At 32.7% G+C, this 54,036-nt stretch overlaps 6 protein-coding genes and 1 pseudogene across 6 annotated transcripts; 2 read left to right on the top strand and 5 right to left on the bottom strand.

The window, feature by feature from the left end:
• The first annotated feature begins 13,204 nt into the window (after positions 1-13,204).
• LOC25493599 (GATA transcription factor 26) lies at positions 13,205-19,395 on the top strand. Its single transcript, XM_024782223.2, has 8 exons — positions 13,205-13,729; positions 14,975-15,352; positions 15,927-16,359; positions 16,774-16,846; positions 17,462-17,565; positions 17,729-17,915; positions 18,260-18,371; positions 18,559-19,395. Exons 1-8 carry the CDS (start codon positions 13,690-13,692, stop codon positions 18,858-18,860), a joined length of 1,629 nt encoding a protein of 542 aa, XP_024637991.1. The 5' UTR covers positions 13,205-13,689; the 3' UTR covers positions 18,861-19,395.
• Positions 19,396-22,733: 3,338 nt separating this feature from the next.
• On the bottom strand, positions 22,734-24,179 carry LOC25493598 (expansin-like B1). Its single transcript, XM_039833612.1, has 4 exons — positions 23,928-24,179; positions 23,674-23,783; positions 23,188-23,502; positions 22,734-23,102 (listed from the first exon to the last, which is right to left on the bottom strand). Exons 1-4 carry the CDS (start codon positions 24,061-24,063, stop codon positions 22,908-22,910), a joined length of 756 nt encoding a protein of 251 aa, XP_039689546.1. The 5' UTR covers positions 24,064-24,179; the 3' UTR covers positions 22,734-22,907.
• Positions 24,180-25,632: 1,453 nt separating this feature from the next.
• On the bottom strand, positions 25,633-30,236 carry LOC25493597 (1-aminocyclopropane-1-carboxylate oxidase homolog 1). Its single transcript, XM_013602141.3, has 3 exons — positions 29,586-30,236; positions 27,106-27,427; positions 25,633-26,094 (listed from the first exon to the last, which is right to left on the bottom strand). Exons 1-3 carry the CDS (start codon positions 30,089-30,091, stop codon positions 25,837-25,839), a joined length of 1,086 nt encoding a protein of 361 aa, XP_013457595.2. The 5' UTR covers positions 30,092-30,236; the 3' UTR covers positions 25,633-25,836.
• Positions 30,237-30,331: 95 nt separating this feature from the next.
• LOC25493596 (expansin-like B1) lies at positions 30,332-31,437 on the bottom strand (annotated as a pseudogene).
• A 3,110-nt stretch (positions 31,438-34,547) lies between these two features.
• LOC25493595 (expansin-like B1) lies at positions 34,548-36,309 on the bottom strand. The gene is made up of 4 exons (XM_013602139.3): positions 36,033-36,309; positions 35,532-35,638; positions 35,096-35,410; positions 34,548-34,951 (listed from the first exon to the last, which is right to left on the bottom strand). Exons 1-4 carry the CDS (start codon positions 36,166-36,168, stop codon positions 34,754-34,756), a joined length of 756 nt encoding a protein of 251 aa, XP_013457593.1. The 5' UTR covers positions 36,169-36,309; the 3' UTR covers positions 34,548-34,753.
• A 2,583-nt stretch (positions 36,310-38,892) lies between these two features.
• LOC25493594 (ATP-dependent Clp protease proteolytic subunit-related protein 4, chloroplastic) lies at positions 38,893-46,691 on the bottom strand. The gene is made up of 8 exons (XM_013602138.3): positions 46,364-46,691; positions 43,629-43,832; positions 41,948-42,003; positions 41,149-41,275; positions 40,975-41,052; positions 40,216-40,329; positions 40,026-40,135; positions 38,893-39,133 (listed from the first exon to the last, which is right to left on the bottom strand). The coding sequence occupies exons 1-7, from the start codon at positions 46,625-46,627 to the stop codon at positions 40,064-40,066; spliced, it is 915 nt and encodes a 304-aa protein (XP_013457592.1). The 5' UTR covers positions 46,628-46,691; the 3' UTR covers positions 38,893-39,133; positions 40,026-40,063.
• Positions 46,692-49,546: 2,855 nt separating this feature from the next.
• LOC25493593 (light-harvesting complex-like protein 3 isotype 2, chloroplastic) lies at positions 49,547-52,215 on the top strand. The gene is made up of 3 exons (XM_013602137.3): positions 49,547-50,140; positions 51,509-51,646; positions 51,754-52,215. Exons 1-3 carry the CDS (start codon positions 49,753-49,755, stop codon positions 52,002-52,004), a joined length of 777 nt encoding a protein of 258 aa, XP_013457591.1. The 5' UTR covers positions 49,547-49,752; the 3' UTR covers positions 52,005-52,215.
• The last annotated feature ends 1,821 nt before the right edge of the window (positions 52,216-54,036 follow it).

Here is a 54,036-nt window from a genome sequence, read left to right as displayed (position 1 = left end):
TGCACCAAACAACTCGCGAGGCGAAGGGAAAGGGCTCGCGTGGCGAGCGATGAAGGTCATCACTCGCGAGGCGAGGATCATCACTCGTCGTGGCGAGCGATGAACAGAAGCACGGGCAGACTACGGGTTTTCTCGCAAATCCATCAAAAAACATGGTTCAAAGCCTAATTTTGATCCCATAATCCATCCTAAACATGTTCTAAGGTTAAAGGACGGTTTCTACATCAATCTAAACAAGTTTTACCGTTTGATCATCAATTTTTAGGATTTTGACCTAATTCCAAAACTTTTCTAAATCAATCCTAACTTTGTCAATTAATCATCAGAATTACAGCAATCAACGTTATTGAATTATTAGTCTCACCCTTACCTTGTATGAAGAAAATCGCAGCACTCTTCCTTGGTTTCTCTAAACTTGGCTTTTTCTCCTTTTTCTCCAAAACAGTCGTACGTACAAAGTTTTTCTAAAACTAGGTCTAACCTTTATATACCTCTTCTTAATTACTTATCTTATCTCACTTTCTCCCCCAAAACTATCTAAAATATCAAAACAACCCTCAACTAAATATTTTATATTATTTTCAAATCTTTATTTTATTTAACAATAAAATAATTCTCATATCCTTATCAAATCTTCCAAAACTCATAACTTATCACGTCATCGATCAAATCATCATAAATCATCAAAACATACCAAAATCATGCATATATTATATAATTATAATATAATCACCTAAACTCGATTAAATAAACGATTAAACGAAAGTGGGCGTTACAGAGGGCCTCAATACAGTCTATATGCAGCTCACTTCGTGACCTCGACTCTTTAAAAAAATATATTGTTAGGACTTAAACACACGAGAAGAACTAAACCCAAAAGAGTTAGTCATTAAATGACCAATTTTCATGATGTAAGTAACACATTGAACACTTTTATGTACGAAACTTCTAACACATGTTAGAAGGATGTGTAATTTGAATGGAAATTGTTTGAAAACTGATTTTAAATGATTTGGTGTTAAAATACAAGGAGAGAATGATTTCAAAATACAAACTTTCATATTGTAGGAAAAATAATCAATTTGTGTGATCCTAAAATTAGCAATGTGAAGAGTAGTGAGAAAATGATATGAAGATCAAACCAAAGTCTTGGATAAGATGAACGAGTCATATCAATTTACATTATTGTAAAGTTTAATTGAATTTTTGGCCTCTAAGTATTGCAACTTTGTAATTTTGATCGTCCAATTCTTTTTAGTAATTTTGAACTCTTATATTTATTTTTTCTTTTGTGATTTGATATTCCTATCTCAATTTTTTCCAAATACATGCCAATGTGACATAAGTTATTGATGTGTCACTCTCATAGTCAATGCGCATTTTCTTTAAAATTAAAAATGCCTAAAAGCACAAAAAATTTGAAACCTATTTAAGGATTGCATTTGCTATCATTTGTTCTATCTACATTTTGTTTTTAAATTTTAGGCTTAAATATGCAAATCATCCCTGTAAAAAAAAAAAAATTAATTACATCCCTGTAAAAAAAAAATTGTTTTAAAAATGTCCCTTGCCCCACTTCATTGGTGATTTGGCAAGGTTTTGGGCCACGTGACAGTTGCATAGAGTGCCACGTGGCATAAGTTGCACAGTCAACAACTGCCACGTGGCCCAAAACCTTGCCAAATCACCAATGAAGTGGGGCCAGGGACATTTTTAATTTTTTTTTTTACAGGGACGAAAGTCAAAATGCGCTCAAATTACAGGGACGATTGTCATATTTAAACCTAAATTTTATAAAAAAAAAAAAGTCACATTGACTATAAAAGTTGAGTGTTGTATCAACAAATTATTATTTTTGAACAAGATGTCTTATCAATAAATGATGTATCCTTAGCATAAAATTTAGAGAAAATTGGGAGGCAAACTATCGTCTATCGAATTACAAAGGGAAAAAACTTTTTTGTTATGTTGGTCGTAGTGTCTCAATGAACATGCTAAATATATTGTTGAACTTGAAAGTTAGTTGTGGATTCAGCTAGTAGTAAGAAATGTCATGATGATATACCAAGAAAGAAACTTTGTCATTCGACCATGAGTTCCTTAACTTATCTAAAGAGTGTTAAGAGTTTCATTCGCTTTCACATTTATCATGTGATTTTTTGTGTTTTTAGTTTTAAAGAAAGGTCATGATAAATATGAAACTTGGGTGTATGGTCAACAAATGATGTCCATTTAGCATAAGTTTTGATAAAAATTGAGAGGGGGACTTCTAAATCATAAAGGGGAAAACATAAAGGGTCAAAATTGTTATAAAAAAAAAGGATGCCAAAATCGCACACTCCTGATATTTGGATTGCAACAGCGCAATTAAGCTAAGATAAAATAATATCAAATTGTTTTCAAATAAGATATAAGCTCCTTTGATAAGACATGTTATAGAACTTATAAAAATAAGTTGAAAACAACATAATGACATGAGTAAAGGTCTTTTTCATTTCTTAAAATAAATGAGCATCTCCATTACTATACTGTTATGTATAAATGTTCAATTGATATAAATTCTAAAATAACCTTTTATTTATGGTCATGCTAAACGGTGTTCCTGGGCACTGGTTAAACATACCAAAAAAGAAAATTATTACAATAAAAGAAAACTGTTTTTGATTTTTTATAAATTAATTACACAATTTCACTGCATTAACTACTATATAATTTTCATTTTAGTATGCTTAACTAGTGTCCCGGGGACACCGATTAACATTTCCCTTTATTTATTTATTTCAAAATGTAGTAGTGAACACTTCTATTTCTCTGAAAAATAGAGAGGATACCAACCCAAAATACTTTTCATAAAATATTTCTATATGCTTTTTCAAATAGTCTCATAATACTTACTTATACCAATAGATATCATAATTGTTTTCAAAATTATCATATTGAAAAGAAATTAAGAATGAAGGTTGAAATGGCTATTTCATCTAAGGCCTATAATGGACCTGACTGAATTTTACGGTCTTGTTCCAAGATCTGTCAAGTTGGTGATTTGTGAATTCCTAAATTGATATTGCTAGATGACTTTATAAAAAATAAAAAATAAAGGTTTTTCCATAATGCAAGACACGTTCTTTGGAATAACAGAACCATTGGATTTGTCTTTGTTTGAAACCTATTGGCCATTGATTTTACCAATGTTTTGTGAAGAGTGTGGATTCTATTTATAATGGTTTAATGGGTAGAAAATAGGGACTGGCCATCCTTTGATGGAAAAAGCCAAATAATATAGTGCCTTCAACTCCATAAGGTCCCTTAATTAGTCAATCAAGCTGACCTAATATTATAGTTTCAAAGATGGGTTAGGACCATTTTTCTTTACACAAAGTACACAAACTCCATCCTCCATAGCCCTTTTTTTCAATCCTAGATTAAAGGGGAAAAGAAACACTAAAAAAGATAAGGAAATTCACAAGGAACCAAATTAGTCAAATTCATTAGATACCCACTATGTATCATGGACGCACTATTTGTCATATTATCTTTCCTATATTTTGAACTATTACATTTTTTAAAATAGTATAGTGGGTAAAATTTACGATTTTTAAGGTGAATAAGTGAGTGGGGGTGTTCAGAGTTCGGCCCCCAACTCCTTATATATTACAATGTATTGTCTTTATTAACTGAGTTATGTTCACCGAGACTGTTGTATTTATTTATTTATTTCTTTATCTATTTATTTTTGTTTCGGAAAATTAAATTTAATGATTAGGGATTTTAATCAATTGGTCCATGTCTGGTTTTTTTTGGAAGAGATTAGCGGCGAAATTCATACACCGTAATTAATGAAAAGTTAGAAATCCTAAGTTCGAACTTGCACATCAAAACATCATATATTTCGTAACTATCATCAACGATATTTACAGAACCGATTATATCTGTTTTCTTTTGTACAAAATCATGTCTGTTTATTTTTTATTTTTTTTTATCAAACTTCATTAGTATTTTATTGGGCTTGAATTATTGAGTAGGGGATTTTATGTGGCTATGTCACAAGCTTCATTAATCACCGTTGAATTAAATCACATAAAAGACCTAACCAAAGCAAGCAAAAATCATATTACTGATGGTGGGACCCCAATCAATTGCCATGGCTTAATCAACGGTGTTGATTAGGTTTGTGACAACAAATAGTCACAAGGTAATGCTACCTATGTTTATTCCTTTTAATCCATAAAGACCCACTAAAACTAATCCACATCACGTCGTCACACACTAGAGAGAATATAAAAATGTGACAACAAATATGTTTTATATTTTGTAATAATTCTTTTTTTAAGGGAACTTTTTTGTTACAATTCTTAATCGTTTAGTTTATATTTTTTTTTTACTATTCCATATGTTTTAAACATAATTGATCATATGCGTGAAATTAGTGGAAATCTCCCTTGGTCATATTATACAAGAATGGGTGCTTGTGCTGACATTTTTGTCAAGTTAGGAGTTAGAGATTTAAAATCTATTATTCGATTACATGTACGTTATCGTAAGCTTTCCTAAATTTATAGTTGATGTTTTATGGATCTCTTTTATGTTTTTTCCTCTTTCTCATGTAAGAAAAGAAAAAATATAATTGATCATTTTTATTATATTATACGTTACATTTTGCATCAAAATGTCATTTTTTTTTTTTTTACGGTAACATTTCACTTTATTGTAGCTATATACTATTAGTATTTATTATTGAACATAAAAGTTAGTTGAGTATTCAACTAATAACTCTCAATTGTAACAAAAAAAAAAAAAAACTAATAACTCTCAATAGTAATTCTCTTTTTTTCTTCAAACGCTTACACACTAATGAAGAAACTTTGTCCTTCTAATGTGGCTTCCTCAACTCCTCCAAAGAGTGTAAAGTTTGACAAAAGATTTTTGAGAACTAAAATGCTACAAAAATATAAAAGCAGAAAAAAATATAGGTAAATTGCAAGTAAAGTAACCTATTTGATTGTCCTAATTCTCCAATTTGCATAGTTGATAGTCTTAATTCTTCCAAGACCATGTCGTTCCTTCACCTCCATAAGCACTACAACAACATTGTGGTGTCGTTGCAAATATGATCTGGCAAACCTGCATAAAAGGGGGGGAAATGCAATTTTAGAATTTCTCCTTTGTCTCTATCATTCAGCAACATGTTAATTGTATCCCATTTCTGTTAAACGCAACCATAGATCTCTCCACACCTAACTAACACTCCTACGATTCTCAATTTGCTACATTTGACCACCTCTAACTAACACATGTGAACCAAAGATACTACGTCTCAGCTAACATCTTAGAAAATTTTTAGGTGGAAACAATATTAATAAATTACTTTACAAATATAAATTGAGTCAACAATCCATTCTAAATTACATTTAATTGGACTAACAACAATTAATACAATCATCCAAATTGAACCACATGTAATTATAATATTATTACTTTCTATAAAAGGGAGGCCCTTAAGCCAAAATGACACATGAATTATACGATTAAAATAAGAGAAATGATATTTGTACAATTATTTTGTGACAACTTTCTCTTTCGTGCTAACATTATATTTTTTCTTTCTATTATTTTGGTTTTCTTGTCAATATATATATATATTTTATAAATTTATGGTTGTTACAAACATTGCCGCACAAATAGTTGTCATAAAAAGTTAACACAACCTGGGGAGGATGAGTAACTTAGTAAATAATCAGGCACCTATGGATAGATAGAGAGCATAACTTGCAAGCTAGTCCGCAACCTGACTTGTCTGAATATAAATAAAGAAATGATATTTAAACAACTATTTTTTGACAATTTTTGCAACAATTTTCTCTCTCTTACTCACATTGTCCTTCTACTTTCTTTCTCTATTGCTTTGATTTTTGTGCCATTATCTAAATTTCTTTGTATTATTTGGTTGTCTAATAGGTTGTCACAAGAAAAGGTTGTTCAAATAACATTGCCCATATAAATATGTCTAACTTGAAATTTTCATTATTGCATCCTAAGGCGTTTGGTAAGGACATGAGAGGACAATTTCAGTTATACAACATTTGATTTGTAAAATTGTTTAAGGGTCAAGACAAACTTGAGGCAAACTGGAATTTTTTGTCACATACTAAACTAAACCACCACACAATGTTTTGTCTCACCTACAAGTTGTCTAAAATAGCAAATTAGTCTTTTGTCCACAAGAAAACGTATAAGACCAAAACTTATTCAAAATGAAAAAAAATTATCATGTATTATTCTATCTTAGGTGGGGTTTAGTATGGGAAATGAGAGTTGTTTCCTACCATGGGAAAGTTTTTTTGAATCATTAGATTAAAGATGAGTATTAATTTTATCATGGACCGCTTACACCATATCTTTTTCTCTCCTCTTTTACACTTTTTTTCTCTTTCTCAGATCTGCAATTTTTTCTTTCCTTGATCTGGAATTTTTTTTAACGAGCACCCCATAATATCCCTTTGTCTAAATATGAGATCAGCCCCTCCATAAACAACACTACAACCTTCTTGTCCTTCCTCAACAACCACATGATTTTCTCCAGATTAATGTTCTCTTTTAAATCATAACCCTTACTTCTAACCTTATTAATTGCCCATGTCTCTTCTTCTTGTTTTTTCAGCTCACCTTACAATCACTTATTTTTCAATCATATCCATAAAGGGTTGTCCACTTTAATTTAATTCATTGTTGATTTAATTTTTGGTGCTCAAGCCTCGCCCATGACAATTAACCAAGCGTTTATTCTACTCAAAAACTTCATCCAGTTAAATAATTATTGATAAATAAAAAGCAAGATTAGAGAAATTAGATTTTGGACTTTATAAAAATTTTCATTTATTTAATTCAAGAAATAAGGCAGGTGTAGCAATATGGAGAAGAACAGACGAGGGAAGGAGAAGATGGTAGGACTATGGAGGAAAGAGGATGGTGGTGGAAGAAAGTGTCTAAAATAAATCTTGTGTGAAAAGACTACAATAAAAATGTGTTCTACTTTTAATCTAATGGTTAAGAAAAACTTTCCCATGGTGGAAAACAACTTTCCTTTCCCATGCTAAACCTCACCTCTATCTTATGTTATATTATTTTATCTCGTATTATTCTGATATGTACTTAATATTTTAGCAAATCAAACGTATCTTAATGGAAACTGTCCATCAAACACCCTGAAATTTCCTTTCACTTTTTTCTTTGGTATCGCAGGACCTATGGTTGATTTAGTTTTTCATTGTTTACAAAAGCCGTACAGCGAAGATGGGTCATGGGTTGATTTGGTTTGAAATATTACAAGCAAAGCATAGAAAAGTCCACGGTCAACAAGATTTGTGCAACAGTATAATTAATTGATGTCCTCCTATCTGTTTTTCTTATCATTTTAATAATTTGTGTGCAACATAATTAAATGGTTTTATTAGTATATTTAATTAAATCTTACAATTTGAATTAATTTTGTTCAAAACCGAACCAATTCAATAGAAAAATCATAAACTGAAATTGTAAAAAATCGTATTTAATTTGGATATACTCGAATAACATTTTTACTCAACCGCATGGTTCGGTTCAATTTGTGGTTTTTATTTTACCAACCGAATCAAACCAAACCAAACTGCAACATAAGAAAAACACTAATTAAACTTATGTCATCTAAACCAATACTCATAGAAACTCCATGAATTTTTTTTATAAAATGACATATTTTTTCTCTTGTAAAGTTTCTTCTTTGCTTTTTATTTCAAAAATCTGTTTATGGGCTACTTGAACTTTTATAAAATATTAATATTTTACATTTCTTACGGAATATGATCACTTTTTATCAACGTTTTTAATTTGTCGATGGTCCAAACTGCATTGATTTAGTTTGATTTGGTTCGGATGACTTTTTAAAAGCTAACCGAACTGTATCCTTATTTATCTCGCGGTTAGGATGATTTTTATGCTCAAAACCGAACCAAACCGCACCACAAACACCTCTAATTTAGATATTAATATTATGTTTTGAATCCTTAAAAAAATATTTTGAAGAAAGATGTATAATAATATAGGAAAATGTTAACCATTGTCCTTGGTGCATCGGTTAAAGTATTAAAATAAGTAAGTTTGCATCGAAAAGTGGTGTAATCATTGATAAAAAAAAAATAAAGACTTGTATTTTCAAGACAAAGTTTCTATTAATGGAATCCTTAACCATTGCCCTTAGGGCACTGGTTACACAAATATTTAAATAGATAAGTTTAATTATGTGTACAACTATTTTATATTATGTGTGCATATAAGTTAAATTATTATCTAAATATTTAAATAGAAAAATTTAATCAAATGTGTGTACACCTATTTTATATTAAACTAATCCTAAATGAAAACTACAAAGTTGAAAAAGTAAAATACAAAGTTAAGAATAAACTAAAAAGAAGAGCTTATAAGGTGCTACAAGCTATTTTTTAACTTATTATGTCTATTCAAAAAATATTCTCATACTTATCCTGTTAACTATTACTTTTTAAACAAACTCTTAAACTAAACACATTGTAGATAGGTTTTTTTCCTTGAGAGGAGCAAATTGTAGATAGTAGATAGCACAAAAATTTAGTATTGAGAATTTCTTTATCATTATTTTTAAACAAGAATTACAATGTGCAATCGTAGAAAATAATCTCCTAAATTTGAGAAGAACTAAAATAGACGACAACACTAGTGATATTAGATCACTCAGTATTGATTACTAAATTAAAATGATCAAAATCTTTTAAAGTACACCTCAACCGGTAGTTGCGGATAATAATATGTAGAGGTTATGGTTCAACCTCAGACTCTCCAAAATTAAAAATTAAAGTGATTAGAATCATCACATTTAAACAATCTTGACTCATATTCAAATTTATATGATTTCTTTATATATAAGCTCAAAATTTTAAATTTTAATCTAACGTAGGTTTGTTCAATTGATAAGGAATCAATTTATATTTAATAAGAATATGTATGTTGAATTCTGTCGTCGACGCCGTAACTTCGTAGTGTCCAATAATATGTAAGAGCATCTTAAATGGAATTTTTCCATTTGATTTCTAAAGTGGATCTCACATGATCATCACTCATTTTATAATTTTTAATGTTAATACTTACTAAAATACAACCTCTTCAACTTGACACCTAAATTTTTTTTACTAAAAGAATCCCACCAATAATTATAAATCATGCATTTTAACTACATTAATTTATTTTAATATTAAATATTAAAAATGTGTAAGTCCACTAACAATAACTTTGTTCAAGTCATAATGGACTTTGACTTCTTCAACAAGTGATCATGGATTCAATCTTTTATCAAGCCAACAACATGGTAAAACAACGTGAGTTTGAGTGAGACAAAGAATGTGTTTATTAGTTATTGTAGTTACCCTACTAATAAACACCTTCTTATTCTTCTCCTGAATGAATCGATGCTTATTGGGTTAGACTCCTCCATTGGAGATAGTCCAACTCCCTTTGGGTCAGACTCCTCCATTGGAGATAGTTATTGCAGTTATTGTAATGCCCTATTTCTATTAAAACGATAAAACACGCGAATAGTACATATATTCAAGAAATAGACGCTACATCATCATACAAAATCCAAAACAACATGCATGTATTAAAAATTCTCAACAGTCGCAGCGGATATAAACCATATACTTCAAAACATACATGCCATGATATCAAATACATAATCATGAAAGTTCCAAGTCCCGACAAATGGGTAAATCTCCAAACATGAATAAATCCAAAATCACCTAATCTCCAAACATGAATTAATTTCCATATTCATAATCTAGAGTAATCATAAACAGACACCTAGATCAGAGCCTATCCTAGACTCTAAGGACACGATAGCGGAGATAGCTCCCGCTATCCAAGCAACCACCGAGAAACTCACCAAAGTAACTAATCCTGCACAACGTTTACCCATCCATGCAGACAGGTAGGCGGTCAAAACCACTGGGGTAAGCTTTACATCAATCATAATCCACATAAACAGTTAGACATGAATAAATCAATTAAGTATCATATAATTAATCAAGAGTAATTAATTTCCATATACACATTCATGCCATAATTCCAAAATCTCACAATATATTCGTCAAACACACTTATCATCAACAATCATCATTCACATGTCACAAATAAGACTCATGTCAACATGATATGCACCTAGTCCGACACATATATGCATGTGGTACCAAATCACCTCAAGGTCGTCACCCATGATGCAACAAAAATATCATATGTAAGATTTCACACCCGTCTTACATTATCACTGAAGTAGAAGAGCACCCTCTTTTACAACTACAAGACTCAACATGACTATGATGCATGGACATACAAGCAAAGACTCGACAATGCAAAATCACCTCATAATTTTCACAACAATATAAAGGATAACTTCCAATTATATTGATCATCTCAACCACAATTGCATTATCAAGTATTTACATCCACACAACAATCAAGTCATAATTCAAATAAGAGTCATCATCACATTATCACCATAATCATCAATATCATTCAACATCAAATACATCATATAGTTTCACCACTCCAAATATTTTTCATATTCCAAGCAAAGGGAAAATGCCACACCTTATGATAATTATCATATCCAACATATAACAATTCATTCACACATCTTCATTTAGTTGTATAAGGCTAGTCACGAAAGATCATAAGATAATTGACTTAAAAGAATCATTTTCGATAAAGTCTGTTTCAAGTGGCAAACGCCCAACGTTGATAATTCTCAAAGTAAAGTAACTTATTCAAGTTTGAAAACTCAAAATAATCTTAATCCATCATGTAGTCATGAGCTTAAGCCACTTACAAACTATTAGACATAGGTCAAAGTATAGCTTAAGTTCGTATGAGAAAACCCAAGTTCACATTTCCACCCGAAATATCAAGTTTAACATGATTAAGATGTTTGACCAACTTTACAAGTCTTACCTAAGTCTATGTGAACTGTAGGTTAAACTTATAATCTCATTTAGTTCACAAAAGTTCATTTTGACAAAATTCAAAATTCCCAAAAATTCAAGTTTCAACCCAAAATGGAAAATCCCAAATTTGAATGAGTAAAATATGTTCCAGTAGATTTAGGAGTCCAAACAGAGATTAAACAAGTTGAAAGAAGTATTTTACAAAGCTCGGATTGGCCCCATAAGACCCGGAACGAAAATCAAAGGTTGCTGAAACTAGGCAAGTTCGCTTAAGTGAACAAGTTCCAGTAGCTAACAGTAATGTTCGATTACGGTTCTCTTACCGGTTCGCTTAAGCAACCGAGTTCCAGAATCTAATGTGATTGTTCGCTTAAGCGAACAATCATAGTTCTATAGAAAAAGATTACGGGTTTCAACCCTTTTTCACCTAAAATTCCCAATTTTGATCTCCCAATGCCCAAATATGTTTCGAGAGTTTGTTTACAGGTCAAAACATCAAAAAGGATTCCCAAGAACACAACAAACATGAAAACAATTGACATTTGAACATAATTCACCAAATCAACCCATTTTTATAAAACCAACAACAACAACTCATTTCTCATCATCAAATCATGATTTATGAACACCCAAACCATGAATCATCAACAACAATATCTCTTAACAACAACAACATCAATTAAACATGGTTCTCATCACAATTCAACAACAACCTAGCACAATTCAACAATTTGAGCATAATTCACAATATATCATTTTCACATACTATGAACATGCAATTTCACCAACAACAATTCAATTATCACCAATTTCATGCATTCAACATTTCATCATAATTAGAGCACGAATTTCAACAACTATGAACAATTAATCACTTATTCAATTAAGCACTTAAACATACAACAAATGAAAAATTACAACTAAATGATTATGATTGAATTCTAACCCCCTTACCTTAGTTAACACAAATCCTAGCCCAAGCTTTAATTTAACTCCTAGAATCTTCACCACCTCTTAGGTCTTCAAGTCTCCTATCTTCTAACCCTTTTTCCTCTTCTCTTGCACTTTCTCTCTCTACCTCTCTAAAAAAATCTTGTGAAATGAAAAATGAATGTTATTTCCTCTTAAGACAAGGTTTATATAGGCTACTCTCAATTGGGCTTAACCCTAATGCCTTAGTGGGCTTAACCCACTCAATCACAATTCTAAAATGTTTCTACACACTTAACGGTAAAATACTAACAACGGTCACTTACCGGCTCACAACTATTTACCACACTAGTAACTTAGTAAAATAATGGTTCTCACTAAAACACTAAAAATAATTCTCACAAAAAATTACTAATTACCCTTACTCACAAAATGACCAAAATACCCCTGAGTCCAAAATGACTAAATTACCCTTCTAATACGAAAATCCATGAAAATGCACCTAATGATAAATAATCACATGCGAGCACATAAAACACATATTTAAACAATTAAAAATAAATCTAACGAAAATCGGGCTGTTACAGTTATATTTTAATTTTTCGAAGAAGTTTTATTTATAGTTAACTAGTGCGGCATGTAAAAAACCGTCCGTTCATCTCTAACAAGTAGATCCTAGTTTTCTCATCCATTTTCTTTAGTGAGGGGGTTGTTTTGGGTCAATTTTTGACCTAAAATCATCAATCTTCATCTTTTTCTACCTATTTACTCTTAACACGTGATTTTCACATAAATTTAGGTTTTTTTATTCGTGATTTCGTCGACTAAGTATAGTGTTATGTTGTTTGTTGTCTTGTGCGACGTTATTTAATTTCCCGTCTTCTTGCGACGTTCATTTGATTCATACTGAAAGATCAGATATTCAATCAATGATTTGAACATCAACATTGTAGATTTGGAGACATGATTTGTAGACATCTTATCGTTGTATGCTATTAACTTAAATGATGTGAATTTATTCACTGATTTATCTTTTACATTTTTAGCAATTTTAAATGATATATCCATCAATTTGATTGAATAAATCGTTTTGTTTTTGTCTTAAAAAAATGTTCAAAGAAGTTTTAAATTTTCTTGTAAAAAAGGAAGTTTTAATTTTAAAGTTTAGTTAAGAAAAAGGAAACATAAATCTCTCCAATAACAACAATGAAATGAAATAAGAGAGAGAGAGAGGGAGTGGGTGAAAAAAATTAAAAAAGAGAAAAAGTTCAACATTTACTTCTTGTACAATACAACTAAGAGGTCACATACACACACACACACACAACACAGAGACCTTCCTTCCTCTCATTCTCTCTCTTTCCATTGCACCTTCCCTTCTCCTTTTCTCTCTCATTCATCAGATTCCTTCAATGTTCTTTTCTCTTCAATTGGATTGTACAGATTCCTTGCTAAAACACCCACTTATCAATCTCTCTAATTCTATTCAATTTGTGCATGTTTATGTGTAAAAAAACAAAGCACTTTTAAGGACTTAAAAACAAAAACTGCTTCTGGGTTTATTGCCTTTTGCTTTTTTTGTTCAAAACTGTTTCTGGGTTTGTTGCAGAATTAAGTTTTCTATACCCCTACTGATATAAGCCATAACTTAGGCTTAAAAAAACAGTTTTTTTAATTGAACTTTTTCTTTTTGTTTATAAATCAGTTATTTTCTGCAATTTTTATTTGCCCTTTTGGTTGAGGAAAAGATTGAGACATGGGAAAACAAGGACCTTGCTTTCACTGTGGAGTTACAAGTGAGTTCTTGTTTCTCCAATATACAGTTTTTTTTTTTTTTTTTTTTTTTTTGCAATTTTTTTATGGAGTTATTATTGATAATTTTGTTTGAAAAAAATAAAATCAATTGTCATATTTTGATTGATTCAAAGTCTGTTTTGCAACCTTGGCACTGATTGTGATTTTGATAAAATTGAGATATGTTTTGCTGGCCAACATAAACAAATAATATATTTTGTTGTAATGTTGTTGTTGTTTTCTAGTGTTTTGGGATTGGAAGTTATTGATAAACTCTATTGATTTCCTACTTTGATGTGTTTTGTGTCACTACTTTGTTGTGTTTTTTATTTTTCTAATTTTATTGACTGTGTTTGAATCATAAACAAATGTAATTGGAGCAAAATTAAGCTCAGAATCTGTTGAATGCATAGGCTGAACATCTATTGATTTTATCAAAAAGAGTCAACTCATAGTTCACTTATTTCACATTTGGATAATAATGTGAACATAAGAGAAAGAAAAGAGGATAATGTGGATTTGTGAAATATCCATTGGTTAATCCACTCATGTGTTTTAAAAGGATTATGTCAATTGCCATGATTATCCTTTATCATATTTTGAAGCTTTCTCAATTTGATTTTGAAACAACGATTTTGTTCGTGCTGCTGATCTCCTCAATAGAACTAATCCTGCAAGGCTGCCACTCTTAAACATTTGAATGTTCATTGTTTTTCTTATAAATTTGAAAACAGTTTTCAAATGTTGAAGTCGTTGCCGTTTGTGTACACTTCAAAATATAAAATGTTTCATTTAGGTTGCTTTAACGTTGATGCTGCGATACTAAGCAGATAAATGTTAATCCTTTTGGTCCAAATCCAAGCATTGTCTTACTTACCAGTATACATGAAACATGACCTCTTAAATTGAGTTCACCCTTATCTGCTTGATGAATTTATTGCATACCGGTATCTTCTTTTCCTTGCAAAAGGACGTTGCTATGCATCATATAAAATATGTAAAATATCTAGTAACAGGAAGATATTGGACAATTTAAGCAGGAATGGCATGTTCCTTATGATCTTTGAATAAAGATAGATGATGATATCTCAACCTTGAGATGTTTTCTGAGTTCAGTTTAGTGGTGCATATGAAAATGTGATTGTTAATTGTCTATCAGTCTTTCTAATTGGAGATAATCTCTTTTCTTGTTTATAAGGGGGTTGTTAACATTGTATAGATTTTCTAACAAATAATCATTGCAATAGGCACACCACTTTGGCGTAACGGGCCACCCGAGAAGCCAATTTTATGCAATGCATGTGGATCTCGATGGAGGACAAAGGGAACACTTGCAAATTATACTCCTTTACATGCTCGGACAGATCCTGTCGATTTTGAGGATCAGAGAGTTTCAAGGTTAAAGATTGTATCATTAAATAAGAACAAAGAAGTGAAATTGGTTAAACGAAAGCAGAACTATGATAATGCTTATGCTGCATCTGGATGGTTCACCCCTGAATATAATCAAGGATTCCAAAAGGCTGTTGATGAGGATACAAGCAATAGATCAAGTTCAGGGTCAGCCATCTCTAATTCAGAAAGCTGCGTTCAATTTGGCGGCACCGATGCTAGTGATTTAACAGGTTGGACAATTGCTGTTTGCTGATTTCATTGAAATTTGTTTCTTCATAACCGATCATGGCAGCATTGTCCTTTCAGTTGAAATAATAGATCTTGATGACATCCTGATTTGTTTGAGCATAAGAATAAAACGGGGACAAAATTAAAAAGAAAATTTGTCAAATTGCAAATGAACATACAAGGCCTTTGTTTCCCTAAAGGAAGACAAGTTATTCTTGCTTCAAAGTTCTAGCTGTGCATTATACAATCAAGCTGCTATTGTTTTAAAAGAATCAAGAAGTGATTTAAAGGATTTTCTAAATGAAGGTCTAGCTGTGTCTCAAAACAATTGCAATTGCACATTTTACAATTAGATATAACTAATCAACTATATTATTTAAGTGTGTGCGTGTGTGTATTCTTTTGATGATACTTTTTTCTGAGTAAAATGTGAAGTTCTGCATATACGACGATACTTATCAAGAACTATTTCTCTGTTATTGTGCTAAATTTTAATCTACTGCAGCTCAAAAACAGGTATCCTTGTTTCTTTAATAAAAGCAAGTAACTCTAATAACAATAGTTTGGTTAATTTAGGTCCTTCTCAGTCAGTAGTCTGGGATACTGCGGCGCCTTCAAAAAAGAGGACATGTGCCGGTCGTCTGAAGCATTCTTCTGTTGAAAAGCTCACACAAGACTTGTGTACTATTCTCCATGAACAACAGCAATCCTGTTTCTCTGCTTCTTCTGAAGAGGAACTTCTTTACGATAGTGAAACTCCGATGGTCTCTGTTGAGATAGGACATGGAAGCATGCTTATTAGGCATCCTAGCTCTATAGCTCGTGACGAAGAGTCTGAGGCTAGCTCTCTTTCAGTTGATAATAAACAATGCCTAATGAATGAGGCATATTCGTGTTATGGTTCAATTCCCAGGCTTAGTGATTACACCGGCATGAATTTCTCTTCTCAGGGAGTTGCAAAGGTTAGAAACTCTGCTGGCCCAAGACTGCAACAGGAGCAACTTGTGTGGTATATTTCTCTGCACATGTTTTTAGTCTTCAATTATTGCTAGTTAGTTATGCAAGAATATCAATGAATATTATATAAACAGTTTGTGTAAAGCTTTTTTACACTATAAATCAATCATAATTGTTATATCACTAAAAACATTTTACTTCAATCATAACCACTACTAAAGTTACACATATGATTGATTGTGATTTGTGGAAAATGTAATGCGTTTTACATTGATAGTATTCTCCTGGAGTGGTACAAGGATCTTAACATATTTATGAATAGTCTTTGTACATGTGGCTTAGTGAAGAAATATTAGAGATAAGCCTGTGGAATTTGTTTTGGAAAATGTAATGCGTTTTACATTGATAGTATTCTCCTGGAGTGGTACAAGAATCTTAACATATTTATTCCTTTTTGAAATTTCAGGGACAAGTCTCAGCTTGAAAAACTAGAAGTTCTTGGAAATCATGATTCATCACTGTGCTCAATAGATTTAAATGTGAGTTGCATGTGTATTATTTTTTTTCCCTCTTTTTATGGATTGTTCGGCATAAGTTGACAAAAATATTGATTCCCAGTCTTGTAGTAAGTACTAAAACCATTTTTATTCAAATCAAATATTGATTCCCAGTCTTGCAGCAGTGTTGTTTGACATATTAGTATAATGTGTTTTGGAATCTCTTATTAAATTATTTCATGCATTACTCTTAGGACTTGATGGATAGCAACTGAATTTTAAATATGATTTTTAATACTGTTTGGGAATAGGCAATATTTTGTTTTACATGAATGAAATGATCATGTTTTTGGGTCTAGTGTTCTTGTCATCTTCTACAAACACATTTATAATTAGGATTTAATTTGTATACTCTGTTAGTGTAATTTTGTTTTACACATACATTCAATCACATTTCACCATACAGATATTCGTGGAGATGTATTAAGAACTAACAAAACAAATTGACATTATAGTTTGATTTAATTGGATGCACACTTTTTACACCATCAGTGCGTAACAATTAACCTCTTACGATTATATATTGATCGGTAAAGCTTCATGTCATATCCATAAAATTATTGAATGCTTAATGCAATATCTGTCATGTTTGGTTAGGATGTAGTAAACTATGAGGCGTTTTCAAGAAACTTGACAAATGAAGAACAGCAGCAATTACTGAAGTATCTCCCTGTGATTGATACTGCTAAATTTCCTGATAGGTTAGAATCTGTTTACTTCTGTTTGATCAAAATTTTATTGATATTTATCATCGAACACCATTTTGATTTTGTTTTGTAAGTTATAATCCTTGAACATAAGTTTCAATTTTGTCTCTCCGGAATAGTGAATAAAAGTTATTGACCGGCATTGTTGTATGTGCAGCATTAAAATTATGTTCGATAGCTTTCAATTCAAGGAGGAGTTAACTTATTTTCAGAAACTTCTCGAGGAAGGTGTCTTTGATATCTCTTTGTTGAGGGGAGACCCTGAAGACTGCAAGACATCTAAAAGGCTTGCATTATCGAACTTGTCAAAGTCAAAATGTGTAGAACACTATAATTTTCTCAAGGTTTGTGCTGGATTATTATCTAGAATCATGCTAATGCTTTTGTATTGATGATTGAATTTATAATGTTGCTTGTCAGATATCACATCTAGGGGTGTTTGCAAAAAGAATTTGTCAATCTTATTGCTCTTATAGATGAGATGAGAGACAATCAAATTTGACTTGAGATATACAATTGGAAAACTCCTGAATAAATATGGATGATATGAAAGTTTTCGAGTAAAATATTATTTGTAAATGCATAACATATTATTTGCAATCCTATCCTTTTTTATTTTTAAAAGAGTTAGTTTTGCCAGTTTAGATTGGATTAGTTCAACTCTAAGTGCATTCTTCTACGAGTGCAGAAAGGTGGAAACAAAGATGGAAAACGTAATGGTATGGAATCTCCTGCCATGGCATCAAGTAATGTTGCGAATGTTAAGAGATTGCGTGTCAGCCAAAATCAAAATTTTCCAGGTTAGCTTAAAATCTCGTCATCAAGAAATAAAACCGAATATGAAATTATTACAAAATGTTGAATATATTGAGCCTTTACTTTGAAACACATCAATGCAAATTATTAAAATCTAGTGTTATTGTTATCAATTGTTAACTAGAGCTTTTCACAATTTAACTAAAGAATCATCCATCTTGCAAATTTCAGAATTGAAGACAACAATGAGGAGTCCCAAAAGGGTGATAGTAAAAGCTGGCACTGGCGGCAAAGAAGCCGTAGATGGCTCTAGCATCAGTCCGAAAAGCCTATTTGCATTTCCTCGCAATGGTGGCTTGCACATGCTGGATTCTTTAAACTTCGTTGATGAGAGTTCGGATCAGGATCTGCTGCTAGAGTTTCCATCTAACAATTCCTTTCCACAGGCAGAGCTCCTGCTCCCAAGTTCTAGCTTGGTTGCTCAAGGAAGCACCAGTAGTAGCTCAGTATACTCGCATGTTACTCGTCCTTGAATAATCTTTACTAGGTTATACCTGGAAGAGTATGTACTATGGACATAATTTTGTTTGGTTACGGTCCGCATGTTTTACTTGTTGTCTTAAACACCGAAGTCCTTGTACAAGAGATATGATGGCTGTGCTTTTGTTTTCTTGCAACCTTATTGAGCTTGGATTGCCAAGGGATGCAAGTTGGATGGGCTTTTTTGTATAGGTTGATGATAGATTATAACATACATATAGCACAAAATGCGGAGTGATATTCTCCAGAGTTTTGTATGCAATTGTAGCTTTTGTATGCAATTGCAGCTTATATTGTGAATTATTAGACACCCTCCTTCCACAGAAACACCATTCATCTGAAGAAATAAATGGATGAATTTATGAATGGACAGGGAAGAACTAGACAATTATTTTGGCTGTAATTTACTTCCAAAACATATGACACTTGATGTGTTTGGTTTTATGGTAAAGAGTGTCAAATGATTTGCTAGGTATGTAGAAAATAATTTTACATTGGTCATGAATGTGCATCTTTGGTTGTGCAACCTGTTTGTTGTGTATGAGTTAGTGAAAAGACCGTGAGGTGGTGAAGAGGATAGTCAAAACATGGTTGGTATTGGGTAATTTGGGCAAGTTTTGATTGAAAATGTAGATTTGTTTCAACCGATTCACAATTATAAACAAGTTTGGAAGTCCTTCCAGTTCACCAAGAAACAAATATATTGGATTGAGGTTTTTAGAGACTATTTTGAAATAAAAAGTTTTCTAGATTTTAAAAGGCTGTCTAGAAAATATCGACTTTTAAAAATAATTGAAAGACATTTTACGGTTAGGATTTTAGTGTTTGGTTGGAGACCCTCAATTTTGAGGTCTTGAACGGATCATATGTATACATCACTCTTTTATGATTTTTTAAGAATAGTACTTAATAAACATTTAATCACTTCAATGGAGACCCTCCCTCTAACAAAAGGTCTAAATGGGTCCCACTACTCTTTATCATTTACATTTCAACAAAAGCAAAAATACAATGATTATTTTAATAAAAGTATTGTGGGGGCCAACTTAAGAATGAGGGTCTTAAGTGAGACTCTAATGAGGTATCTATTAAGTATCGGATCTTAAATGGTATAGATCTCACCATTGGGGATGGTCCAAATTTAGTTGGCAATTGAAGAATTGTCTTGCCTCAACATATCAAATGTCATTACACTCTTTGAACAACAACGGAGTTGAACTTTTAGTGATTGAATTTTAATACATTTATAACATACAGCTTTAAGATTTTAAAGTATTTTTATAAATTTGTATGACTTAATGTAGCATACTAGCATTGACTCTTCAAGTGGGGGCAAAAATGAAACAATTGTGCGGGTGGGGGGACAACGACAATAATAATGAAGTGTATGGCTGGTTTTGTCGTACCAAGAATGAATTTTGATAAAAATTGATTTTAGTTAAAAGTAAGTTGAATCTACTGAATTCATTTATGTTTGAATGCATTCACAATAAAAGTGATTTTTGTTAATTCATATTATTTGATTAATTTAGCTAAAAAATTGTTTTTGCATGTGTAAGTATCAAAATGGATAACTATTTAAAACTAGACATTTCATTTCCTTCCCTCGTAAAAAGGCATGATAGGTTTAATTGAATACGCAAGAGTGATTTATGTTTTATAGAAATCTTAATTGAATATTAAGAGATTTCGCTATCAACAAAAAATCCTTTAATTTTTTTTGATATCTTAGTCTAATATACTCCCCAAGAGGGAGTTAAAACAATTTCTTAGAATAGTAAACTTGTTTAATTTTAGAGTTTGGCAACCCTTACTAGTATATAAAATTATATCTTCCATTCCACCTTAGATGTATTTGGTGGAGGTATTGCAGAGGTCTACCTCAAAATATGCCTTTATATACACATGCATGGTAATTTAGATCACAAATACACATTTCATCAAAGTTGTTGGGCTTAAAGTTTGGAGAATGCGAGTTTACCGAGTAAACAATGTCAAAAATGAACTACACAAACATTCAATTGAATTTAATAATAATGTCTTTATCAACTGAGTTAAGCTCACGAGGACAATTATCCTACTAACTATTAGTATTATTATGTTTTTCTTTATTTAGATGTGGCCTTTTTTTGACAAAAAAAATAAAAAAATTTGTGTACTTTTTTTAAGAAGAAAATTGTGGACTTTGTTTGTGGTACATTTTTGTACCGTAAATTCCAACAAAAACATAATGTGAATAAAATATTTGAGACTCTCATATCTTTTAATTTAGAATTCAATCCGTTATTGGTGCATATGCAAAAATATTTGTTGGAGAAAATCAATTATTTAAATAAATTTCAATTACTTCGAGTGGATCCGTCTTTGTAGTATCACATGAAAGATATGTTTATTTAAAAAAATAATATCCATAAAAAAATAATGAATAAAAAAAATAATATCCTTATAAATTAGTTTTCTCCTAAAAAAAAATTATAAAACGGTTTTGAATTTAATTTCTAAAGTATTTAATTTTTTTTTAGGTATATGAAATTCATTAATGATCTGCAAACCATATGAAAATTTTAAACGTTAAACATGCTTTTTTGAGTAGATGAATTATACATTCCTTAGAGACCATATTTTATATAATCTTCAATCCATATGAAAATTTTAAATGTTATACATGCTTTAGAGACTACATTTTATATTTAGATGTTAAAGATAAAATTGAAGAGAGTTTGATAATTTAAAGATAAAATTAAGGTTTAAATAAGAAAAAGGTTTATGTAGGTTGGTACGTTTTGGGTTTTAATCCATGTATCTTTTTTGTTACGAAACAACCTTTGTATTTACATAATCTTTTGAAATTGGTCCCTGCCGTTCGTTTCCGTAAAAAAGAAACAACCTTTGTATCATTTTATATGTAGTGTTGATAATGTGAGGGATTAGATTGATACAATCATACAATTTTAAGTAAATATTTACTCTAAGTTCATCAATCAAAGGTGAACATATATTTGACTAAGGCCGTTGAAATATTGCGAAAACCAATCAACAAAATAGTTCCACTATGATTATAAAAAAAAATTGCTAAAAGTTTTTGTTATCCTATAAATCATTCAAAATTATAACGTGCTGTTTGTTCTTTAGTTAAACACTCTATTTCAGAAAACAGGTACATACCTCCGTCTCCTATTTAGTGTGCCTCTTTAAATCAGTTGCAATTGAAGGTGGAAGCTATGGGTTTTAAATTTCAAAGTGATTATGTTTTTTAATTTCGTCCCGTTTTTGGTTTTAGTCTCTCAACTAATCAGTTGTCAACTCATCAATTGTCATGCATTGGCCCGTTAGTCAACAATGCGTTTTTTTTTTTTTTTTTTTTTCCTTTCGGAAACGGACGGCAGGACCGATGTCAAAAGGTTAAGTAAATATAAGGGTTGTTTCGCAAAAAAAAAAAAATACAGTTGATAAAACAAAAAACGCGCGAACTTAACCTTTTTCTTATTTAAGACTAAAATTAATGATCTATTCATACTTTAGAATAATGGATTTCTATAAATTCGTGCGGGGAAAAAAGGAAAACCAGTATTGTATAGCATGACTATGGATTTCTATCTTTTTACTCAATTTATTTTTCAATGGTGTACCCTTGCAAGACATACATATCATCTCGTCAAAAAAAAAAAAGAAGACGACATACGTACATACCATTTTAAATTAAGTAAACAGTATTGTATAACATGATTATGATTTTTATTTACTTTGCATGCTCCCGTCGTTTAAAGTAATTCTATTGAAGACACGCCAAGCAAGCGTACATTTCTAATATGATTATGGATTAACTTTTGTAATGATATCAAGACATGTTTGCATTGCAAGCCAAGTATATAAAGTAAATTATTAATAGAGTACTATTTTATTGTATGATACTCCATTACGATGAAGTTTCAGATGGAATGAAGGTACATGAATCCCATTTATTCTAGTCACATTTTTTTGATATAACAACAGTTTATTATGGGATTTTAAACTGCATGCTTTTTTGTACTAATGAATTATTAAGTCTGAATCTTGGTGGAATAAGTAGCACCAGCTTTCCAACCTGCAGGTATTGCGAACCTTGACTCCACCCAATTGACCCCAACATTGCTACTAACTTGAAACCTCAATCTGATTTCACCTTTGGGTGGGTTAGCATAGTCAAATACTGCCCCATAAGACCGACGCATGTACTCCCATTTGTGCTGTTCTTTCTGCATCATTAACAAAAATAGAGCTAGTATTCAATATTTAAGAGAGGATGCAAAGTATTTGTATCCTAGGCGCAAAGTATCATACCTGCCACATCTCAACAGCATTGACATCATACGTTCCACCAACGTAGAGGATCACGATAGCAATGTAACCTGGGTTTTGACTGTGCTCATTGATCTGGTACACGATATTGTTACCTTTAAATGTACATGAGACCCTTTTGTATTCAACATCCAATACTCCATATTTCTTCAGCTTTTCAGATGCAGCTGCGTTGCGTCCCAATCCTGAGAAGGCGCGTGGACTCATTATGAAGTCAGTTCTATCTCCCTCACCATAGTCGGTTACCACCACCAATGCTCCATTGTCATCACAATATTGTGGTATTTTGCATCTCACCTAATTCATGTATCATCATATTTACATGCATTTTGAAAAAATTTAAACAAATATTTATTAATGCAAATATACTTTGGCGAATTAAACTTTCCATATAAATGATGTGAAACATTTTTTTATTTCACTAAGGTTTGTTGAAATATTGAAATTAAAAGTGAAGTGAAAGTATACTTGATAGCATGCACCACAGCCTCCTCCATTCTTCCACAACTTTGCAGACACAGCTGTTACACTGCCATCATTGACTGTCTTTCCATAGTCTCCAAAACCACAAGCACCTCCTAATATAATAAATTTAAGTATATATCAATTGAACAATTAATCATATATATATATATATATATATATATATATATATATATATATATATATATATATATATATATATATATATATATAGTTAGAAAGGGAGGATTATCACATACTTGGATTTCCATAGCCGTCAGAGGTGCCATAATAGGAAGCTCTGGATTTGGTATAATATTCCTTGCAATTACATAGTACTGGAAACAACAGAATAACACAGACAAGGCTAAATTGATGCTTAAAACTAAGATCCATGCCTTAAATATATAATAATGTAACACAAGTTATCAAATGTGATGATTTTTATTTTTCCTGTGAAAGGTAAGCAATTAAGAAGAAAATGCTTTTATGAGATGTGAAACAACGATACCAAGATAGAAGTATTTATAGTACAATCCTTTGGTCAAGATTTATGCATATACCAGTGATAATGAAGCCACCGTTTTCTCCAACTTTGGTCTAGCTAAATTTGTCAATTGTGTTTATCCAATATTCTACTGCTACATGATGCATAGACCATAGTTATTTTGAATTTTACTTTGTCTAATAGTATATATATATATGGTTAATATATATTTAATTTTCAAAAGTTCGTTTGCTGGGTCAAAACCAAAGGCTTGGAGCAAACAATAAATTAACAGAGTGAACATTGAGAATGTGAATAGAATATGTGACAGACTTCATCAACATTTGAATAAAGAAATACTCTTGTACATAGATAGATAGACATAGAAATGTCTAAACAACCGTGGTTGATTATTATTCAAGATTGCACCCCCCATTTATTCAAGAATTGTAATATTTTACTTTTGATAACTAGCTATGAGGGCTGCTAGCAATGTTTTTGCTGCAATTCTCCCACAGACTCGTTAATTAATTAATTATACCTACCAAATTGTGTCCAAAAAGTATCAAAAATATTGTAATCATACATTGTGTTCAACCCTTAAAAGTATTGATAAAAAATGAATAGTTCCATGTAACTACAGTTCAATTGACCGTTGTAAAGATATTTGATGTGTTGAGACTCGAGTTTAAATTCGGAATTCTCCACTTATGTGTATTTTATGATTCTTGCTACTTAGCTGTTGACAAAAAAATATATAAAAATGAATACATTATTTTTAAGTAGAAATCAAATGGATATAGCTAAACAATATGTTTAGCCCTTAAAATGAATAGCTAGTTTTAACTAAAATGTAAATTCATTGGTTTATTTTGTAAAAAAAAAAAAAAAAAAAAAAACTTCATTGGTCGTCTATTGTAAAAAAAAAAAAAAAAAAACTTATTTAAAGACTCCACAACATATACTTTTAACCAGATTAACCATAATATCAATTTTAAAAAAAGTCTCTCTAAAACAAATCATAAGACATATAACAATTTAAGCTTGAGCTTTGTATTTTTTGAACTTATCAGACATATTCATGCAAATTCTGGTTCGATCAGCAAAACTATTTTTCGCACACTTTTATTAAATTAAAATAAAGTAATTATTATTAAAAAATTAGCTTAAAGATAAATTTTCCTGAAACTGGTTTGAGATTTTAACCCCACACAAAAAATAAAAATACAATCAAATCAACCATTTGGAATTCAATAATGAAAACATCTTCTAGCAAATTTCTAGTTTCTTGTGACTCAACATTCTCTAACTAAAATTTTATAAGCTCTTCCAAACTTTTGATACTCTTTAATGTTATTGAACTAGAGGAACTAGCTGGTGGAACAAGAGAATATGATTTCATTCTCTAACTTTGCTTGATTTGCTAATCTATTGTTTGTTTGTTTGTTAATCTATTGTAATTAGGATATTTGACCTCATTTAATTCCTCAAATAAGTAAAATTTTATGCTTCTTTTAAAGTTGGTACATATGCATATGCTAACAATCAGCTCAAAATACATAGGCAGAAGTTCACAGTAACAAGAAACTGATAAATATCTTGATACACCAGCAACATCATATGAAGTTCCTCAATAGCACAATACATCAAATGTAGCATCTGTCAAATACCTTACATTTGCTTCACAACTTTAACGGACGCAAGCAAGCATTCCCACTAATGCCTTTCGCATAATAATTTGTCAAGATTTCTTTCATAGTAATATCTCTATAGATTGGAGGGTTTTCTTCTGATAACAATTCCTTTATTGGACCATAAACTTTTGATGTGCATTCAGATATAGTAAAATTCATAAAGAAGGTTGCTACAGATATTCTAGGACCTATATTCCTTGACAACACCCGGTGATTAACACTGATGAACGTGTCATTCGTCATTAGCTGCACAAATAACAAGGAAGTCAACGAATATATGGATCATAAAATTGTGTTAATGGAAGTTCCGAATCTTTAAGTTCTACTTTAGATTATGTTCTTAATGATTCGTTTGGAAGTAACATCTTAAGAATATATATCTTGCATTATGTTATTGTTTCAACCCTTTGAAATTTTATGTAAAGGATGAAATTGTAGAAATGGGTAGTAACAGGATATAATCATAAGGGCTCTGAAGAGAGTAGTGAGAAAAATGTTGAGATAAAACTTTGCAAACATAACAATTATGAATATAAATGTTACCCTAGAAAAATGAAAAATGAACAATATAATAATCTAATTATGAAACTTTGATTGTCTGACATAGGTGTTTAATAAAATCACAGGCCTAATAATTTGAGAATCCTCGACAAAGAATGTCAAAACTCCATACTGTCACTTGTCTTTCTTATATATGAAGGCAAGAGCAAATTTTAAACAGAAATGGGCCTAGTTTGGACAAACAATATAATTAAGTGCTTATAGCATAAGCGTCTATCATATAAGTACTTGTGTTTAAGCTATTTCTATAACAAAAGTTGCAAGTTGCAAGCTGTTATATAAGATATGGAAATAAGCTAAAAAATGCCTTTAAACATGTCACAAGTTGTTAATATAAGCTCTCCCAAGCAGTCTCAGAAATTCCTATGCTATTAGGTAAGTTAAATAAATCAATCTAAAAGTCACCCCTTGCATCTACATATAGCAAATGCTGCTTGGTGGTGAAACATTAAAGGCAACATTAGCTAAGAAAAAGGTACATATGCATATGTTCAAGCCATCCAAACTTTAAATTTTGATGATTTTATTCACTTTTGCATTAAAAAAAAATAAAAAATCTTTCTCTAGAACTTTATATGGCCTATACATCTTAAACTTATATAAGGCTATTCTTTGAAAATCATTTCCAAGTATAAGTCATTTTTATCTCAAAACCGATTATGGTTAGAAAGCATAATAGACTATTACAATAGTTACCTGTAGGATATCCCCAATATTTACAACAAGAGCTCCATGCACTGGAGGAACATTGACCCATCGGTTCTCGTGAAGAACTTGAAGACCCTCTATTTGATTTTGAAGAAGTATCGTCATGAAGGCACAATCGGTGTGTTTTGCAATTCCCATAGTTAATTCTGGTTCAGGGCATTGTGGATAGTATTGTCCCATGATATAAAGTGCTTTAGCACATTCCATTTCATTAAGGTAAGAAAGATTGAGGCCAAGAACTTCTGACAATAACTCAAAGATCGTAACACCCAATGCTTTTACTTGTTTTGAATATTCAGCCACAATATCTCTACAAATACACAATTATTTCAGTAAAAATAAAATAAAACGCCTACTATTGATATAAGGGCAAACCACCGTTTTAGTTCAGTGTAATTCGTTGTCACATCGGGAGCCTGACTCAGACAAAAACCAATTAAATCCTCCACCCTTCCAAGCCTCACTAGTTATGAAGCATTTTACAATTAAGAAGTGATTTAAGGAATTAAAATAAAATACAATAAACATAAAATCAAATAGTAGTAGTATTGAGGCTAAAAATGATTAAATATTTCAACAAAGAACTTAATTATAGGTCAAGTCCCAAACTGAGGTTGCTTCATGACTTGGCCTGGTCTCTTTCGCTGGATTTTGATTCAAGTCCACTCCCAGGTGCAATTCAAGATCTCCCATGCCATTTAGCCGAAAGCCACCAAAATCTTCTACTGTCCTAACCACAATTTCTCTCAACTCATTCACATTACCAAAGAGATTATTATGATCCGGATTCTGATTATTATTACCCCCTGCTATATCCATATTCAACCAATCATCTGAGAGAGATAATCATGGAAGGGAACTTTAACAAGACCTTGTTCTGTTCTGTAAGAAGAGAGTGATTTATGGTTCACCCTTGAGCTTTTGTTTGAAAATCGCATCGATAATTTGCTTTGTGACACTAAGCTTTTTTTTTACCAATGGACACTCAGCATATTGACATGAGTATAGCTTATCAAAATCAAACTCACCACTCTTCCTCATCTCATTCAAAACATGAGTAGTACTAGAACTGTTACCTTCTGATATCCTGAAGTACTTGTTAGTGAGTTGAAGCAATGCATGTTCTTGGTTCATAACTTTGGACCAATTTGCATATCTTTATCTGTCATCTTATCTTGCAAAGTCTTGGATTGAGTCACTAACTTTCTCACTTTATTCACATCAGGAGAAAAGTGTTTGATGATTGCAGCCAACACAGAAACTTTCCAAGCCTTTTTCAAATCATAAGGTCTTTTATAAGAAAGACTGAAGAGGGCCACGGTGTTGTGCCAAAAGATATTATACAAAATGGAGAGGAAATCATGAAGAATGTGACGGGCCTTGGAAGGATGTTATGTTAATGGAGAGAGTAGAGGAAGGAACACTTTGGGAAATGATGAAGAAGATTTTGCATATACATCAGCATGCTATTTGGTCGCAACTCTCAACGTTAGCATTTTTGACTGAGTTAAGTCAGGGACCAAATAGACTAACAAATTGAAGAGTGAAGGATTTAATTGAGTTTTCGTCTGAGTCAGGGGTCAATGTAACAGTGAGTTACACTTCCAGGCACCAAAATAATGGTTTGTCCATTGATAAAAAGAAGACACCACTTTAGAATATCATGGCAGCAAATCAGACAGTTTTCAGACACCGGCACTTCTTAGACACACTTTAGACCATGCTCAGATACAAAAATTTATCACCGTAAGAGATCCTATCGGTAGATTAAAAGATGTAAGAAAAAAACTAAAAACCAAACAGCACAGGAAAAAGCGGAATTGTGATTGGCAGTTCACAACTGAACTAAACCAAAAGTTCATGAATTCACCATCTCAGTTCAGATCTTTTCGGTCTGGCTCTGTTTAACGGTCCGGCTTTTAGTTATTTTAAACAATCATAATGATCGATATAGGTTCAGGTTATGTTTTTTTTCTCCAATAATCCCAATTATCAGTTATAATAGAAATTTGGTTTACAAAGAATCAGTTCATTTCGAAAAAGTACAGTTTGGTTTTATGTAAAGATAGTACCGGCTCAGGTCAAAATCACAGAACCAATTCAACAAAATTTTATACCAGTTCGGTTAGGAATGAGCCATTAACAGTTCAATTTAGTCCTACCTAGTTGTTGTACTGGTTCTTTCGGTTTGGTTTCCTTCCTAAACCAAACCATGCACCGGTAGAATTTAAGTCATAGTCAATAACAAACTATATAACTCAAAATCCTTTTCAATTTTTTTACCTATTAAGAATCTATTGGCAAAACGAGTTCAATTTCTGGGTGGAACAATTCTTGGCCTGACTTTACTTACCTCGCGGACCAACTCTGGATTATTAAGGCTCCATTCCCCAAGTAGCATGAGGGTGTTACCAAAATAAAATTATTGCATAGAAAGATAAGTAGAAGACTTTTGTTAGAAACATTACCTACATACTGCTGGTAACTCTTCTGGATTGGGAAGATTAGGATTTGCAGCAAATGCAATTGTATCCCTCCAATTAGCAGCCATGTCCCTAAACAACTTCCCATTAGAGAAATACCTAACTTTCTTATCTTTATCTCTTGAGTAAAAGGGTTTCTTAGCTTCAGCATCTTGTTCATGAAATCTACAAATTCCATTGATCATCTCATCCAAAACATGAAGTGGAATACCATGATTGATCACTTGGAAAAATCCCCAGTTCTTGGAAGCATTCTTGATTTGGTCAACTAGCTCAACTCTTTTGATGTGTTGAAGATCTATGATGGGGATGGTGGTGAAGCTGGATTCATGAGTAGGTGAATTTTGAGTAGATTTTTCCAAGTTAACATGAAAAATGGAAGGTATCTTTGTTATGCCAGAATCTAGTATACCTTTTACACCAGTTTTGGAATCATCAAATGCTTGAACTTGTGCTTTTTTTAAGTCGCTAAATGATTCTAATGATGCCATAGTTTTGGAGCTGTGGATGGATATCAACAATTAACAATTGAAGTTAATTGGTGATTTATTCATATGAGAATACTGAAATTCTATCTTTTGTTTTTGTTGTATTTTTTCAATGTTAACCTAACACATACAGTACCTTTTTAAGAAAGGAAAGGATCCGCTTAAAATAATGATGTGGGTATCTATAAAGTCAATTATTAATTAGAGTACTACATTTATTTCATTGATTAATACAATCACAATAAAGTTTCATGTACATGAATCCCATTTATTCTAGTCACATTCTTTAGGTTGACTAAAACAAGAGTTTATGGGATTTCAAACTGCATGTTTTTTCTATTTCCAACCTGCAGGAGGTACTGCGAACCTTGACTCCACCCAATTGACCCCAAAATTGCTACTCACTTTGGAACCTCAATCTGATTTCACCATTTGTGCTGTTCTTTCTGCACCATTCACACTATTTTTTCATTAACAAAAATAGAGCTAGTTTACATTATTTGGTTAGAAGTACTTACAAATTTTAGATACAGTTATTCGATATCTCATCATTTAGATGTTCATTATGATATTTTTTTATAACTTATGTAATAAAGTTAGATATGTTTTTTAGCTATCTTAATTTCATCGTATCATACCTGCCACATCTCAACAGCATTGACATCATATGTTCCACCAACGTAGAGGATCGCGACAGCAAAGTAATTAACCTGGGTTTTTACTATGCTCATTGATCTGGTAGATGATATTGTTTCTTTAAATGTACACGAAACTCTTCTGTATTCAACATCCAATACTCCATATTTATTCAATTTTTCAGATGCAACTGCATTTCGTCCCAATTTTGAGAAGGCACGTGGACTCATTATGAAGTCAGTTCTATCTCCCTCACCATAGTCAGTTACCACCACATGTGCTCCATATATTGTGGTATTTTGCACTTCACCTATATCATATGCATGTCAGCATTGGAAAATTGAACTTTTCATTCAAATTGCAATAAAAAATGAAATGAAAATGAAATTTTACTTGATAGCATGCACCACAGCCTCCTCCATTCTTCCACAACTTTGCAGACACAGCTGTTACACTGCCATCATTGACTGTCTTTCCATAGTTTCCAAAACCACAAGCACCTCCTAATATAATAAATTTAAGTATATATCAATTGAACAATTAATCATATATATATATATATATATATTTATATAGTTAGAATGGGAGGATTATCACATACTTGGATTTCCATAGCCGTCAGAGGTGGCATAATAAGAAGCTCTTGATTTGGTATAATATTCCTTGCAATTACATAGTGCTGGGAACAACAATATCACACAACCATGTCTTGAATAATGACACACAACAAATTAAATATGCAAATGCAAGTAATTAAGAGTGACCAATGTAATAAAAGGGATGATTTTATTTGTTTTGTAAGGCAAGCAACTAACAAGATAATTAATTAAGCTTTTATGAGATGTGAAGTAAAGATAGCAAGACACAAGTATTTATAGTACAATCATTTTGTCTAGATTTATGCATACCACTGGTGATGCAGCCACTGCTTTTTCCAACTTTGGAAAATTAATAGTATTATCATATAGTAATTAATTGTCAAAAGTTTGTTTGCTGGGTCAAAACCAAATGGCGTGCAAACAATAAACAGCAGGGAAGATCGAGAATGTGTATAGAATAGAGTAATGATACATAGACACCCTTTATTCCCATACACCCTTGTACACCCCATGCATTAGGAAGAGAGAAGAGGAGAGAAAAGAGAAAGTGTGCTTGTGCGGGGTCCACGTGACTACGTGTCAGATTTTTGTGTGGATGTCAAAAGGTGTATTGCCACCTAAGGGTGTCTATGTATCATTACTCGAATATATGCCAGACTTGGTCATCATTTGAATAAATAAAGGCTCGTATAAGATTATCTACAAAATTTTAGATGTATTTATTACTCTTTTTTAAATATATTCCTTATTATTAATTTGTTTTGAAATATGAAAAATTTACATTGAATATATCTGGAACAAATGGTAATTCTTTAGTAAGGGACACGGTTAAGAAGTGTCCAAGTTAATAAATCAAATATAGAAATAATTTATTAAAATGTGTGCATTACATTTAATCTTTAACTTTTTAATAAATTAAATGCACAAAATTTTATAAAATATTTCTTCTTTTAGATTTTTTAACATGTGTCTTAAAGACACAAGTTAGCATTACCGATAGAGGTGTCAAATGGGCCAGCCCGGCTCGGGCCCGACTATAGAAATGGGTCAGCCCGGCCCGGTCCGTTTATGATTGGGCCGTGAATTCTAGAGCCCGGCCCGGCCCGAGTGGGACATGGGTCAGCCCGGCCTGGCCCGTTTATGTTTTATTTTTAAAATTTATTCACTTTTTTTTATGTATTTCTTATGTATTAGTTACTCACCATTATTTTTTTGCTAAAATATGATTGGATGGACATAAAAATGAAATATGGGCTAATGGGCCGGCCCAAAGTCCAGTGGACCAGCCCGGCCCAACTTTTGTATGGCCCAAATGGGCTTGGGCCGGAAAAAACCCGAGTACATTTTTTTGTTAGTTTTTTAGGCCCAACCCGGCCCAAAAATATGAGCCAATGGGCCGGCCCATGAGCCGGGCCCATTTTTGACAGCTCTATACCGGGGAGTATGCTTTAAGATAACACAATTCACGTAGTTAATGTCAATTGCTCTCACATTAGTCCACCTTCATTTGTTTCTACTTTCTAGCCAACAAGGAAGATTCTTTCCAGTACTTCATGCGCTTCAGAAATTGCTTGCCTCACAACATCTTTTAGCAATTTGCAAGATTTGCTATTCATATCTTTGATAGAGTCGACTAAGGAAGGAAGAAAAGTGTGATGTGATGAGGGCTATTTTATTTTTTGTTTGACAGAGTGATGAGAGCTATTTTGGTATTATGATAAAATATCAACAACTTTACCATGCATTGAAGAGCCACTATGTTTTCGATTAAAGAGATACTCTTTAGCTACAAGTTGATTGACTCATCATAAAAAAAGTTAATTAATCGTTATAAATTTTATCAATTTAATTAAAACAGACATTCTATTATATGCAATGTTTCAGCTTGCATATGATAGAAAAGCTCAAAATGTGTGTGGACTATTTCAAAATCTCAAAATGTGAAAAAATATTGTCCAGAAACGTGCTCACTCTTTTGGTGGTTTAGGATTAAATGTTTGTTGTTAATTCATTGTTGTAGTTGTAGACATTAAATAGGTGGCATTTAGTATACACAAGTTCATGTTTTTGGGTATCATACAAAAGTGAGTTTTTCACCATTGATATATTATTAAAAAATTCAATGGCTAAGATTAAAGAATGAGTACTTGTTTAGTAGGTTTGGTGTTTGTTTGTTGGTATTTGCAAGTATGGTGTCCAACAACAATATAATTGAATTGATACATTTATGAAAATAATTATTTCATAACAAAATTAATACTGCAGAAAGTTCTAATTATATTTAATAATTTTTTTTTAAAAGTTTTTTAATGTAAAATAATTGACGCAAAATAAAAGTATTGTTTGTGAACCGAGTAATTATGAAGAAAAAATAATTAGTATATATCACCATTTTTTGTTAGAATTAGAACTGTAGTTTTGTCATCCTTATACACTTCGTCTTCAACCTTTTTCCAGACTCATAAAAAAATTATTTTGTTCTTTCTTTTTATACCTTTTCCATTAACCGTGAAAAGATTGAGATTTCGAGGTTAACGATCTTCGCCGCTCTTTCAGATTTTTTCTAGTTATGGTTTCCTGTATTGGCGTCTAATGACTTTGTAATTGTAAGAACAGTCACCACGATCGGAGCATGAACAATCACCACAGCGAGAATGAGATCTGCTAAGACTGATTCTTTGTCGAGAGCCGAATCAACGACGACATGTAAAGGTGCGATTTTGTAGTGGTTGAAAGGATTAATGATGGATGATGTCGTGTGTTTGGGAGCCATTCTTTATGGGCTTGTGGTTGGATCTGAGAATTAAGGCAAAGATGAAAGGGATGAGCATATTTTAATATTAAATATTTAATAAAAATTAAGTTGGAGATAAGATAGTATAATGAACAAGGATGAACTCAATCTGCTAAAAAAAAAAGAAGGATGAATTTGATTTAAGACTCCAAAATTTTCTGTGTTTCCAATTCAGTCTCCTTTATCGTTGTGTGCCTAAGGTTTTATTGATCAATGGTTCAAAGGGTATAAAATATTTACGGCATCCTACATAATAATCAAAAGTTTTGGGTAGCCAGTAATATAACACTAAAAAGATTATGGGTGAAATGTTAATTTTGTATATCACCGTTGAAACTGCCTACCAAAGGTAACAATTGCTTTTTGTATGGTACACAAAAAGTATTACTTGTGTATTCTAAATGCCACCCATTAAATAAAGGAGAAAGGGTAAAACATTTTATTTTATTCAAATTCCATGTAGTCTCGGATATATGGAAAGTACACGAATCCTTATTTAGACCTTAAAGACAAAAGAACATCACTATCAATAAACACATAGTGACATACACATACACAAATAGAAACAAATTAGATACTGGCTCCAATATTATGCTCTTGGGATCTCAGACTCAAAAGTAGTTTTGTTAATTATTTCTAATTAAGCTGAACCATAGTGTCATATGCAGCTCCAGCCTTCCAATCACTAGGGATAGCATTCTTGGACTGCACCCAATAAACACCTTCATTTCCACTCACTTGGAACCTCAAATTTATTTCACCACTTGGAGGATTGGCATAGTCAAACACTACTCCATAAGCTCTCCTCATTGGCCTCCATTCTTGGCAATCTTCCTGCACAATATTCACAACAAATAACATTTCAAGCAGTGTTTTCAGTTTGAGTGTAGCTCAATCAATTGAACCATGATCCGGACATTTCATCAGTTTGATCATCGGTCCGATTAAATGAAATGTATATAGTAGGAGTATATATACCTGCCACATTTCAACAGCATTGACATCATACATTCCATCTACATAGAGAACTACAACAGCAAAGTAATCAGGATTTTTGCTGCGTTCATGGACTTGAGCCACTATGTTATAGCCACTGTACATACATGGGACTCTTTTGTATTCAATATCTACTACACCATATTTGAATAGCTCTGCAGATGCATCTGCATTGCGTCCTAATTTCGCGTAGCCTCGTGGACTCATTATGAAGTCTGTTCTGTCTCCTTCACCATAGTCTGTTACCACTACGGTTGCTCCATTTTCATCGCAGTATTGTGGTATTTTACACCTCACCTGATTAATCAATTAGTCATCACCATTTATAGTTAGTAAATTAACTATTATTAATGGAAATTAATATATAGTTTTTTCTTATGTAAATAAATATTTTGTTACAATTATGGTTGAAAACTACCTGATAGCATGCACCGCAGCCAGTGCCATTCTTCCATAGCTTAGACACACCAGCAACATTGCCATCATTCACTGTCCTTCCATATTCTCCAAAGCCACAAGCTCCCCCTAAAGTATATATTTCAATTCATAAATCATGTTATATTTGTTACTTTCATTTTCAATGTAGTTTTAGTTAATCTTTTTAAAATGTACCCTTGAATTAGTATCGCATGCATCACTTCAAAATTATTATTTTTTCAGTTTGCATTTATGACAATGGTAACACACCAACAATCTTGACAAAAAAAACACACCAACGATTTAATAAGCATAATTTAGTAAAATAATTCTTTTCTTTTCCTTTTTTTTTTTACATGCGTAAAATTGTCAAATGCGGCATTTATTGTGCGACATAACACTAGCAAAGTGAACATTTTTTAGTGCATACAATTTATTTGTTGAAACACATGACACATAAAGAAATTAAATATCAAGTTTAGGTAGAAGAGGAGGATAATACTTGGAGTCCCATAGCAATCTGGGCTACCGTAATATGTTGCTCTGGAGTCAGTAAAGGAGTCTTGTGAGGTACAGAGCTGAGGTAAGAGCAGTATGATACAAACAAGGCCAAGTTGGTGCTTAAAACTGAGTTCCATGTTCAAATGACAAATACTCAGATTTAAAGAGTGGACTAATTAAGCAAATGAACTAAAGTATATGAAGCAAGAATAACAATCAAAGGTATACAATTGGCTTTATGAGATGGGAAGCTAAGATATGGGATGGGGTCATATTTATAGTACACAGGCCATGCTTGGAAGGAGTCTACTTTTTCTCCCATTTGGGACTATTATATTCGACAACAATTTTCAACTATAGCCTGGATGGTTAATAAGTTTAAATATGTTGTTTATTTGGTCTAGTCGATGGTTGATTTTCAACTCATTAACCACATACTTTCAAGAGTAAATTACACAGTCTTCTCTTCTCTTGAGAGATGTTTAAATTACACTACCTTATCCTCTTGTGTCAAAATATACACTCCCCAACTCTTTTATGCAAAACATATTAGAGGGGTGTTAGTATAGGACCTTTTTTGGATGTGGCTCAGTTATGGTGATGTGCACAGGTTGTTTGACTTAGAGGGGTGTTATTTGAGGTGAGTAGTGGCGATGGGTGGTTATGGAATCATTTTTAGTGGTAGTTTGCGATGGAGTCTGTTTTAGGAGGTGAAGATTATTTGGTGGTGTTGTCCTCATGGGTGTTAAAGGTAGGGCTTGGTTAGGTGTTGGGTGTATGGGTGTGTGGGTGTTTTTATGGTGTTTATTTTGGATGTTCCGTCTATATACGGCGCCTCTTTGAATCATCGGTTTATGTTTGTCTTGAGTAAGGATCTGGTTATTAAATAAATTTTGCTGTTAAAAAAAAATTAAAAAATTACACTCATCTCCCTTAAGAGTTAAGAGAAGCTTGAATTACATTCCCCTCTCTTCTATTGTTAAAATCTACACTCCCTTAATTAATTTTTTATATAATTTTTAAAAGTTTAGCAACGAAAATTTAACTCATAAAGGACAGTGAAAAATTGAGCGTATCCATTTTATTATAATAAAAAATTGAATCATGTTTTTGATATACAATATATACTTAACGTAGTTAACCATAATTTTTAACGTTATTAATTAGGATTTTTAGGTAATCAAATTAAATATATATGATATTTAGTAACTATCCAAATTGTGTTCAAATGTACATTTTCAAGTGTTTAATTATATATATATATATATATATATATATATATATATATATATATATATATATATATATATAAACACATTTTAAATATTTAAAAAATGTGACTTGCCACCTTATTACAATGGCAAAATGTCTAACATTATTTTATTAATACAACAGTTTACTATAGGAAGATCTCTATAAGTACTTTTTCTTAAAAAATCTGAATACTTGCTACTCCAGTTCCACTCAACTGCTGTGTAATGATTACGAGAGTATGATACTAAAAACAGAATAAGATTAAAAAGGTGGACAAACATATCCCCGCACCCAAAACGGGAAAATATAAATGCATTCATGGCATTGTAAGAGTTTATTCATAATAACTTAGTTGCAGTTCTAATATTCACCTAAAAAATTATAACTTAATTGGATTTATCTCATCAGAATAAAACTTATATTAGTTTTCTCAAAAATAAAACTTATTTTTATTTTTAAAAAACAAAACTCTAGTCAAGAATTTCATCTCTTCTCGCATGTCATTTCTTTTGGAAAATGCTAACATACGCCATAAATTTATTGTGACTTTTATCTCCCTATATGAGAGTTATTTACTTGTAAAATCTAATGAAAAATATTTTTTTAATTGAGAGGTCTAAAACCAAGACTTTAGTAATCTTACCTTTGAGCCGTCTTGATAGTGAACCAAAAAGCCATAGTTATTTATAGTGTGTTATTCAAAAAGTATAGAAAGTAGTAATGGTGGTAGTAATAATCATGGTCGCATTTAGTCCCTTAATTTTGTACCTGCCGTCAAGTTATAATGAGGTGTATGATGCTTGCCAAGTAGAAGAACTGGGAAGTGGTCTCCCATTATTATTTTATATACAGGTACGTGTTGGCTAGATTGAGTTAGTTAAGTTTAAAGTGAAAATATATTGGAATTGTAGTTGGTGCTTCTTAACCCAAGCCGTCCATTTGGTGGTTCCTCCCTTCCTTTGATGCCCGAAGTTGTCAACAGAAGCTGTTGACATGTATGCAAAACGCAAAATGCTCCACTCAAATCAATAATTATGCCATTAGAAGCTTTTATTCTACTCACACTGCTATTGCACTTGGGCACTACTTTAGCTATCTTCTTGTAATTACTGTGACAAACTATTTGGCAGTGCTACTAGGCGTACTCAGTTGCATTGTACTGTGCCTATTGGCAGTGCTAGGTGTACTCTCTTCTTGTGATTTATCCATGTATTACAACAACTTCTTGTGTTTTGTAAACAAGATGAGGCAAGTGTTATTTCATTAAAGTGGAAGATAAACTTTTATGCAGGCACTTCATGTATCGAACTAAGGTACTCTTCAAGAGAAGACTCTCATTGGCTGCGTGCCAGCAAATTAAACTAGCATAAGTTAAAAGGTGTATTATTTATCCAACTAATTTATTTAATGTTCAAACTGAAATTGAATATATTTCTTAAGTTACACCTCCGCGAGCCATTTTTAACTCAATTAGCAGACCAGAGTGAGTCTATGTCCCTTCCCACTTCTAAAATGTCTTGCTGCTTGAAATGTGTTAACTTGGAATTTTCAACTTCTGCCGAATTTGGCTATTGCGTTTGTTAATGTACTGAGAGTTGAGACACAAATTCGTAAAGTTTCATATTTGAATGAACTAGAATACAACAAGGTAAACAACATTTTACAAAACACGCAGGAATCAGTTCCTACTACCTTTTCTTAAGGGAGGGAAATACAATCTATGGTGTTATAAACATGGAGATTCCAATGTAGCAAATTAAGTGTACAAGTGCTTGGCACGGTTGTATCGTTTGTCTGCTGATCCCCCAGATCCCTCGATTTTGCTAATCCATTTTTCCACACAAATTTCTGTAGTCATGAATCATGATCAGGAACGATTCCATTAAAAAAAACATTATATACCAAACAGCCCAAATCAAGTAATTGTGACCATTCTAAGTGTCCCTTCTGATATCTTACTTTTGCCCCGTTTGGATTGAGCTTATGAAAAATAGCTTATGCAAATAAATTAGCTTTTATATTAATTCATAAGTTCTAACTAATGAAAATTGTATCTTCATCAGTTGTTTTTTCATAAACTACCTTAACAAGCTTATGAATAATAAATAAAAGCCTATTTACCTGCATAAGCTGTTTTGCATAAGCTCAATCCAAACAGAATCATTAGGAATCTGGTGTGGGTAAACAATGAAATCTTATGGCCATGAAAAGGACAGGTGTTTGCTTTCTTAATTGAGAACCTACTTATTTATTATGCTTTGCACTGAGTAGTGGAATAAAAAGAGAATAGACACGACGGAGGTCATGGATGTCACTCGCAGGTAGGAATTATTATTTACGCAATTTAAGAGTGAGAGGTTGGTTGAAAGCATGATGATTTTCCCAAAGAAGCTCAATAAATTAGAGCTTTAGGAATTCCCTTTTACACAGACATGAATCATTTACTCATGGTTGGTGCAGTCATTAGACCACTTTCAAATACCCACTATATAGCAGCAACTAGCAAATGCCAAAAGCATAATATAAGTGTGAATGAAAAATGATGAAAAAATGCAATCCTGGTTTCACATGCATTAAGTTTCTAGGCATCACAAATAACCAGGCAAATTATAATGAAGAACCACAAGATTTAGCAAAGGTTGGTTAATGGGAAACAATTACTCTTTTAGTGAGATGAATTCATTCAGTGTTGAAGTTGCATTAAATTTTTTATAAGACAATGACACCAGATGTACTTTACCTCAACTTCAAGAAAAGAGGGATTTAACTTCCCAGCGGTCAAATAAGCTGTGCCTTTTTAAGGTTAGAAACAACTCCACGGTCCATAGAGCCCCTCTCATTGTACAAAACCTGCAAAAAGACCGTATATTTTAGTTTGCTTGGTAAATAACTGACTCCAAGAAAAAAAAACATCTAGTTATGGAAAATACCTTGTCTATGATTCCATACTCAACAGCTTCAGTTGGACTAAAATACTTTGGGCGCCGAATATCAGCTTCAATCTGCTCAGGTGTTTTTTCAGTGTGCTTTGCTAACAAATTAACCTTGAAATACATCAAACAGTGCGCATGTCAGTTACCATAGTAATAAGTTAAAGATGGCAGCTTAAAACTGCACTTATGAGAATCCATATTTCAAAGCAAGAAGCTTAATGTAAAGCGCAAATGTATAACTTTTAAAACACGAGACATAATTCATAATCTCGACTTTTGTTGTTGAAGGAAACCAAGAAATTATTTTCCCACGGATCTATAAACTTTGGGTCTGTTCGAGAGGGAGTTTTTGGAGGGGAGGGTTTCGGAGGGCTAGATCTATATTTTAAAATATATTTCGAGAGGAGGTTTTTGGAGGGGAGGGTTTTGCAGGGCTAGGTCTATATTTTAAAATATATTTGACATCTTTAAAAAAAAAATTAAATAACGTGATAAATGATCATATAATACTTCAATCACACTTAATTTTTTAAATGACATTTTATATTGTTCATAATTTAAAAAAGAGAAGTAAGCCCTGCCCTCCTAAACCCTCCATCCAAACACACCCCTACATTTTGATATTTCAGTGGAGTACAAGCATAAACATGTGCATTTGTCGACATAGCTAGATTTACAAATAACAGTGGTCACTTACGATGAAACCGTAATTATGTTAAATTAGATTGAAGTAAACTAGATGATTGTTGTTCTAACCAATTCTGTCTTCACTCTAGTGATTTCTTTTCTTGCAAGGTTGACGTCTGTTGCTTGACCTTGAAACCGCGCAATAGGCTGCAAATTGAAAAGGGGAACATGGTTGGTGTTTGGAAAAAGACAACCGAAGACATAAAATAAACTGAGTGAATTATTAAATGGTTGAAATAAAACCTGTCTTATCATTATAGTTGATGATGGCAAAGCTGAACGGTTACCCTTTGCACCAGCAGCCAAAAGTAAGGCTGCCTCTCCCCAAGCATTGCCAACACAGAGAGTAAAAATAGGAGGCTTGATGTACCTGTACCAGAAGCTAAGTTTATTAATACAAACTTTCTACAGGGACTTCTGCACGTTGGAAAAAAGTTATACAACAAAGAGATAATATGCCTCTTCTTTGGAGGTGGGGTTGTGCAGTGATGGGTAAGTATTATTATTCCATTAATAAATATTTGACATTATGTCCAATTGTCCACTTAAAAACTAACAATAGATATTGACATCATATTTTTAACATGTATGGGGAGAATGTGAATCCAGAATACAAATAAAATAGAGAAAGGTGAGCAGTATGCAAGTGCAAAATCTCCACCAAGTAAAATGTCTGCGGCACAGCAGGACTATTACAGGCACAAATCAACATTTTTGAAGACAGATCAGCATTTTGTGACGGAATAGAACACTATTATCTGTTATGCCAAAAAATAAAGAAAATTCTAGAAAAATACAATTTATCTTCACTAATAGATCTCGTTCTAAGCTCATTCTCGTGAGTTAAATTTATGCTTCATAAATCATGACAAAACACAGACAACAATGACTTTAAGAAAAGCGATAAGTTAGCAATTAGCCAGTCAGTTGAAGTAGTTTAACATTTTCTAATGACCCCTAGCCAGTATACAGTTTAAGACCCAACAAAAGTATGATAAAATAAAATAAATGACAGGGTCATAGAAATCATAGAGATGATAACCTCATCAAATCATAAACTGCAAGTGCTTCAGTCTCATAACCCAACTTCTCACCTCCCTGAAAGAAGGAAACAAGATTCTATTAAACAAACGGATCTTTTCATGGAAACTTAAGCACCATTGTTTTAGTATCTAATAAGAATTATTTGTGGATCTTACTGCTTGGCAAAGAAATGGAGCGATAATTAACATGTCAGTACCCAGAGGCAACAAAATATCAAGTTTCTACTTAGGACCATCAGGAGGGATGAATAGATCGTAACTCGAGGAATGAAACACGGATCATAGATCCTAACAATCCGAGCTAAAATACAGAATAGTATAAAATTATACTTACACACGGTAAACAATCTTTAAATCATAATATTAAACTAAACTTCAATTAAAAATAAATCAATATATATACATATAACAATTAATTAATTTTCTATAGAAAAATGTTAAAGTTATTTATGGCTGATAATTACTTTTAAAGTTAAAAAATGAACTAAAAAAAGGATAACAACGATGATTTTTAGTTTTCGCAAGAGGATAACAGAGACTAAGGAAACTTTTAAACAGAGTGATAGTTAGAAAAAGAGTTTAAGACTATCGGTCAAAAGGCCTAATCCTCCTCATTTGAAATTTTTGAAAAAAAGTGAAAGGGTGGATAACGAATTGGGCCTGCTTGGTTCAGTTGGAAGGGAAAAAACCTTAACAGTATATTGAGAAGCAGAGGCAATAAAATGTCCACACGCCACTGTCGGATGCGCCGAGAGACTACAGCAGAATAGACAGAGACGACGACGCATCGCAGTAGGAGGCGCAAGGAGGAGATGACATCAGCCTTAGTGATGATTATGAGGTCATTTGAGAAAACCTAGTCAAGAGCACTAAAAGCCTATTTTGCCTTCTTCGCGCATGCCTGCGATCGCACAATTTCACCTCAAAAAATCACGATCCCATATGCAGCGCAGCACAATGTGGGATCATGGAGCGTAAGATTGTGCGTCCGCATGAGGAAGATCGCAATTTTGACATCATTGCCTTGTAGTACCTCAGGATAGATTGACTTAGCTCCAGAGTATCATTTTCTATGCACTATATCTCAATCAAATGAAAGCATGGGCCAGTGCACTCATCAACATCTCTACAATAACTTCCCTATGTCTATATCACAATTATAAGCAACTGCTACATTATGTATATTAAAATTCACATAGACATGCATATGAGATTAACAGCTTAATGAATGAGCCACTCTTTAATTTTTTTGGACTGAGAGCAGGATATAAACAGATCTAACTTTAAAAAGGCAGCCGTGCAAGCATAAATTTGATTACACAGTAACGGAGAATATCCTCAAAAAACAATATTTATTAATTCCTTAAATAAATGCATTCACACTTTTAAACATATTTTACTTTAAGAAGTGGTAAATTTGAACTGTTGTATCTACTTTGGTGACTCTACTTTGATTCACAAACTTTCTAGTTCCTATGCCCCACTCCACTAAAAAAAAACATTTATTGTTCCTTCTTACAACATTTCCATGTTCTGCATCCGGCAGTTCATGCTATTCACACTTTAGCAAAAAGACAAATACTTCCATAAAAAAAAATGTTTATCATGCTATGAGAAGTATTATTTCTTATGAAAAAGGCAATATAGACAGTACATATTTAAACAAAAAACATCACTAACCTTTGTTGTTCCGGTGGAGTTTATGTACATATAAATGGGTTTTGTTTCATCGTCATATTGAAGGTAAAGAAATTCAGCAACCATCAACTCTGTAACAGATGGAACGAGAGACATGCCCAAGTAAACAATTCGATTTTTGTACAGGTAAGAAGCTAAGTCTGGTGGAGGTTGCTCCCATGCAGTCCCTCTTGAGAAAGGAATAACCTATCCAAAGACAGGAAAAAATGAATAACAAATCTGCATAAATAATATGAGTAGCGTATATTTTTACCTCGGTGTGCCATAAATTATTGTACATATGTGTTGTATAGTTTATTTCCATAATATATAAATCATGCATGGCCAGTATTACCAGTTAAAGTTTTTGGTTTTAAATAAAAAGAGGAGAGAAATAATAAGAACTTGAATATTATGATAATAATTTGATAGAAGTTTAACCATTAAGCATAACTTTTTTTTAGTAGAATAGAAACCGTTAAGCAAAACTTATAACTCAAGGCTTAACCACTTAATATAAGCAAGTAAGCTCAACCACCATATAAGTCAGAAGCTACCGTAAAACTATGTAAAGCTCTGTGCAATCTCTGTAAATTGTGTGTGTCTATAATGAGATCACACCCTTGTATTTATGATGGTTTTACAATAAATACATTGAATGCTTATTTAGTGAGCACTAGCCTAGGAAGTTGTATACTCTTGGAGTAATAACAATCAATCTAGGAAGTTGTACAGTTAAAGGCATATCTAAAGATTCTTAACTTTAACAGCTACCAAAGCTTGATCATCGGGAGAAGATAAAATATGAGTTGCACTAAAGACAAAGACAAAAATATCAAAGCTTAACCACCTAACTAAGGCTATGTTTGGATTGATGGAGAGTGATGGAATGGAATGGAGTGGGATATATCCACATCCCATTGTTTGGTTATGTAAAAAATGAATGGAATGGAATGGAGTGTGATGGAACCCATTCCATCCAAATACCACTCATTTAGTCATTTTTTCATTCCCCCCAAATTGGGAGGTATCCAATGGAATGGAACACTCTAATAATAAAATTACAACTTGATCCTTATTTTTCATTCCCAATTTTAGCGTGCACCATTACCTCTCTTTTTTCCTTCATTTCTTCTTGTTCCAACCTGCTCCAATAAGCTAACTCATATTTCTTCATCTTCATATTTGATGCTTCTTCTAATTTTTGAACCAAGATTTCTATTGTTATTTCTTGTTATTTATGAACCCAAATTTCTTCTTCTTTTTCCAAATTAATTGTGACGTTTCTTCTTTTTTCCCCATCTTATTCATGTTTGATGCTTTTCTTCTAATTTATGAACCCTCTATTATGGGTGGTTAGTGCTAGCTTTACCAATAAAATTTTGCTTGTAGTGGATTTCAATTAGCTTGTAGCAGACATGGAACAGATATCAGTGTGATATTGCTCATGTTGTTACTGTTTTTGAGTAGCTTTGTATACAAAGGATTCACGTCAGTGAAGACTATTGATTTTTTTAATGAAATTGCATGTGTTACTGCTACTCACAAATGATGCTAAAATAACAACATATTGATTGGATTGAGTAGAGAATTCAACTTTTTTTTATATAAGGGTAAAATTGGAATAAAAAAGTTATAACTCGTTCCGTTCCGTTAACTTTCCAAACAATGGAATGGAAAACTAGTTCCGTTCCATCATAAAGTATCCAAACAATGGAATGGAATCTTTATTCCATTCCGTTCCGTTCCATTCCGTTCCGTTGATTTTCACTTATCCAAACAGAGCCTAAAGCAGAAGCTAAGACCAAGCCAAGTGAGACTAAACAACGCATAATCAAGTAGGATTGAACCAAGCTCTAGATACCATATCGAAGTTATAGGCATCGAATAAAATAATGAGAGAAATAATAAGGGCTTGAATATTATTGATAATAACTTGCTAGTAGCTTAGATAAAAAAACCATATTAAGTTATGGGTTTTAGATAAAAAGATAAGAGAAATAATAAGAGCTTGAATATTATTTAAACTAACTTGATAGTAACTTAACCATTAAGTAGAATCCATAACTTATGAGTTAAGGCCATAACTCAAATATAAGTTTAACCATTCCATAAGGTAGAAGCTACCCAAGCTTAAACATTGAGAGCAGAAGGTAAAAGATGAGTCTTTACCACTCAAAACTGAAGCAAAAATATCAAAGCCTAACCACCTAACAAAAACAGAAGCTAAAACCAAGTCAATTGAGGCGGAACAACGCATAGTCGGCTCAAACAACAGCAAAGAAACCCTAAAAAGTGGGCCGTCCCCACAACCCACAGGTCCTAGAATCGAACTGGACTCTAAATACCATAGGTATTGAAATATTTGTCTGATTGAGACAGTGCATAACAATGACTACGTACATCTTATATATGTTACATCACATTGACCAACACGTCCAAGGTTGTCAAAATAAGTTTTAACTAGTAAAATAGCCCAGTTTTTCGTCTTTATGTATGAATTTTGAGTTAAATCGCTTGTAAAGTTGAATTTTAAGTCTATAAAACCATACTCCTCCTCGTGAGCTTAGCTCGGTTGATAGACATAGTATATGCAAGGTCCGAGGTTCGAACCCCAGACACCACAAAAAAAAATAAACCATACTCGAAATTATTACAAACACTGAATTTCACATCAATTACATATCCAATTGAACATTAGAAATGAAAATGTGAAAGTTGATTGAAAAGAAAAGTACCATAGTAACGACGCCTCTTTTACTGCCTGAGCTTTGAAACGTGGCGGGATTGAGGCACGGAGGACGGAGCTTGTGGCCGGAGAAATGACTAGTGGAACTGGTGATTGCGGAAGAAGGAGCGACGAAATCCGTGGAAATGGAGTTTCTGAAGAAAGAGGATTTGATGGGTCTGATAGGGGATAGGGTTCGTGATGAAGAGGGTGAAATGAGCATGGGCTTTTTTGATAAGAAGGTGAACGATGCGTTTGCGGTTGCAACCTCCATGGTTCGTTCGTTTTGTTCAGAGTGAAGAAGATAGTGAAAAATGAAAATGAGAGAGTTGAGGGAGAAAGACACGAATTTTGATTGTGCACGTTTTCTTGGGTTGGGCCAATTCTATCCGGCTATTAGTCGAAGGGAATAATTTTGAGAATTTCTTTTTGAACCTTACCAAGTTCTTACGTGCCTTCCAAATTTCTTATTAAATCCAGATTATATAATCCAAATACCAACCATTTTTTTTTTATCATATTTTGGATTATATAATCTGAATTTTCTAAACACACTTAAAAAACGACTGCAAATTGTCTTGGTTCATCCAAATCTTATTTTGTCACGATTTGGAAAATACAATATGAACTAAGCAAATCTTGAAATAAAATACAATACAAAATCATCGACCAACTCAAGGGCACGAAGATACTTCAAATATGTAATGTTGATATAGGTGGTGCTTTGTCAATGAAGAGTGTGATGTCCACCAGGTACAACAGATATATTCAGACAACATGGTCTCAGTTCAGCTGCATCTCCTTCTCATCATCATCCATCTCAGTTGTAGTTGTTGCATGAAGACGACTCACAAACTTTGTTCTCAAAAAGCTGAAACATGCACGAGCCCCGTTTGTGGTAGTCACTTGGAATTCAGCATTCTTTAGATCAACTCCTAAGAAATCAATCATCAGCTTTAGATAGACATCATCATTAGCATTCTTCTTAGCCTCATCATGCTCCAAACCTTTCTCCTCAACATGGGGTTGGGGCTCGGGGTCGTGCCCCTTAGATGCTCTGGTGGCATCGCCAATGAGGCCCTAACCCTTCTCACTCCACCCTCCACTTCGGCATGTTATAACCTAACATATACAATAATGGTAGGCCTGGTGACTCTAACACGGTCCATGTGTTGGTCCTTATACAAAACAACCAAAATCAAATATTCAAATCAACAAAAATAAACAATTAGAAGTAGAAAAAAATTCAACATATATTGAACATGTTTATATTATATGATCCAAAACTAGTAACGATCTGGTTTATATTATATAAGCCAAACGTGTTCGCCCCCTAGAGAAAAAAAAATCGAATTAAAGAACAATAGATCAAAGAAATGTGACCTTGCCTTATGTTTGATGTTTGAAAAGGTTTAAAATGTGATGATTTAGACCAAAAAACTTCAACAATCACACAGTGTGTCGTGGTTAAGATTTTGGATGGTATGAGAGAAGTTAGGTCCAAATTCGGAAACTTATTGAATGAAGGAAATGTGTATGGTTTTGTTTGTATATAAGTGTGGTTCGGATTATATAATATGGTTTGTGTTTTTTTGGATCTGATGTATGAAGGAGATAAAATCAGAATCGTGGATAGCGCATTAGAGGCTGGTAGGATGGAGAAAGAAAATATATCTCTCTCATTTCAATCTTTTTTTTTTTTTTTAGGGAAATGTTAAAGATTTCTCTTATGACTTGGTTAAAAGAATAAAAATAGTGAATTAAACTTTTTAAAGGTTAACAAATTATAGTTTCCAATGCAAGACGGCTAGTTTTGGCTTTCTTAATAAATGTCCAAAAGACATTTCTTACCATGATATTTTTTTTATTACATTGATCTTGTAGAGCGTATCATAGTTTTAAAACTCGAACTCGGTAAGGGTACTAGGTCACTGATCCAATAAGTGAACTGGACCGGCTTACTCACCGGTTCACGGTCGAACCGGTTCAACCGGCCGATCCGGTCCGAGTTTTAAAACTATGGAGTGTATTTTGTTTTATGGTGGAAAAATATTATGAGTTGATGTTGTAAAATTAATTTTAATTAAAAGTTAGTTGAATACAAATTGATAACGGTGGATGGTGTTTGAGAATGATGGCAGTAATGTAATTAATCATACTCGACGACATAAATGGGGGTAGATGTGAATGACAATCCGGTGGTAAATGGTGACCAATGAGAGATGTTAGGGCATGTGTCTAATAGTTGAGCAAGGGGGAAAAATTGTGCAACATGGCATATGATTTTGATGTTTACGGTGAAGAGGTGTTGCGAAGAATTATATTCAGAGACGGTTTTGATAAGTGACATTGCATAGTGGAGGACTTCAAGTAGTAATAATGAAAAAAACAATTCTTCCGTATATACAACTCTAAATGAAAAATATTTGGGTACACTCACGTTAAATCAAATGAAAAAAATTAAAAGAAAAAAAATAAAATAATATTGATGGATGCGATTAAAAGAAATAAATTGATAGACTATCAACCAATACATAAACTAAATCTTTAGTTCAACAAAACAACATAAACATATTTGTTGCATCAATATTGAACACTAAATTTATCTTTTTCAAGACCTCGTTTAAAAACATTTGTGATTTATCTGTGAATTCACATGTTAGTTCGACGATCTCAACTCCAAGAGGGTAAAAATGCCAGATAATTATCACATTACTCTCATTTTTAACTCAATGCACATTTTCCCCTCTCAAAAAAAAAAAACTCAATGAACATTTTAAAATAATTCAAACATAAATCAGTTTACCTAAAATTTAATTCAACTAAACTCAATTTTGGCCACAACGACCATTTGATTCCACTTTTGCAAAAATTGATTATATAGATATACATCAACATATCCAAACATACATAAATTTACTTTCAACTCAGCTTTAACCATAATCAAACTTACGTAATAAATTAACTCAAAATCAATTTTTGATATCACATAAACAAACATAGTGTATAGCTTCCAAGTTAGAAATGGGTGTAATCCAATCCAAGGATAGTGCATAGTAATAAATGATTGGATGAAGAATTGATGAGAACCAAATAAAGACAAACAAGTTGAGTAGCTAAGGCATAGCCATGAAATTGCATATACTTTAAATTTTTTTAATGCATATTTATAGTAACTTATTAATTAATAACTTGTCCCACCTCACTCACTAGTTCACTTCACCTCATTGTGTTGTACTTGTGCCCATTCTCAAAGGATGAGATAGAAGTGAGAGAGAGAGAGAGAGAGAGGATAGAAAGATAGCTCAAGAAACATAAACATAAACAGAAACTGAAAACTTAGAACAGAAAACACAAACCACACACTTATACTAACATAATCAATGCAACTTTAAAACCATGTCAACAACTATGTCTATGTCTATGGCTTCTTTTTCTCCTCTCACTAGAATCTCAACCACTTATTCTTCACTCTCCAAACCCCATCATCATCCAAACCACAGCAACAATCACTTTACTCTCACTCTCAGACCAAAGAATCTTCCTTTATTGTCCCTCTCTCCTTTGAGAGCTTCAGCTGGAACTTCTGATTCAGCTGAAACTGCAGTGAAACCACCACCTGAGAATATCTCTGTTGGGACAAATGGGTCTGCTTCTGCTGTTCCTGTTGCTGAGGAAGTTAAGGTTTCTAGTGCTTTTGTGGATCCTAGATGGGTTGCTGGGACTTGGGATTTGATGCAGTTTAGGAAAAATGGTACCACTGATTGGGATGCTGTTATTGATGCTGGTAACTTTTCTGCCTTTTCTTTAAGTTCATTGTATTGTAGGATTGAATTTCACTGTTCTATTTGGTTTTTCTTCAAATGTTTTGTTGTTTACTTTACAATATTTATGTTCACTTACTCTCAGATCCATTTCCTACTATAAAGTTTAATTTCATCTTAATTGATGATTTATGTTAACAGAATTATAAGTGGTACTGTGGTAGTAGGGTTTCAATGAGAAATGTTTTTCTCGAAGAAATCAGAGTTTTTTGTGGTGCCTGTTTTAGTTATTCTAAATTTGTTGTCCCCAAAGAATTAGTCGAGTGATTTGGGTTGGAACTCCAAAGAAGGATTATGCCGGAGATTTAGGTTTGATTGCTGCTGCTAACATTATCCCATCACCCTAACAAATTAATCAATCACTAACATTTTTTTTTTAAATATGAAACCACTTAGTTGGAAAAGGCTTGGCTGTCGTTGTTGTTGGTTTGTGTTTGCTTTGAAAGCACCTTGGACTCATAAATGGTTATACCTTCTTCTAGGAAGTGTCGGTGTGGTTGATGCATTAGTGTCTTTAGTTTACTGTTGGCATGCGTTCCAGAGCAAGTCCAACGCCAATACAACCAATAGTTGTCAAGGACTCAATAGGTGTTTGGACTCTTCCAACGCTGACCATGAAACACGCTGCTTTTTAAGTTAAAGAAGAGGTGAAAGACATGGTTTGTTGATTTACGGAGGATATGGTAAAATGGAAGCCTTTAGCAGCTGTTAAGATAAACATACTTGATTATGTCTGTTAATGAAAAAAATGCACAGGGGTTTTAGCCGGAACCCTGCTTTGGAAAATCAAGAGCCCTGTAGCTTCTCACCCACGTTCCATTGACACCTATAGTGGATTCCTAGTCTTCTTATACTGTATGACTTTCTACTCCTTGCCAATTTGTTTCTGCTGCATTTTAGCAGAGTGGTTTTACATGGAAAGGCATGGTTGTGGAGTTTGATTTTATGCCAAAGCATGAAACTGATGTTGATTTAGAGTCAGTTTGGTAAATTTCTCCACAAACTTCTGGAAAAAGAAATATTAAAAAGATTTTTGCAGTACAGCAACTACTAGTTTAGTAGACCGTAATTTGGTTATTCTTAAGCTTGAAGTCAATCCCTTGATTTGTACCCTTCTAATTAAATAATTTTAATCGTGCTATTTTCATGATCAAAAGGGGCCCATTGCTACTAATCGTATTGATATATGGTGATTCCTTTTTATACAGTTGGTGTAAGGATTAGATGCATATGTTATCATCTCCTCATATTTTATTCTTTATTTCTATATACTTTGAACTTATTCACCTAAAAATCTTCTCATTTTCTGTTTTGATCATTCCCATTTTCAGAGGCAAGAAGAAGAAAATGGCTCGAAACTAACCCAGAATCATCCAGCAATGACAACCCTGTAGTGTTTGACACCTCAATCGTACCTTGGTGGGCATGGATTAAAAGGTTCCATCTCCCTGAAGCTGAACTACTTAATGGTCAGTTTTGTTTTGTATTCTAAAATGAAACGAGAAAATAAAGGTTGTTTTTTGATAAGAGGGAAAAAATCAACTCTGTTAACTTTTTCTTCTTGGGTATCATGCAGGTCGCGCCGCAATGATAGGATTCTTTATGACATATCTGGTTGATAGCTTGACAGGAGTAGGTCTTGTTGACCAAATGAACAACTTCTTTTGCAAAACTCTTCTCTTCGTAGCAGTGGGGGGAGTACTTCTCATCAGGAAGAATGAGGATGTTGATACTTTTAAGAAATTATTGGAGGAGACTACATTTTATGACAAGCAATGGCAAGCAACTTGGCAGGATGAGAACTCAAGCACTTCCAGAAAAGATTAGTGGGATTGTTGTCATGTGCTTCTCTCCTACCACATTTTGTCTCTTAATATAGTGTACCGTATTATTAATCTTGCTAGTGCAGACACAAGAAATGAATATGATTTAGACATTGTATTTCAATTCATTTTATGCAAAATGATACAGAGAGTTTTTGTATGTTCGCAATGTAGGATATTTCTTAAGTGAATGTGAAATTGGGTGACTCTCTTAATTGAATGTGTTTCAGCTAATTTGACAAATATAACAAACGATTTGAAGTTGAACTTGTCGAGTGAAGTAATCCCAGAAAGGAGTTTACTAACAGCTGTACACACACGAATTGTCATCAATAGTTTTCCATTTGTTTTTCCCTTTACGGGGCAAAATCATTACTTGTTTTACATCTAATTTTTCAACAACACTGGGGTGTATGAAGTATCTATTGTCGCTACTTTTAACTTGCATTCACATTTAAACATAATATTTGAAGTGAAATGGAAAAGAAACATTTGGAAAACCAAAGGAAGGCAATAACTATATCTGATTCCCGAATAGAAATGGCGGCGCTATAAAATCAGCAAGTCTGACATAACTATAAGGATGAGATAGTGAGAAAGAGGATATATTGACTCAGAAACTGTGAACTGAAAAGAGAATGCCAACACCACAAATCCACTGCATAATCATCAATGCAATTGTAACAGCATGTCAACAACCATACCCATGGCTTCTTTCTCTCCTCTCACTTGAATCTCAACCACTCATTCTTCACACTTCTAAGAAGCTTTAATGTGTTTGGTTTGCCATTGTGACACGTTCAAAAGCAAGTTTAACATCAACGCAACAATTAGTTATTGTCAACTCAACAGGTGTTTGGCCTCTTCCAACAACAACCCATAAGCACAATACTTTTTGGTTAAAGATGAGGTACAACACCGGGTTTGCTGGGGGGAAAGGGTATGGTGCAGCTGTTGTAATCCTTATTGTTTTGTTAAGACAAACACACTTGTTTATTCTTGCTAATATAAAAAATGTGAGGGGATTTTATCTGGAACCCTGCTTTGCAAAATCAAGAGCCCTATAACTTGTCAGACACTATCCATTTCCATTCTCCACCTATATATGGTTGATTCCTAGTCTTCCTCTACTCTTGGACTTAATACTCTTTGCAAACTTGTTTTTTCGGCATAACTTCTGCTGCATTTCAGTAGGGTGGTTTTACATAGAAAGGCACAGTCGCTGAGTTAGCCTTTATGCCAAAAGCATGAAACTGATGTAGACTTGAGTCAGTTTGGGCAAATTTCGCCACAACTTGTGGAAAAAGAACTTTGAAAAGATTCATGCATTACAATAACTGTGAGTTTTGTAGGCAGTAGATTTGACAATTTTTCTTTTTGTGGGGGAATAATTATAAACTTACTTTAATTGAGAAGTTTTGTAATCTAGAAATCAATCTTTGATTTTTACCCCTTCTAATTAAGCAATTTAGTCAAGCTAATTTCATGATCAAATGATGCTCGTTGCTTTTGATCGTACTGACATAGGGTGTCATTCCTTTCTGGTTTGGATGTTTGTGGAATTTAGACTCAGAATTGAGTTTATGTTTTGTAGGAATTTCGATGTATTAACTGTTATTGCATTGAAGGGATTTCTGTTTTTTACCGACTCTCTTCTTCCTGAATAATAGTTAATACTTTTAACAATTCTAAACGCCCAGTTGAACCAGTTTGCCAATAATATGGAATGAAGTGGCTATTAACTGCGTCATTTCGGTATTCTATTTGACTATGCATAGGTTCATTTTCTCATTTGGTTTTCCTTTACTTAAGATGAGGTTACAGATGCATAGTAGGCCTCAGAATTAGATTCATATGTTGTCATCTCATCATATTTAGTTCTTTATTTGTAAATACTTGAACTTCAATTCATTTAAGAATCTATTCATTTTCTGTTTTGGTCATTCACATATTCAGAGGCAAGGAGGAGAAATTGGCTCGAGACTAGCCCAGAATCAACCAGCAATGACAATTATGTATTAAAAGGTTCCATCTCC

Source organism: Medicago truncatula, chromosome 4 (genome assembly GCF_003473485.1).
Source record: "Medicago truncatula cultivar Jemalong A17 chromosome 4, MtrunA17r5.0-ANR, whole genome shotgun sequence".
In the NCBI taxonomy this organism is placed as follows: Eukaryota; Viridiplantae; Streptophyta; class Magnoliopsida; order Fabales; family Fabaceae; genus Medicago; species Medicago truncatula.
This window is presented reverse-complemented; position numbering and strand designations above follow the sequence as displayed.

Bases quoted from the DNA above. Each gene is read 5' to 3' on its own strand.
- LOC25493593 (XM_013602137.3), top strand. From the start codon at position 49,753: ATGTCAACAACTATGTCTATGTCTATGGCTTCTTTTTCTCCTCTCACT. The intron at 50,141-51,508 runs GTAACTTTTCTG...TCCCATTTTCAG, and splicing joins GGATGCTGTTATTGATGCTG to AGGCAAGAAGAAGAAAATGG. The intron at 51,647-51,753 runs GTCAGTTTTGTT...GGTATCATGCAG, and splicing joins TGAAGCTGAACTACTTAATG to GTCGCGCCGCAATGATAGGA.
- LOC25493598 (XM_039833612.1), bottom strand. From the start codon at position 24,063: ATGGATCTTAGTTTTAAGCATCAATTTAGCCTTGTCTGTGTTATTCTG. The intron at 23,784-23,927 runs GTATGTGATAAT...TTATTATATTAG, and splicing joins TGACGGCTATGGAAATCCAA to GAGGTGCTTGTGGTTTTGGA. The intron at 23,503-23,673 runs GTATACTTTCAC...TACATGAATTAG, and splicing joins GCTGTGGTGCATGCTATCAA to GTGAGATGCAAAATACCACA.
- LOC25493599 (XM_024782223.2), top strand. From the start codon at position 13,690: ATGGGAAAACAAGGACCTTGCTTTCACTGTGGAGTTACAA. The intron at 13,730-14,974 runs GTGAGTTCTTGT...TCATTGCAATAG, and splicing joins CTTTCACTGTGGAGTTACAA to GCACACCACTTTGGCGTAAC. The intron at 17,566-17,728 runs GTTAGAATCTGT...TTGTATGTGCAG, and splicing joins ACTGCTAAATTTCCTGATAG to CATTAAAATTATGTTCGATA.
- LOC25493597 (XM_013602141.3), bottom strand. From the start codon at position 30,091: ATGGCATCATTAGAATCATTTAGCGACTTAAAAAAAGCACAAGTTCAA. The intron at 27,428-29,585 runs GTAATGTTTCTA...GTGTATTTGTAG, and splicing joins GAGTTACCAGCAGTATGTAG to AGATATTGTGGCTGAATATT. The intron at 26,095-27,105 runs GTAACTATTGTA...TTATTTGTGCAG, and splicing joins ATATTGGGGATATCCTACAG to CTAATGACGAATGACACGTT.
- LOC25493595 (XM_013602139.3), bottom strand. From the start codon at position 36,168: ATGGAACTCAGTTTTAAGCACCAACTTGGCCTTGTTTGTATCATACTG. The intron at 35,639-36,032 runs GTATTATCCTCC...TATATACTTTAG, and splicing joins AGATTGCTATGGGACTCCAA to GGGGAGCTTGTGGCTTTGGA. The intron at 35,411-35,531 runs GTAGTTTTCAAC...TTGATTAATCAG, and splicing joins GCTGCGGTGCATGCTATCAG to GTGAGGTGTAAAATACCACA.
- LOC25493594 (XM_013602138.3), bottom strand. From the start codon at position 46,627: ATGGAGGTTGCAACCGCAAACGCATCGTTCACCTTCTTATCAAAAAAG. The intron at 43,833-46,363 runs GTACTTTTCTTT...GTCTTTGGATAG, and splicing joins AAAGAGGCGTCGTTACTATG to GTTATTCCTTTCTCAAGAGG. The intron at 41,053-41,148 runs GTTTTATTTCAA...TTCAATTTGCAG, and splicing joins CAACTATAATGATAAGACAG to CCTATTGCGCGGTTTCAAGG.